Raw genomic sequence first — 72,089 nt, 5'->3', positions numbered from 1 at the left:
CCACTTCTGGTGCTGTGATCGTTGGGAGTTCGATCAAGCGTGACCGAATCTCTTGAAAGGCTGCTTCCACTTCTGGTGTCCAGCGAAAGTGCGTTTTCTTCAAACAATTTCTCAATGTTGACACGAATGAGAACGACCTATCCGCCTGGTTTGCCAAAAAGCGGTTAAGTGCGACTAGTCGTCCATTCAGTATCTGAGCCTGTTTGATGGTAGTAGGTGATTCCATTTTCATAATGGCTTCAACCTTTTCGGGGTTCGCTCTGAAGCCATCTTTGGTAACGATGACTCCTAAGAACTTTCCATCTTCCATCCCAAAGGAACACTTGCTCGGGTTGAGCTTCATGTTTATCTTTCTGAGCGTGTTGAAAGTTTCTTCGATGTCTTTCAACATCGCCTCTGGCTCGAGGCTTTTGATGACCAAGTCATCCATGTAAACTTCCAAGTTCCTCCCGATTTGGGCATGAAACTCTTTGTCCATCAGGCGTTGGTATGTGAATCCGGCATTCTTTAGTCCGAATGGCATCATTTGGTAACAAAATGTGCCATCGAGCGTCCGAAATGCGGTTTTATCCTGATCGTCAACAGCCTTGTGGATTTGATGGTACCCTTTATACGCATCAAGGAAGCATTTAAGGCGAAACGGTGCTAATGAATCTACCTTAAGGTCAATTTCGGGTAACGGGTAACAATCCTTGGGGCATGCTTTGTTTAAGTCTTTAAAATCTATGCACATGCGCCATTGTTTGTTGGATTTTGGTACCATGACGGGATTTGCAACCCATGTTTGATATTTACTAACGCGTACGATGCCTGCGTCAAGGAGTTCCTTGACTTGGGTTCTACACGCGTTAGCCTGCTCAGCACCCATTATGCGACGCTTTTGTATGACCGGCGCAAACGCCGGGTCACACTTGAGCTTATGCTCAGCCTTACTTCGAGGTACACCAGTCATGTCAGCTGGTGTCCACGCGAAGATGTCGGCATTTTTTTGCAATAAGCGTTTGAGTAAGGTGCGTGTGGGATTAGTGATCGTTGGGCCAATGGTAACGGCCTGGTCAGGGTATTTGCCATTGAAGGCCCATTCTTCTGGCTCAGAGGTGGTTGGTTTAGCCATTTTTGGTTTGGGTTTAGATGAGACAGATGCGATGCATACCTGGGTAATGCCCGTGATCATAGCGACGCCCTCAGCTGTTGGCCATCCCATCATACCAAGGACCGAAGACACCACGGCATTAAATCTTGCCATCCCATCTCTCCCGAAGAGAATGTCATATGTGTGGTGTGGCTTCCTCATTACAACGAAGTCCACGTCTTCTGTGCGGGAGTACTTCCCGTCCGTGAGAGTGACGGGGAAAGATAGGATTCCCAAGGGGGTGTTAGTGCTGCCGTCGAACCCTTCCATCGAGGCGTAAACTGTTTCTAGGCGTTCTGTGTCTTCGTCGTCTAGCTTGTCGAAGAACTGCCTATACATGACCGTTGATGAAGCGCCATTATCAGCAAGGGTGCGGGAGGTGATGTAGTGCCCCAGCTGGCTTTTGATGACTATGGGGCCTTCTTTGTTGGGCCCTCATGGCACACGCGGGAAGCGCACTTCTGCTTCCTTCCACGCACTTGGCTCTGTTGTTCGTCGTTTTCTTTCTCAGATGTTGCCGTGAACCATGTGAATGATGATGTCGACGGGCTTCCGTCCATTGCCCTTGTACCGATTGTCTTTCCTCCCTCCGTTCTTGATTGACGCCACGAGGTGTGTGAGTTTCCCATCTTTGACGAATGTTTCGACGACATCCTTCAAGGATGTGCATTCCTCCGTGGTGTGGCCTTTTGTCCCGTGGAAGTCACAGGATTTGCTCTGATCAGCGTTTTGACGACTGCATGTTGTCCCTTCCGCCTAAGAGAGGGCGAGAGCTGGATGAGGTGTCAAAGTTTACTCTTGACTGCCAAATACCAAGCTTCCTCTTTTTTTTTTGTCAGGCGGTACGGACGTTATTTTCTCTTGTTCTCTGGGTGTAGAGGTTTGTGCTCTGGGGAAGATTTCTACCCAGTTGCTTCTCCGTTTCGGCAAAGCGTTTAGCTGCCGTCATGATGGCATCCCACGTGGGTGGCATGCCATCTTTACCTGTCAACGTGCGGATGAGCTCTGGGTACTCAGCGCTCTGGATGAAAGCGGCGCGAACAAGATCTTCGCTAATAGTGCCCAGACTTAGCTTCTTTGAGTTGAAGCGAGTGATGAAGTCTGGCAAAGATTCGTCTTCTTCTCGGATGCAGTTGAGGATCGTCCATTGCTCTTCAGTATATTTTCTTTGTTGACTGAAGTGCTGGCTGAATTTGTGCTGGAAGTCTGCCCAATCGTAGATGTAGTGGATCGGTAGACGATCAAACCACGCTCTGGCTGCCCCGACGAGCGTCATTTGGAACATGTAACACCATGTGGGTTCCGTCCAATTACTGACGGTTGCCCCCGCTATAAATCTGTTCATGTGATCGTCCGGGTCAGATATGCCATCGTAAGTGCCTATGTTGGACATCTGTTTGGCACTCTTTGGAGCGATTGCTTCCGCAATGTCCCTTGCAAATTTGGACGTTCCCGCATTCGCAACAGTTGGTCTGAAAGTTTTGGAGAAGTCACGTGGGTTTCCCCCCGTGTTCTTTGGTTTGAAAGTTTCTTCGAAATTTCTTCTCGAGTGGAAGTCTGCTTCTTTACGCTTCCCTTTCGCCTTATGACGTGGGTTTGCGTCATTGTCAGATTCTTCCCAATCTTCATCATCCACATACTCGCAATCATTGCTCATGTTGAGCTGTTGTCGAGTGCTTCCGAATTTGTCATTGGCCTGTTGGAGTGAACGTAAACGTTCGTCCAACTCGGCTTGGAATTCTTTCTAACGTGCTTCCGCCCAAGCTTTAACTTGTTCTGGTGTTTGTCGGGGAAGTCTCGTCTGTTGTTCCCCAACTGGGTATCAATGAATCCCAGGAGAGGATTGTTTACTGCACTTGCCCCGGCTTGGGTAACCGGGGTAGTGTTCGTAACAATCGTGTATTCAACGGTGTTCCCCCCAGTAGCTGGGGTTGTGGTTACCGGAGTTTCTTGGTTACCCGGTGGCTTTGGCATCAGAGTAACCTTAACCATCTTTCCAAAAGTTTGAAAAAACTGAGAAAAAGAAGAGTAAGTTCTAGCTTAATGCACGGATGGCGCCAATGAAGAAACACTAAGTGACCCCGACAGATTAAGGATAATCTTAGGGTTAGGTAGATGTTTCCCACGAGGGTTAGGTCCGGCAAAGATGGCTATTCTTCTCAACCTGCAAAACAGACACCGTAAGCTCGTCACTGATAAGGGGGGGTTCCCTTAGTGATTGATTATTGAATTGATTGAATGATGGTTTAGTGTTGTAAGTTATATTCACAGTCATAATGTACACGGCCTTCTTTAGGTATATTCATGTACCGTATATTCGTAGACCGTTTAAACCAATAACCATCCAAACTGAATCAAGTTGGCCGATTTAAGAATCAAACGGTTTGTTTTCACAGTTTATGGTTCGATTTGATTTGAAACTTTGAACCGATCCTGTAAATTGAATTAATCATTTAGCCTTTATTATTTTATATATAGTTTTATTCATTTTATAAATATGTATCTACGTATATGTATTACAATCGTATTTTATCTTTATAATTTTATTTTTTTTTAATTTAAACAATTGTTTTAGAGTCGATTTGAACCGGTAAAATTAGTTGGTTTGTCTGACCAATTTAACCCAATTGTGTTGCTTAGCAATTTCAGTTGGAGTTTTTGTTGCAACCGGTTGAACCAAGCCATGAACGCTCTTAGTTCACATGCGAACTTACACTTTTAATTAATATTAGTTCACATATGGGCAAGTTTTAGTTTGCATGTGAACAAATGTTAATTTACACTTGAATACATTTTTTAAACTTAGCTGTAGGTTTTTATATCCACAATTCTAAACCTAAAACAGTCAAGTTTGTAAATGAAGAGTTAATTATCTGATATAATTGTAATATATACTATATATAAAATAGTGATTACATCGAAACACATTTTTACAGAGTCACACCATCCACTATTCATGAAATCTTCATCTTACAACCACACACTGGAATGTTTTCCAAACTAACAACCAACTTATTTCTTATTAATTTGTTGAAATGAATATGTAGATGAAGAAAAACACGATGGTCAATGCTTTAATATAAAAGCAATCATTTTCTATTTTGGTAAATGTAAGAGAGATCGGGTTCTTTGGCTGTTAAAATGCCTAATGAACTTTACTCAAGCTACAATAAAATATCGTCACGGGGTGTGCTTCAAACCTTCGTCCTCAGATCACCTTCTAACGGGTTGAGGATATGTTACAACCCAAATCTGGACTCATGAATGTCGGATATGGCCCAACCGGCCACCACAACAGCAAAACATTGCTCATTTACATTATGGCGAAAGATTTTTAACATCAACTCCAAATGGCAAATGCTTTTTTTATCCAAACTGACAAAATACCATGATAAAGAAATACAAATGCGCAACTAAAGTTTGAAAAAGTGAACTCAATTAGAAAACCAATTACAAAACCAAATCAATTCCAGTTTATTCGAATTCAATTGGTTCAATTTGGACGCAATACAACAAATAACAATTAGTATTATTACTTATGTATTATTTATACCCATTATATAGACAACATCTTACAGTAGAAACACAAAACAAGATGCACCATGACACCATCACACTCTAACTTTACAAAATGATACACAATTCTTTTTTTCTTCTTTTTTTTTTACTAAAAGAAAAAGACTTACGGTTCTTGTGGCCCATCATCATGATCATCATCATCACCATCGATATGTTCGGGGTCCTGAAGCATATTCATGAGCATATCAACTTGGTTTTTAAGTAAATTATTTTGTCGCTCAACTTCTGAACGTTTGCTTCGTTCATCAAGCAGCTGAAGTTGAAGGTGTTCAAGGACACGTGAATCTTCTTCCAACTGCTCGTTAAGCCCGTCAATTTCTCTGTCCTGTATTAAGAGCTAGATTCATAATCTATTTGTATCACAAATCCTCCCATAGGGTGTGAATGTGTGACACAAGACACGAACCGAACCTAATACGAAAATCGCATGTTTTGGTTTCGTCTAAATGTTTATCTATACTGGCCGCATTCACTTCAACCCAGCGTTATAAAATTGATATGTCTAACCCATTTTATTTTATAAATTTTATGAATATGTATTTTATGTAATAAACTAAACTATATAGGTACTTTTATGCCAACATTTAAAATTCCAAATGTAAATTGGCATATTTTAAACAAAATTGCAAGAATAAATAACAAAATATATGTAAATTTGTAACTTGACCTGTAAACCCGTGAACACGACCCAGTTAGCACCCCTAACTATAAATTTTTGTGTTCCTTCATTAAACATACTTTTATTTTTGTCACATTTTAACCATTGTACATTTTTTGTGCAGTTGGGCGATTAGAAGATTTCTTAGTCTTGATTGGGCTATTATAGCCTTATAGGGTGTTTTAGCGAGAACCAAACACAGACAAAAACTTATATAACAAGCTTACATTAGGATCCAAACTTTACAAAACTGTGCACGACCAAACGTGAAAAAAATTCTATCTTTTAATAACTTTAAGCACAAAAGAAGTACATTAGAGTGACTAAAACAAGATAAATATGAAAGTATGTTGGTGTGAGGCTGGTAAGATGGGCTAGATAACGGATCAGGTTTTTATTATGGACCAAATAAAGTTTGGTGACGAGTAACAACTTTTTTCTCCACCAAAATTTTTATAGATACTTATAATTAATATTTAATAATGTTAATCATGATAGGTTAGGCGATAGTGTGATGTACTGGTGTGTGAATGAGTTTCAACTCATTTGACATTTTTTGTCAAAATTTTATTGACCAATTAATATTATACATAACTAAGGTTATGTGACAAAATTGCCACCTCCAGTGAAACCAAACCATACATAAATTACTAGATATATTTATTTCATTATGGTGGCAGGTGAAACACTGTTCGACTCCTAATTCTGTCACGCACATGCCAATATAAGATAAAAATGGCAAGTTGCTATCTTGCTGATGCACAGTCCACATGTCGTATGGGTTAGCTGACATGCAAAGGCACAAACACATATTTGCCGATTTATCAAAAATAAGAAATAATAAAATACATTATTATATTTTCATCTTCATCAAGAAACTTGGCTTGGTATTTTGATAATATAGTTTTCTAAATCAACATGTAATACGCATGTAAACGAACCCAATGTTTGAACTGTTCATGAAGTGTTCGACGGGAAGTCTATTTATGTTAGTTTACCTCTAATAAACAGATGAACTTGAACAACTTTTTGTTCATTTAGTTAAGCGAACAAACATGAACACTTACGTTCATTAGTGTACGTTTGTGGGTTTGTTCATTCATTTGTGTTCGTGGGTTTGTTCATTTACGCTTGCTTATGTTCGTCACTTCGCGTTCACTAGTGTACGTCTTTCCAGTTTGTTTGCTTATGTATTCATTTAAACTTTTTTTGGGTCCATTGCAATATAGTCTAGCTTTATTATTTATTTAGGACCAACAAATTGACTTATGATTGGTGTTCCCTCGGTTTTGTTGTTCATCTATGTTTAGTTATGATCCTCCGTTTGTGTTCGTGAACCGTTCATCTATACTAATAACGGGCACAAACATGCTCATTTTCTTAACAAATAAACACGAACAAGAAAACCCATTCGTTTAATTGGTTGTGTTCGATCATTTGTTTGGTTAAAGTAAAACAAACAAACACGAGCATTCCCCATTCAGTTCCTTTACAAGCCTATTTGGATTCATGAGAAAAGGACACGAAAGGTTTACATCCAAACCCGACCCAACCCGTTTTGACTCATATTATAAATATATGTTCTTACCAATTGTTCAAAAAGCTTGCGGCTCATAGCTCGCTCGATAAAAGCTAGAATAAAACTAGCTAAAAAGAGTTGATTTGAAACGACCTGAGCCAAGCTGGTTCATTTTTGTAACTGAGCCGAGCTCGACCCAAGCTCAGCTCGGGTCTTGGCTCGATCTTAGGCTCATTTAACTTCAAGATCAAGCTCAAGCCTAGCCGAGCTTCCTCGTTTAACTTCATGCTTGGGCTCGAAACCACCCTGGCTCGACTCATAAACAGCAAAACCTCTTTTGACCTGCTACCCAACTTACTACACCCAACCCGTTCTGACTCATAATATAAATACACATTCTTACCTAAACCTGTTTTAACGCGTTAGCGAACAAACCAGACAAACCCCACCGGGCCCATTTTGACTCATATTTATATGTTTCCAAAACCTGTTCATTTCCTATCTCTAATTATATATTTGAACCCAAGTGCACAGAAACGATACCTTTCGGTTCATTTCTTGTACTGCAATCCTGCGCATGCTTTCAACGACATCAACATTTACAAGTTTCCTTTTCTTCCCAATAAGCCATCCACAAGGGTAACTAGCAGAGTCAAAGTCGGGTGGGGGGAGTAAAGATTCAGCTGTAGGCCTTCTACCATTCAAATCCACTATTGGTTCCAAAGGTTCAAAGAGAGCCTTACGTTTCTCAGATAAAATTGTTGCCGGTGTTGATTCCTCCATTTTTTCATCATTCACTTCATCTTCTTTGTTTTCAGGTGTCTTGTTAACATCATCCGTTATGTCCTTTTGCAGATTCTTTGCACTAGCTGCAAGTTCCATTAGTGTTTGACTTAGATCTCTTGAGTTTATATCAAATATTGTGAAATCCATGTAACAAATCACAAATTAAACAATTATGAAACTTCAATCCTGTTAGAGAGTTGACCAGTTGATTTACTCAATTGCTGTCAAATTATTCACGGTATTACTCAATTATCAACCATCATTAACAGAATTACTCAATTATCAACCATCATTCAGAAAACAGGTTAATCTACATGCTTAAATCAACAACTATTAACCAATCAATCACAAAACTACAGGATTACTGTCAAAATCATTTACAAAGCTACTCAATCATAATCAAAACATTCACGGATCGATTCTACTCAATTACGGTCAAATCATTCACGGAATAACTTAATTATCATCACAGACTAACTGAATTACTAACAAATTTTTCATAAAACAGGTCAATCTACGTGTTTAAATCAACAATGATTTAACATTTTTTTTCTCAAATTAACAATCTATTTAAAAAGTAATGATTACATCGAAACAGAAGGCAAGCGGGCAACAAGCTGCCGCTACCCCTTTTTGAATTGCAAAACCCAATCTTTTAACAATTAATCACAAAACTACTCAATTATGATCAAAATCACACCTGGAACTGAATTACTCAATTACAGTAAAACCAACCACAGAATCACTCAATTATCGTCGAATCATTCACAAAATTTCTCAATTATGTACAAAATCATTCAGAAAACAAGTTTATCTACGTCTACATGCTTAAATCAACAACGATTTAACAGTCAATCACAAAATTACACAATTACTGTCAAAATCATTCGCAGAACTACTCAATTATGATAAAATCATTCACGGAACAGAATTACTCAATTATGGTCAAATCATCCGCGGAATCAGTCAATTAACGTCCAATCATTCACAATAATTACTCAATAATGATCAAAACCATCTACGTGCTTAAATCAATAAGGATTTAACAAACAGACACAAAAACTACATGATTACCGTCAAAATCATTCGCAAAAATACTCAGTTATTATCAAAAACATTCTCGGAATTGAATTACTCGGTAACGGTCAAATTATTCACCAAATTACTCAATTATCGTGAAATTATTAACGGAATAACTCAATAATGAAGCAAATCATTCAGAAAGCAGGTTTATCCTCGTGCTTAAATCAACAACAATCAGTCAAAATCATTCACATAACAGAATTTGTCAATAAGGGTCAAATCATTGAGACTCGAATCACCTGATCTCTTACGAGACTTCCAAAACACAGGAGGAGCAGAAGACACCGGAGAGAAGCCGTTAACCGTACCGTCATCCATCCCTCGGTCAGAATCTGCACCTCACAGTCAACAAATCGATCACTGTTCAGCTAATTCCACACAAATTCTGAAGCACACGCAGTTAACGGTTGAAAACACACAACAACCAAAAGGATCAGAGAGAATTTTATTTTACTTTTCTTCTTGTGTGAGCTGAGTTGTTGGATCGTAAAACGTACACACCAGATGGATGACAATTATTTATTATTTTAACGGTAACATCGAGATATGATGGACGGACACGATTTGACGGCAAGTCCACGGCGGATTGTTTGTTGGCTCGCTCGCTCGCTATCATTTCTGTCCTGGACTATTGCCCTTGCGTTTGGCGAAATATTACGAGGGTGGTGGGAGATTCTATTCTGTGGCTGATTGGGGGTGCAAATGAGCCGCAGAGCGAGCTGCTCGCAAACTACTCGAGATCGGCTCGTTAAAAAGCTCGATTGAGTCGAGTTTTATCGAGCCCGAGCCGGCTCGCGAGCCTAAACAAGCCTGCCATTTATATAATTTTTTTAAAATATACATTTAATAATTATTAATTAATAAATATAACTTTATGAAAAAATAAAGAAAAATTACTAAATAATATATATTCTTTTATATATAAAATTATAATAGAAAAAAATATATAAATAATTATAATTATATAAAAAATAAATGATAACTAGTAAACGAGCCGAGCCCAAGCCGAGCTCGAGCTCGAGCTCTATGTAAGTTAAACGAGCCGAGCTCGAGCCTAGTCGAGCTCGGCTCGGCTCGTTTGCACCCCTAGTGGCCGAGCTGGACAAGATTGGGAAACAACTACAATTTGACAACTTAAGTTATGGTGTTATTGCTGAAAGACACTGGATAGTTTCGATTCACTTACAACAACAATAATCTTATCTCGTAAATACTGCAAATAGCAAAGGCTATTGATAGGATTATAAGCAGACATTACCTTTATTCATGAGGATAGTGATACTGTTTTCAAATAGACCTCCTGCTCCATGAATAGAGACATATATTATGAGTTTATGACAATTTGTTAGATAATGATATATCAATTAGGATGCAAAATAACATGCAATTGAATACGACAGGTTAACACGGAGTTAGAAACATTCAAACACTTGGATATGGGATTGGGCATGAGATTAATTTTAAAGATTTTAGTGGATATGTGAGTATTTATTAGGTGGCATCCGACCAAATTATACGAAACACATATAGGCGTTATCTGAATCATGCCCGCAAACATTTTCATTTTTATTTACCCTTGGCCAATGGAGAAGTATACAAAGGCACTAAGGCAGTGACTTTTAGTTTTATGTTTGCAATTTCCTTGGATAATAAAAATGTATCTAAAAAAATTACAGAATGAAAAAATATACCTAGAAATTTCAGTAACCGATTTTAACAAATTAACGGGTTTACTAGATATTCGTAGGTATATCTGATGCGAGACATGTAATACGTAATCAAATGCTCGATAGACATGAGAATGTAACTGAGACATAGTTTTGCAATCGGGTATAAGATTAAGATTATCAATGCTCATCACAAACTGTTTCATTTAATATGATTTGGGACATTTAGACATACTTATAAACTTGAAGAAACCATAATGAACTAGATTAAAAAGAGAAGGGGTTCATTGCAAATAAGACAAGAATACAAGGTAGCTTATTTGAAATTGTTCGAACAAAAGAATATACTCATAATGTTTTCGGCCGCATTACACCAAAATCCACACCCTTTTTCTCGTGTCCATGATTTCTTGAATCTTATATTTGCATTTCTCCAACGTGATATGATAATGATTAAAAAACAATAGGCATCCAATTTTATATTAAAAATTATATAAACACCTAACTAAGAAATGATTTCAATCAGACAACCATAATAAACGTTGTGATTATTAAATATAGAGAAAGATACATTGGCACATGGTTATACAGTTACATCACCGTTAATGTGTAGGAGAGTTTGAAATGGTTTTCTACTCTACTTTGTCCTAAGCAAGCTTGTAAACAAGTCAAGGCTGAACCTGAACTCAACTAAATTTGAGCTTGCCTGCTTTCAATTAAGAGAGCTTGGTTTGAGTTTGTGTGACTCGTGTTGAATTTTTATATCTAAAGTTTGGATTCAACTTACATAATTTTACTAGTTAAAAAGAAGAAGATAATTTACAAGTTAAATGAAAATCAATTCTTATTTAGTACTTTTTGTGCATTTATTGACTTATTATAAGTATATAAGTAACTATACTTATTGTGTATGAGTGTGTATTAAGTGATGTTATATATCTGGATGGATAATAATTCTATCTAAGCTTTGTGAGTAGTAGTAATCACATAATTATATTAGTTTGATTTGCCAAATATATTTGTAGAAACTGTGATTTGATAATAATTCCCCCCGCCTCTTCTCATTCATCATCATCATCATCATCATCGTACTCAGTATATCCCACCAATAGCAATGCTATGGTAGGGTCTGAGGAGGGTAAGATGTAGACAGCCTTACCTCTATCTCATAGGGATAGAGAGACTGCTTCCGGTGAGACCCCCGGCTCGATAGTAGTTTTGCATCAAGCCTTGGACATAAGGCACATAGCACTCAATCATCGGGACACCGGCTGATTGGTGCATGTGCCCTTATCTTTCGGCTATCAACGCCACCACATGATGCCTGATTAACCTTCCGCCACTTTTAACATTATTTTCATAAGATTAGTAAAATAATGTCAAAATTAGTGCAATTTTAGTTTTGTCCACCCGAGGGTTCTCATTGATCTCCATATTTTATAATTACAATGTGTGTGGAAAGAATACCACAACTATACAAAGATAGTTGGCAAGTCAACCTTGGTGTATAAAGCAATCTTAGGCTTGAGATTCTTTTTTTTTTTCATTAAACTTATCTTTGGCTCTAGTCCATCTAAGTTTGATTCAGTTCGATTTTGTCTAGTAAAATTTAAAAATGGACACTAGTAATAGTAAACTGATTCAATATAATGCAGCAAACACAAATCTTCGATTATAATACGACGCAGCGGAATAAAATATTACAACCAAGATCACAAACACAAAAAACTCAATAGTTCTATACAATCTAACAGATTATCGATTCATAAGAATAATGAATCTAACCCTAGATCGTATCCCAAAAAACTAGAGAGAAAACAAAACGTTAAAACTGAAAAGATGAATGTTTGTGTTAGGGTATTATGAACCCAACACTTTCATTTTAGGCTGAGGGGTGTGGGGGGCTCTAATGGGGGCTTTAGTGGGGGCTCCAGCCAATAATATTATGACGTGTGGCAGAGAGAGAAACTGGATAAGGGGGGTGTTGGAGCCTTCGTTGGAGCCCTTGGCCCTGGTGTGGAGGGGCTCCAGCAGGGGCTCCAGCGAATTTTTTTTTTATTTTTTTATAAATATATTCAAACAACGTATTATTAAAAAAACTCATAAATTATTAAAAAAAACACACATTAATAAAAAAACACATTAATATCTAAAAATAAAATAAAAATAAAAGTACTAAAAAAAACATTATTTTTATTCTTTGGCTTGGTCTTCTTCGATCAACCTCTTTCGGATACGTTCCTTTTGCTTTTCCATTAGCATTTGATCGACCGGATTTAGGTTACTGAAGTCTCTAGTAAGGAAGTCCAAATCTCTCATTCGACTTTTTTCCTTTTTGTCGTTAGAGACCACCTCCATGGTTTTGTTGAATTTATTGAGGGATTCAACAAGATTGGCGATGTTTACGGGTTCCCCCTCAGCCGGTTTTTTCCCCTTGGCGTCCCTTCCCAATGGCCGCCTCCTCGGCGGTGAAGACGTTTCCTCCTCCGCAATGTTTAGGTCGAATCCAACGCGGCAATCCGACCCGATTGAAGTGTTATATGCTCCTGACGAACTAGTTTTAGTCCGTTTCGGCCGTACTTCCGCATCAACGTCCGGCGCCACCAGCTCAACCCACTTGGAACACCTTTTCAACCTCTCCCACAACTTTAAATCGTCCCACGTCTTCACCGTCCCATACCTCCGCAAACACTCCTGCTTCCACTCTTCGACCGTGAAATTGTAAACCGCCAAATAATCACTGCCACTTGGTCTCATACGACCGCTGTTCCTGTTGAAAAGATTAGTAAACAAGCCGACAAATTTTCTGATTTCGGACCACCGACCCGAAATCATATCGGCGTTCCGCTCTGTACTCCCAACGAGCGTATAGAACGTCTCCCTAACCTTTGTCCAAAAAATCTTGCTCTTTTGATAGTCGGCTGCAAAATGAATAAATAAATTAGATTTCCATTTAACTTTTTTATTTAACTTTTTTATTAAAAATCATTTTTAAAAACGTTAAAACAATTACCGCAACGCCGATCCTCAGAAATGACTATCCAAGCCCGACACAAGGCTTCCTTCTCATCCGATGACCACGGAGTGGTTTTCCGTTTCGTCCTCGGAGTCGAAGCCGGTCCCAACCCGTCCGTTGCAACTTGTTTTTTCCGGTGGACGCGTCTTCTTGGTCCCGTAGCTTCACCGTGTGATTCTTGTGTCTCCGGAACAACAAAGTTAGGAGACGGTTGTGTGTTGGATGGGTGAAAGCCGGATGATTCTTGCGGCTCCGAATAAAACATCGGTTGGTGCGTGACGACCATAAATCATCGTCAATATAATCTGAATCTAGGTTTGGGTACCAATTTCCAGCCATTTTTTTAAAAAAAAGTTGGGAAGATGGGTTGATTTTGGGTTTTATTTTGAAGTTGTGGTGATTGATATGGGTGAAATGGGGTATTTTATAAATGAAAAAAGGTTTTTTTTTTTAATTAAATAAGAGCCCAACGGCTCTTTGTATATGTCCAACGGGTCTTTGCACACTCCCCTATGCCACTTTATGCCCTCTTCTGCCGCTAACCCCATCACGCCTGCTTGGATTTTCGTGCTAGCGCCCCGTTAGCGCCCTGGCTAGCGCCTGGTGGTGTGGTGGTCGCGCCTGGGGGCGCGAGCGGAGGGGCTCTAGCGCCCCCGTTGAAGCCCCACACCCCTCAGCCTTATATAGACTACAACAAGTTCCAGAGTCTAAAAAATGCGTGTTGGAAGTTGGAACGTTTGTTGAAAAGTCATGTCTTCTGGCCCATCTTCACTATCTTCAAGCCCATAAGCAATCCACAAGTCAACATGAATCCATACACTTTAGCAGCCCAAAAAGCATCCAGCCCAAGACTTATAACGCCGACCCTTATCTATAATCTATATAAACGAAGACATAAAAATCCTACGTATAGTGATGTAGTCGCTCCCCCTTTTTTTGGAGTCACCAGATTTGCTTGATTTTTAAATAGAGGCTTCTCATGCATTTAACCCGAATTTATGGGTATGGGTCTTACCAAACCCAAATATTCCTTAAACGGGTTGTAACATCTCATTAAATTAAAAATTATTCTCACCAAATTATTGATATAAAAATCCTATAAAATAGGATTAATTAAAATTATTATCTTATTTATTTTAGAAAAGATATATATATATATATATATATATATATATATATATATATATATATATATATATATTATTTAAATTAAAAAACCAATTTGATAGTAAACAAAATAAATGGGTCTTGGGTCTCATCAAACCATAAGTATATTATTAACTTTCATAAATATTATTTATAACTAAAAATCCAATTTTATAGTAAAAAAAATAAACGGGTCTTAGGTCTCATCAAAACCATGTATCTTTTAAACCAGATTATAACATCTCATTTATTTGTGAAACAATTTATCATCAAACTATAAGTATATTATTAACTTTCATATAATAAAAAAATATAAATTCAAAAAATAAATAAATATTAGAACAAACAATATAAAACAAACCCGTAATTTTAAATGGAGGCTTCTCATGCATTTGACCCGAATTCATGGATGTGAGTCTTATCAAACCCATATATTCCTTAAACGGGTTATAACATCTCATTAAATTAAAAATTATTCTCACCAAATTATTTATGTAAAAATCCTATAAAATAGGATATAATAAAAAATAATATCTTATTTATTTTAAAAAAGATATATATATTATTTAAATTAAAATACCAATTTGGTAGTAAAAAAAATAAACGGGTCTTGGGTCTCATCAAAACCATAAGTATATTATTAACTTTCATAAATATCATTTATAATTAAAAAAACCAATTTCATAGTAAAAAAAATAAACGGGTCTTGGGTCTCATCAAAACCATATATCTTTTAAACAGGGTTATAACATCTCATTTATTTGTGAAACAATATATCATCAAACCATAAGTATATTATTAACTTTCATACAATAAAAAAATATAAATTAAAAAAATAAATAAATATTAGAACAAATAATATAAAACAACCTCTGTAATACGAGGAATAAAAACTAGTGTAACATATAAAAAGAAAACTGATTAGTAAATATATTACATATTAAGTAAAGTATATTGAATTGAAACAAATAAAAAATTACCAGTTATGATATTTCAACATAAAACAATATCAAGTAATTTAGGAGCCACGTCTAGTAGTTAATTTTTATATGCAAAACAAAAATAAGGCCTTTTACATGAAGCTAGGTAATAAAAGGCGGATCGGTATCAATTACATGAAACTAGGTAACTAAAGGTTTAGAAAGCCCATGTCACTTAATAACAACTAATTTTTTTAAGGAAGTATTTTTAATAAAAGCCAACAAAATGCAAACCCATGTTGTCGGCGACATTGGCATCAGCGGCAACACAGGGGGTATCAGCAGCGAATAAATAGTGACGACATCTCGCCGCTAAAAGAAACGATGACGCCTTTTGGGTTCTTTAGCGGTGACATTTGTCACGCTGAAAGTCAAATTTCTTGTAGTGTGTGTAATGTACACTATATATTATCGTATTTGTAATTCCTCTGAGTATCCTAAACCATGACCTATAAGAATAACGGTGACGAATAAGGTAGTGAGAAGAACAACAATGACATGTAAGATTAACTTTCCCGTTCTTTAAGCCTCTCAAAACAAACAACTCGGTTAGATGACAGGTCAAAACAAGTTGATATGAAAAATATATGTTTTAAAGAATTATTAACAGTCTTCATGTCAAAACAACATCTGACGAAATGGGTTCAGGATAAAACAAACTGTTTCGGATAAAATAGTTTCTTACCAAAATCGGTTCGCCTTGTAACAAATTTGGATGTTAGTGGCTTTAATATGAACAAATGGAGTAAATTATATGTTAGTAGTAAAAGATGAAACTAGTAAAATCACCTAGATATTCTTTTCAATATTACTTTATAATCATATTTAACTCATAACGTATTGTCGTAATGAAAACTTTAAAAAGTTGAAAAAAAAAAGCTATCTAAGCCAATCCAACCCTTTCAAACACAACTTGACTAACAGTTTTGACCCCTTTCAACAACTGCTTGTTTAACCAACCTTTTAACCCCTTTCAAACACCACTTGCTTCACAATTTTGACCCACCCGCCAACCAACCTTTTGACCCTTTCAAATACCAGTTGTTTAACCATTTTGATCCGTTAACCAACATGATCGCCTCTGTCTATATTCTGATCAAATATGGGCGCTGCGTTTGCGTTAAAAATGTCGGTGTCCGACTTCATTAAACAGGTGTCAGTATACATTAAAGTGTCGTCTATATGTGCCCTTCAATTTGAAGTTTTAATTTAGTTATTACATTTATAACTAACTTTACTCACATTTTTTTTATTGTTACAATATATAGTTTTTAGACAGGATTACAGAAAATGTCATTTATGTTTACACCAAATTTCTGTTGTTGTCATTTATCTTCAAAAGTAACATACTTTGTACTTTACGTTTCAAAATGTTACACCATTTGTCCTTTGACTCTAACCCAGTTAGTTTTTATCGTTAAATCTGCTTATGTGCCTTGCACATGAGGGTAAATTGGTCATTTGACCCCCTTATTAAATAAACATTTAAAAAAATAAAAGAACATATATATATATATATATATATATATATATATATATATTCATCTCTCTTCCATTCATACACCACCACCGCGATCTCCGACGAGCCACCGAAACCCACCCACTGTTTTCTCTCCCTCTACAGGGTAGACCTTCACTACCCGCCACCACCACCATGCCAGAACCCACCCCACCCCATACAACCACCGGACCACCTTCTCACAACCGCAAAAGGCTCGTTGGTCTATGTATCCCTCATCAATCAAACCTCTGCAACACTTTAAATCCCTAAATTACTAGGGTTTCGACCCGATTTCGGATCTGTCAGTAATTTTAAACAATATACGAGTGATAGTGGGGGTAAACAGGCGGTGGTCTTCTTGCTGGCCACCGGATATGTGGTGGTGGGTTTTTATTGTTGCCGTCGGAGATCGGAGAGAGTAGATCTGAGAGAAAGAGAGAGTCAAACGATAGAGAGATAGACGGGGGGGAGATGGCGACGGGGGATGCATCGACGGCAGTTGGTGGGTGGTTTCAAGAGGTTGTTACGGTGGTTATAGGGTTTGGATTTGGAGGTGGGGAACGACGGTGAAGGTATGGCGGTTATCGATGGAACCTGGTGGTGGTAGCAAGTGGGGGCGCTGGTGATTTTTTTTTTTATATTTATAAAAAAAGGAAAATGGAGAAAGTAAAAAAAAAGGCAAATGGTGTATCCTCTACTGGCAGCAGAGGATTAGGAAGAACTAGTTTAAAAATGGAGTAGGATCCGTCATAAGCAGGAGAGGATCAATCATTGAGAGCTAATCCTTCGCTGCCAATGGTGGATTAAGAGGAACAAGTTTCAAACCCCGTTTTTGTTCCGTTTTCTTCCATTAACTTCAAACCCCACATAACTAAATTTTGTTGTTTTACCTGTTGTCTTCAAATTACGGGTGTCGGGTAAAACTTCTAGGCGAAGTTTTTACCGTCTGTAATTTCGGTTGTCGGGTCAAAGGTAACATGTTGACCCATCTTAGAATACTAATAAATGAGGTGATGTCCGGATTGGATTCAGATAAATTGCTTTTCGGGTTTTTTTGACCAAAAGGGAAAATATATCGAGGCGTTACTTTCGGCTAACAAAAGGGTAAATAAAGATGAAAAATTATCGGGGTTTTGTATTTTTACACGTGTCGAGTTCCGAGCTTCAACACGCGATGTTGGTCCTGTAGGTTCCCAGCCGGATCTACACAGAAATATCTCGTATTACGTAGGTGCGGAATCCCTACGTAAGACGATACGAGTGTTAGACGCGATATACGTTAAACCCAAGTACAAAGACACGTTACAATACTCAATAGACACGTTGTATTGCAACTCCTTTAACACGTGATAGCCAAATCACAATTACACGTACTGAACCACTGCTTACAAAACAAGCCGTAGCCAAACATATATACCTTTCGACAACTTCTCCTAACATGCTAGGCGAAGTTGTCAATAACTTCGCTTGTTCCACAAGTTCGCTTATAACAGGCGAACTTGTGAGACAACTTAACTAAAACAAAACAAAACCAACTAACACGATTACAGACACTCGTTACTGAACTACTGACATCATGTACCAACAGACTCCCCCTTGGCAGTAGCTTCACATCTCTAACTTCAATCACGTGTCTTGTAATCCCAAAACTCGAGTCACCCGTCTTCAAGCATGAACTCCTTCTCTGACACAAACGGAAACTACTCTCTGATATTTCTTGCCTTCTTCTTTCCATGCCGGAATATAGAATATTTTTTTCTCGTTTAGCACCTGCAAGTCAGCTTGAGACAAATTCACCAAGTGCATTGGATCATACATTCTCAGCAACTCTTGTTCATCTTCATCCTCCATCACCGCTTCAGCTGTTTCACTATCAACATACCACCATTTCAGATTCTTTAAGACATCCTTGGGCATTTGTTTCATCGGCACTTCTTTTAAACACCGGATCGGCTTATACTTCATTATCATCCAAGGTTTGCCATCAGCTCTCATACCTCTGTCTTTATCTTCAACGAGCTTTCCTTTCTGCGGCTTTAATAACTCGAACTTTTTATCTTTTATACTTTCTTTCCAAACGATCTTCCCAATAATCCTAGCCATATTATCATCACTCCTGTTTATCAACCCCAACTTGGCTAAGTCCTTCACCTCACACTCCGGCAAGGTATTCAACGATCTCAACAATCTCTTGAAATACTGAACTCCGTCAAAACGTTTAATCACAAACAGCCTCAACTGCTCATCGTATAACCAGCATATAATCCCCTTCTTCGATTCAGCATATCCTTTGATGTTGTAACTCTTCTTGAACATAGTAGGAACCGCCGGTTTCTTTGTCTTTACGAACCATTGAGCGTAGCCTTCTTTCCATCTTGGCTGCTCTTCCCATTCAGTCTCATCGCTTGCCATATCTTGGCCCATATCTGACTTATCAACTTCGGGAATTTCATGCTCAGCGTTTTCTTCCACAATCTCTCCCTCTTCAATCTCACTATCAATTACAATATCAGCCCCTATCTTTTCAATCTCTTCAATCGGTAACACATCGTCGTCACCTGCAATATCAACATCCAAACTTTCCACATCATCCACTACCACTACATCATCACCCCCCGATTCACCAATTGCACCAGTAGACTCCCCCTGAGATGTGGAAGTCCCAAGAGCTTGTTCAGTTCTTGGCAACTCACCACCTGCACCTTTCGATGCATTGGGATCATCGTCTCGATCATTCCTCTTCTTCGTCCTCAACTCATCCCCTTTGCAGCTCATCTCCCCCTGAGATGCCAAGAACTGTTTCAAGGCGTCAAAAAGTTTACCGTGCTCAATCAGAAGGGACGACTGAATCTGATTCTCTGCAACAAGGCGCTGAATAGCGTGAGTCTGGATCAGATTTATTCTCGACTGTTCTGCCACGACCCTTTCAAGAGCTGCTATTCTGTCCGAGTCAGATAAGGTTGCATCAAAATCAAAACTCATATGAGAGGTGTCTTGAGCATATGGTGAAGGGATTCCCAAAGTAGCCGGGACATCAGAAACAGGTTGAAAAGTAACCGCAGGTGGTATTGTAACAAATAATCCTGCAGTGGCAACCAGCGTCGACTCAACGAATCTAGCAACCACCTTCGATGGAGTAAGTGTAGGAGGTGGCAAGGAAACAATTTCTGGCGCCGAAAGCTGAAATGTGGTAGGTGGAATGCCAAAAGAAGATGATGTTGTCAACACGGGGGCACCTGAGGTGATCGGTCCTGTTACCGTCAGCGATGCAGGAACCATGGTCATACCAGATAAAGCGGGCGGAGAGAAGCGTACCACCCTTGAGCTTTCACCAGCTCCCGATCCTTCACCCGTTCTTACCCGTTTCGATCGACGAACCAACCGATCTAACTCCTCCTCAAAATCAGATTCACTGTCATCAGTATCTTTCTTTCTTTTACCGTGAATCCTCTCTTGAGTGACCAGTATCTGTCTTGCTTCAGCAACCTCATCAGCTGAGGAGTCAGAATCGGTTCTTTCAGAATCAGCTCCCGACGTAGCTACCAACTGCACATCCATACTAGAAACCTGTGCAACTGAAACCTGAACCTCTTCCTCAGGATCGACTCGTTTCATATCAAAAAATCCTTGGCGACCAAAAGCAGCTTCAAGGTCTACGTGTTCCTCCGGTGCCACAACAGGAGCAGCAGGTAGTGCCTGCTGTACCACAGGTGGTGGTTGAGAAACAGCAGCCTGTTGCGGTGCCGGATCACGAAACTCGTCAACATACGCTGGGTTTATCAAATACCCAAATAGCGGAGTATGTCGAGGACGAAGCTCTGGTTTACTTCTAGCACTCGACGCTCTGCACTGTGCAAAAATTCTCTTGCTGACACTCTCCACATAACGAATCGGACGGCGCTGAGGTAGCGTAGGAGCTACATGATTCAAGATCATTTGTAAAAACCAAGGATACATCAAGAATCTTTCACGAGCCACCGCTCGTCTCTGACGGTCTATTTCATAGAACACCATCTGACTGAAGCTGTAACGCTTGTTGTAAGTCAGTGCTGTCATTGCCAACTGCATCGTCGCACCCATCCCGTCCGTACCAGCCTTTCTACCCGACATGCACACGATCATCACGTGCATGAGAAAGCGCTATTGATCCAACAAAAAACCCTTGCGCCTCTGAGTGTCACCCAATGGACCAGAATAGCCCATTCTTAAAAATGCACCATCTCTGAATGGAGCAACAAAGTCCGTAGGGTCATCTCTCGTCTAGTTCCCAAACTGCAAAGCGACCCTTATCTGTTCCGATGAGAACTGCACCACCTGATTGTTAACGGTGGCGCGCATTACTGGGGGCTCGTCTCTACAATCGTATTCAACCATCTGCCAGAAGTCTTCTATGTTTGGCAGAGAAATGGGCAGAGTTGTAGTAATCGCATGGAAGATACGCGAGCGAATCAGAAAAGTGATGATCTCGCGATAATCATCAACACCGCTAGCATCCGGGTCCAGTGTTATGTACATATTGTGCCCCGGAAAGAATTGGCGGTTATTATCACCACCTTCGTCACCACCAGCACCACCGGCTCCTGCTACAGCTGCCATATCTGCACCACAAACGATCTAAGTTGGAGAATCGTCAAGGCAGATCGTAACTTCGCTTATTACCATGAGCGAAGTTAAGATAAACATTAGTGAGCAAGCGAAGTTAGACATAGGGCGAAGTTGAGCACAACTTCGCCTATACAATAACTTCGCCTGACAACAGATTAACTTTTAAATAATATTTAAAGCATCAGGCGAAGTTAAGCCGATAACTTCGCCTAATCATAACTTCGCCCCTTGAACAACTTCGCCCCTGTTTAATTAAAAATTAAAGGAGCAGGCGAAGTTAAGCCTAAGGCGAAGTTGTGAACAACTTCGCCTAAACTATAACTTCGCCTGAACTGAAACGGCAACAGTTCAGAAGGCCATACTGGTGTGAATTTTGTGAATTTGATGATTGTGGACTCAAAAAGACATGTTATTATAGAGTTCTAGACGATCAAGTTGGTTACGACCACGTAAAAACGAGTCGAAAAGCGGGTGTATAAGGGTTAGCATGAGCGAGGTCACGTTTCGGACCGAAACGACATCTGATAAACATCATGGACATGAATTATAAGACATACCGACCCTACACACCTTTAATGTGGATCGAAATTGAGATTAATAACAAGGTTTGATTCAAGGGACAACTTTGCCGAGGGTTTTATATGATAAGTTCGCTTGAAGTGTGAGAATATGAAAAGTTTGACTGTTTTGACCTTTATATATGCTTGAAGCAGCTCAGGCGAAGTTATGGTTAACTTCGCTTATCCATAACTTCGCTCTATAGCAACTTCGCCCTTCAACTTCGCTTAAAATTAAAATTTTCACTACAGACCCTTACGAATTTGAACATTATGCAATTGTCTTTTTAAAACTTCCTTTAAAGATTTAAATGTTAAAATCAAAGAACCAAGTAACCAAGCTTTGAATCGTAAAATGAGATACGTAGAGTAAGTTTAGAAATAAAGTATATGGGATCAAATTTCAGTCTTGACAGGGACCAGTATGTTTTAGAAAAGATCCGAACAGGAATCATACTAATTAAATGACTGTCACATAGATCCATGTTCAGCTGTATTATGACTTAAAGAAACAGGTTGTAAGCAGGTAAACAACTTAGTATGGTTTTCATCGCATCTGTGATACGGATTAGATTCAATTAAGCTCAAAATTTAGACGGACAACACATCAGAGAAGTGATGTCTCCTATCTATTCTCAAAGCGTATTTGGCTTTCCCCAAGTCACCCCGAGTTGACCTCGACCCGTAGTGTCTGATTAAACTGTAAATACATCATGATCTTTTAGAGTCTTCATCCCGTTCTCTTTCTTGCCTCTTGATTGATAAGTACAACATAATAGACTTCAGAAGGCTTAATTTTTTTTTAATAACGATTTACATAGCTTCAAACAGTAGACTACTGCAAGTCCCGAATCTGGATCACTGCAGTTTCTTGACACACTATCTTCTCGGGAATCAGAACACTCACGGGCTCGTGTATGACTGGGTAATCACTTTTCTGCCTATCATTCGGAAAGATATATATGGAGGCATACACAACTCTTAATGAGTTGTCCCTTTAAATCGAGAAGATTTAGTTAGTATCACTTCAACTTTTACGCACCATAAAAAGCTACCATAACATACAATGACTGTTCTAGAGTCTTTTAGGCCTAATAACTTCACTAGTTAAGCACACAGAATTAGCTTGTCTATCTCTTTCCAAGGTTGGATCAATTTTCTTAGAAACATTGTATAGGAACTTCTTACGAAGTAGTAGACTTGAAAAATTATATCATCTCCCTTAAAAAATTTAAATTCTATTGCCCCGATCAAGTCAAAGTCATCAGGTAAACGGCTATCCTGAAGATCCAATGGATCAGCTGGACCGACCACATACGAATATGCGTCCTTTTAACTAAGTATGAACGACTATTTTTCAGCGACAGAATAAAAACACATCATAAACCGCCCTAGTCGCTTTCAGTCATCTGGTTAATGGCTATCCTCATAATCTACTGGTTGAAGTGAGGACCAAACACATCCGAAGATATGTCCTTCAAACTGAAGCAACCGACATAATTCTAAGCGATAGTGACGTTTTTTTTTATTGTAAAAACGAAAAATACGGTTACTCGGGATTGATCATCCCATTAAGCTCAACAAGGTTTTGAAAACGAGTTCTGTCAAACGCTTTAGTAAAGAGATCAGCGAAATTATCTAACGAATCAACCTTTTCGAGCACTATTAATTTCTTCTCAGCACAATCCCGTATAAAATGATGACGAATGTCAATGTGTTTAGTTTTGCTATGTTTTACGGGATTGTTAGTTACTGAGATTGCAGCAGTGTTATCAATGCAAATAGGAGTTTGAGTGAAATTCAGACCGTAATCGCGCAATTGCTGTTGTATCCAAAGAACCTGGGAGCAGCAGTTTGATGCTGCCATGTACCCTGCTTCACAGGTAGAAATGGCTACAGAGGTCTGCTTCTTGCACTGCCATGACACCAATCTTCCTCCCAAAAACTGACATACACCGGTCGTCGACTTCCTGTTCTGATTGCAACCTCCATAGTCAGAATCTGTATAAGCGACCAAATCCAAGTCTCCTCCTTTCGTGTACCACAATCCCAGCTTAGGCTTGCCTTTGAGATACCGCAGTATTCTCTTCACTCCCTTCATGTGAGATTCCTTTGGGCTTGCCTGAAATCGAGCACAGAGACAAACTGCAAACATAATGTCAGGTCTAGATGCAGTTAAATACATTAAAGAACCTATGATTGCTCGATATTGAGTGGGGTCCACATCTGCGTCACTGTCTGAATCAGCGCCCATCTTGTGGTTGACGCAGACCGGAGTATCAAATGGAGTGCTGTCCTCCATCTTGAAGCGTTTGAGAACGTCTTGGACATATTTAGTTTGATGGATGAACAACCCCTCCTTCTTCTGATCAACCTGCAATCCTAAAAAGAAAGTTAATTCACCCATTGCACTCATTTCAAACCTCCTTTTCATGACTTCCTCAAATTCTTGACACATGGCGAATTTTGAAGCAGCAAACATGATGTCGTCCACGTAGACTTGAACTAGGAGAAAGTCTCCCCCCTTTTTCTTGACAAACAGCGTGCTGTCGATCTTTCCTCTTTCGAACCCATTCTCAAGTAAGTAATCAGACAAGGTTGCGTACCAGGCACGAGGGGCCTGATGTAGTCCATATAGCGCTTTACTTAACTTGTACACGTGATCAGGAAAGTCTGGGTCAGGAAAACCTGGAGGCTGCTCAACGTACACAACCTCATCGACTTTACCGTTAAGAAACGCACTTTTCACATCTAACTGGAACACCTTCAACTCATTGTGTGCAGCAAATGCAATCTTGCCACAGGAGCAAACACTTCATTGTAGTCGATCCCTTCTTGCTGATTAAACCCTTTTACGACCAGCCTCGCCTTGTTCCTGATGATTAATCCTTTCTCATCTCTCTTACATTTGAAAACCCATTTGGTGCCAATCGCATGCACATTCTTCGGTTTTGCAACCAATTTCCATACCTCCATCTTCTCGAACTGGGCTAACTCTTCTTGCATGGCTTCGACCCACGAGCTGTCTTTTAGAGCCATTTGATAGTTCTTTGGTTCAATATGGCTGATGAAGTAGGTGTACAAGCACTCGTTAATGATACCTGTTTCTTTAATGCTTGCGTAATCACAGGTGTGCTCATTCAAGCTTCGTCTTGTTTGTACACCGTCAGACAGATCACCTATCACGTTCTCTAAAGGGTGATTTTTGTGAACTCCAGTAGTCGGAACCGAACTGACTTGCAGATTGTCTTCCAGGTTCGAAGAGAGTTCATCAATGGGTGATTGTTGTTGAGAGTGAAAAGGGTTGTAAAATTCTTCTTCAGTAGACGCGGCATGTGCATTAACGGCACTTGACGTGGAAGGTTGACTTTCATCGTGTCGTGGACGTTGCACAATGTTTTCCTCCTCGTCATACATGATCTGTGAAGCAATTTTCTCATCAACTTCTGCAAAATCCAAGTAAGGCGTATTAAAGAATTTGAACAGTTTATCATAGTCAAAAACTTCAGCGGGTCATGTGCTGGGCATTGGTGGTTTGTAACTCGTGATGTCGGTGTTACATACCACTTCAACCTTGCTGTTCGATAAATTAAAGACTCTTTTGTTGGGTGTCCTAACAACATATCCGACTAAAATACCTTCGTCGGCTTTCTCACCAAATTTAGAGTCTGTCTTTAATATCGTACATGGGGACCCGAATGGTTCGAGACCATTCAAGTTTGGCTTTCGACCATGCATAAGTTCATAACAAGTTTTATTTAGCCTTTTAACAGTTAAAACACGATTAAGGATATAACAGGCTGTGGCAACTGTTTCAGCCCAGAACACCACAGGAAGTTTAGCATCAGCCAGCATGGTTCTGGCTTCTTCAATTAGTGTCCTGTTCTTCCTCTCAGCCACCCCATTTTGTTGCGGAGTATACGGGGCGCTGTATTGATTGTCTATCCCTTTCTGTAAACAGAACATCTCCATCTGGTAGTTCTTGAACTCCGTCCCATTATCACTTCTGATGTACTTGACCTTTCTCCCAACAATGTTTTCAACCTTGGTAATCAAGTTAATTACCAAATGAACCGTCTCATCCTTTGCCTTCAGAAAATACACCCAAGAGTATCGAGAGTAATCATCGGTTACTACCAAGCAGTATGTCGTTCCACCTAGACTCTTTACATTCACGGGACCGAAGAGATCCATGTGAAGTAGGTCTAGTATACTGACAATTGAGTTAACCTTCTTGGAGTGATGAGGTTTCTTGTGTTGTTTTCCCTTCTTGCACGATAAGCATTGATCTTCAAAGTTGAAATTCTTCAGGGGAACACCAAGCACTAGCCCATTCTTGACAATATAATTCATTTTTCGAAGATGTATATGTCCCATTCTCCGATGCCATAATTCGGACTCAGATTCAGTTGCCTTTGACAGAAGACATGACTCTTCTGTTGCCATCTCGGTTGACCTCATATCCATTACATATGTGTTCTTCTCTCTTGGAGCTTTCATCACCACCCATGCCTCTGGTATCTTGAAACCAGGATATAGAACAATTGCTTCATCTTTAGTAAAGTGCACTGTGTACTCTTTGTCACAAATCTGAGATACGCTCAACAAATTATGCTTCAACTCTTCTACAAAATTCACCTTCTCCAATTTCATTTTTCCATTTGTTAAGGTTCCAATACCGGTGATTCTACCTCCGCTCTCTCCAGCAAAACTTACCCTTCCTCCTTGAACAGGTTTCCATTCATGTAACAAATTCTTGTTACCAGTCATGTGCCGGGAACAGCCACTATCCACAACCCACCGATTGTTTACAGTCCTGTTCAACTGTTCCTGCACGATTAAAGCAAAGGATTAAAATCTGGGGACCCAAGACCTATTGGTCTTGGGTCGATTAAATCTGTTAAACCACATCCCGTACTTTGGCTGTTCAAAGTCAGTTTGAGAATAATTTCTGTAAGTTCTATAAGGATACCTTCTTGAGAATTGACTATGAGGCCATCCAAACCTTAGTGAATTAACTGAATTATAATTGTTGGTTCGGTTGTTTACTGGGAAAAACTGAGATCGATTTCTTTGAAATCTTGGATTAGTCCAATGTCTGAATTTTGGAGAGTTAGCATTCTTACCATTATAGTAATTACTATTAGTTTTATTCTCAGTTTTCGGAGGCCTCATACCTCTAAATCTCTGATTTAGAGGGCAATTAGCAATTAGGTGTCCGATTTGATTGCATCTGAAACAACTCCTGTGTTCAACTTTCGTCTCAACAATTGTTTCAGATGTTGAGGTTGTATTACTCCCCATTTGTCTGACATATGGTGGGACAAACGGGTTTAGGGGAGAGTTCTTTTCAGTTGGCTTATATTCCTCCCCACGTTTTAGTAACACTACCTCTTCTTTTATCTCACTAGATTCGGATGTCTTGTCCGAATTTGATGAGACAGAACTAGGAGCAGAGATCTTAACATTTGAAACAGGCTTACATGTTTCGCTTTTACTAACTTCAGGTTCTTTAATCGAAACTTTGACAGGAACTGTCTGACTAATTTCAACATCAACAGATTTCTGATTACTAGGATCATACGTATAGTTATGGTTATATGGTGGTGGAACTTCAGAATATCCAATTCCCCCGAGCGTTGAACACTTACGATGTGATCAAGCATTGCTGAGGAGTTTCTAAATTGTTCAATTTTTCTGTTTAATTCCACCACTTTTACCTGGTAATCAGCTATCTGTTTATCCCTGTCAGCAATTAGTTTGGTTTTTTCCTCTAACACTTCATAACTAAGATCAATTACTTGTATTTTTTCAGCTAGACTGGCTTTAAGACTTCTGATATCTTTTTCACTAGCTTTTATTTTTACCGAGTAACTGTTTTCTCTAGTTTTAGTGTAATGATGATCTTCTTTTAACGTTTTAAATTGAGCTTCCAAACTAACAAACTGATCAGTTATTTTTTTCAATTGTTCAGGCAGATTTTCACATTGCATACAAGGGAGTTCAGAACTTACCTCAGAAAACTGATCGTTCACTTCTGCCATGTAAGCTTGATTTTCCCCCGTCTCCCTCTTGCTTCCTCCAGTTTCGATGTTAACTAAGTTAGCCTGTTCAAATACTTCCTCAACTTGCATATTCCAGTCGTATCCCCCATTCTGTCTAGAAACCATAGCCCTATTCTCACTACCTCCCCCATTCTGTTGTGCAGGCCTGTTCTGGCTACGTTCGACTCTCTTATTTGTACATTCCTTGGCAAAGTGGACATTTTGTTGACAGTTGTAACATCTAACCTTTGATTTGTCAAAACCTGGTCTTTCGCCAACGAACTTTCTACCTGTTTTCTTCATGAATCTCTTAACCCTTCTCACTATCATAGCCATCTGCCATTGCAGGTCCATCTCTTCTAGATCATCAGCATCGATCTGATCATAGTCTTCATCTAAAGTTGCAGGGTCGACTATCTTATCTTTGATGTAGTTTTCGTAAGATGCAATGAAGGATGCATAGAGAGCAAACTGCTGTTCAGCTGATTTAACACTCATGGGCATCTGTGAGTAGTTGTTAGTCGGAACATTTGAGGAAAAACTACCTGTTGTGGCTTGAGGTTTTGAAGAATTATTTCCTGCAGCTACGAAACATACATCACCATCCATGTTGAGAGTCACATGACCATCATGAGTTGAGTTTGAGCTTGAGTCTCCCTTTGAGTAGTAAGCAGATGATTCTGACTTTGAACTTGAACTTGAAGTAACTTTTGCACCGTACATTTCCGGATCCTGAACCTGATCAGTTGGTGTCTCTTTCCGAACCATGTTTAGTTCAAAAGTTCGTAATTTATTGACTGCTGTTTCCAAATCAATATCGGCAAACTCTTTATCTTCTCTCATCAAAACCGTGTACATTTCCCATTTTGGTGGAAGAGCATCAAGAAGTTTCTCTACTATCTCCTCTTCTTTGTATACAATGGAGTAATTGCTGAGTTCGGTCATCAGGTGATAATATCTTGTGATGATATTATCAAGTGATTCATTTTTCAAATATTTGAACACCGAGAATTGGGTTTTTAGTAGCTTAATTTTGGATGCACGTATCCCCACATTACCTTCATATTGGTTTTCTAGCGCTTCCCATAGCTCTCTAGCGGTTTTGTATTTCCTGAAGGTGTGAAGAATCTCTTGTGGAAAAGCCATAGTGATCGCCGCATGAGCTTTACTCTCTGCCTCATACATTTTCCTTTCCTTCTCATCCATCTTACTGTACTTCTTTATTTGATCACGACCCTCAAACAAGGTTGTTGGTGGAATGTATCCATCTTGTATGCACACCCACATCTTAGCATCTTGATATTTAACGTACTGTTCAAACCGATCTTTCCAAGCAACGAAATCGGTACCCTTAAGCATTTTCGGAGCCTTAGTTGCTGAACCGGCTTCAACTTCCATTTTCACTAGTTCCGTGATGTTTATCGAAGTCATCGTTGAAAGAAACACAACTCAAAACACGAGAAAAGTATAAAATAATTTTTATTACTTAGAACAGTACTCAGTAGGCGAAGTTATAACTTCGCTTAAGCTTAACTTCGCTAAACCTCAACTTCGCTTGCTTCTTAACTTCGCCTGATGTTAACTTCGCTTAATGTCAACTTCGCTTAATTCAAGTGAACTTGTGAGACAGGCGAAGTTAATGATAACTTCGCTTAAACTTATATCTTCGCCTAAACCCTACAAACAGTGGCGGCAACTTCGCCAGATGAACAAACGGTTTTTGCAGGTTTTAATTTGACGTATTTCGAGGTATGCGAAGGTGTAATGGGTTATATTTGATATTGGGAGATGGGTAGGACACAAAAACTCGGTATTTCAACGTAAACTCGTCCCGCGAATAGTCGAACGGAACGATTTCTACACTCGTGTGATAATCCCGAACCACACAATCACGAGCAAATGCTCTGATACCAATTGTAGGTTCCCAGCCGGATCTACACAGAAATATCTCGTATTACGTAGGTGCGGAATCCCTACGTAAGACGATACGAGTGTTAGACGCGATATACGTTAAACCCAAGTACAAAGACACGTTACAATACTCAATAGACACGTTGTATTGCAACTCCTTTAACACGTGATAGCCAAATCACAATTACACGTACTGAACCACTGCTTACAAAACAAGCCGTAGCCAAACATATATACCTTTCGACAACTTCGCCTAACATGCTAGGCGAAGTTGTCAATAACTTCGCTTGTTCCACAAGTTCGCTTATAACAGGCGAACTTGTGAGACAACTTAACTAAAACAAAACAAAACCAACTAACACGATTACAGACACTCGTTACTGAACTACTGACATCATGTACCAACAGGTCCAATGTATGTCTGAGCAGGCAGCGTTAAATAGCCTTACAAAACTGTCGTATTTAAGGCATGAACTTAAAAATGGTTTTAATGGGATTAAGTTTATTGAGGATTTATTAGATTCAATCGAGTTGTGTGAAGAACAGAGGCGTAATTTGCGTAAAACGGAAGAAAACGGAACAAAAACGGGGTTTGAAACTTGTTCCTCTTAATCCGTCATTAGCAGCGAAGGATTATCTCTCACTGATTGATCATCTCCTGCCAATGGCGGATCCTACTCCATTTTCAAACTAGTTCTTCCTAATCCTCTGCTGCTAGCAGAGGATACACCATTTGCCTTTTTCTTTTTTTTTTACATTCCCCATTTTCTTTTTTTTTTAAAATAAACTCCATTTTGAAAAAAAATTCGGCGGCGGAGGCTGGTGGTAGAGAGAAAGACGGGGGAGATGATAGAGTGTAACATCCCGAATTTTGGTTATGATAAATAAAAGAGGTCTATGATTTAAAAACGAGTGTTAATATTTAATTAATATTAAATATAGAAAGAATTATGGACTTGGGTAATTAAATGGATTAAGATGGCGGGATGGGCCTTAGGTCCATGGGCTTTAAGGGATATAAATACCCCTTAAAGCATCCTAAAACCCTAACTTCTCATTCCATCTTTCCATAATCTCTACTGTGACATTTGTCAAATTTTATTCGTATTTGTATTTGTATTTTATTTGTTAAACCGACCCGTTGTGTCGTTTCAATAAATTCGTGTTTGTCGTTTATCATTTAATATTAATTACGATGATTTATAGTAATTATCCGTTCATTTTTCTATCTGTTTAGTTTAATCAACGAATCTCTGAGCTATAAAGGTCTATTAAATAATCGAAGTTTAAATCTATACGGGTATAAAATGTAAACAATTTAAGGATATTGAAAATATAACAAGTTTTAACTTAGTTAACTATGTTTATAAAGTTCAAGGTTCAAGTGAAAATAAAGTTAAAAACAGTTTATATATATTGTAGAAGTTCAGGGGTTAAATGTGTATATATGATTTAAATTATAATATAGTAAATAAATAAAAAAAACCCAACCCAGCCCTCCTTGTCCCCTACGTCTTTCCGACCAAAGTCCGGCCGCCGGAATCTCGGCGTCGGCAACCCTTATTACACCCATATTTACTCCGTTTTGATCCGTTAATTCCACAAAACGACTCCTCCACTAATTATTAACATTAATTCGCGAGTTATTTTGCCATTAAACACCTAATTAACTAATAATAATCGCTAAACCCGTCGGAATTATTATTAAAACATAATAACTCGAATTAAACACACCAACGGAACAATTGAGGCTATAAATAGCATCTCAATCATCTTCTAAACATGCTACAAACATAGTTTTACACAAACAAACTCGTTAGCATCCCTGATTCGTTCGTACAAGAAAAATTCCGGCCAACTCATCGTTCACACCACTTTACGGCATCAATAGAGGTAATTGATAGGCGGGTTTTCATTAGTTTGATCCATTTAACAAAACCCATAACCTAAATCTTTCAAACATGTAATGGATTGGAAGAATTGAAATCTATCTAGGGCTTATGTGAAGAAGATGAAGTTGGGTTGGTGTTTAAAATTAATTCCTTTCATCATTTAGACAAAAGGCTCAACTGTCCAGGGTGTTGTGTATGTGTTGTTTGGTTGTGAAGACCCGGGAACCTGTTTTATATTTTTGAAAACCATTTTTTATTAGCTTTAATAAATTATATATATATTTATAAATCATACAAAATAAATAAAATTAGTTTCATAGTTTAAAAAAGATGTTTTGATTACCGTTAACAATTTCCGTTCAAGAATCAACTATTACAAACCAAACCACTCGTTAAAACTCGAAGAATATTTATATAAATAATATATATAATAAATCCTAGACCGACAAAAATTTATTCTAAAATAAAGTATACCAACAACAATTATACTAAAATAAAATACACCGGTAACGCTAGAAACCCGTAACATTTTTATATACAAATTTAATATAAAACTCATAAGTTATATTATAATAATAAGTAATAAAAACTCGTTAACTTAAATATTAACATACTTAAAAGTGTGTAACAAAATACTTATAATTAATAATGCATGAACCTTAAAACCAACCCTTTATTTTTTCCATAAAATTAGTTAGTAATTCTTGTGTTTTTATTATTTTAGCTCGTGAGATTCGATCGTTCGGTTTCATATAACGCGCTTTCGTTTCATTGTCAAGTTTGTCATCCCAATTCAAAGGTGAGTTTCTCACACCCCATTTTTACCTTTTTTTACTATTTTGGGGGTAGCATATATATCTTATTAACAATTCAATTTCGTTCATTTATTATTACAAACTACAATTCGTTACATGGACTTGTGTGCTTATTTGCTTACTTGCTCAAAGACTACGTGCTCATGGTTTCCTCAATAAGTATGATCATACGCCCCCCTATGCACTCAGAACCTCGATGTTATGAGTGGAATAGGGACCCCCGATCTGAGTACATTTGGTTGTTACCAAATGGAAAAGACATTATTTGGCGCTATTACTACACCAAGTTTTCATGGAATTGTATGGTTTTATGTACTTGTATCAAACTTGTGTGAACTCACCAACTATTCAATTAGTTGACTTTATTTTATATATATGCTACAGGTACTTACATTAGAGGATGAAATGGCGAAAGACACTAGAAGTTAGGATTATTTAAAGAATAAACAAGAAGATGGGTTTTATTGTTTTTCCTTTATATTTGTCTTATTGAACAACTTGTGTACTTGGGATTTGAATGAATTAATGATATTATGGTCACTTAATAGTGTCACATGTGTTTTGGGCAATCTGTACGTCACACCCGGGCGTATTCCGCTAAAGCCGGGGTGTTACAGATTGGTATCAGAGCCGTGACTATAAGATAGGACATTAGACGTAGTGTTCTAGTTAGTTATAGTTTATTTGCTTATTGTTTAGGTTGCATGATTAGAAAATTATGTGGGCCTTATGTGATTGTTCAATGCACTTGCTTAATATTTTAATGTCAATTCATTTACGCCTCATGTACACAAAGCACACACAAGTCCAAGGTTTATGCCTAAAATCAAAGATTTTTCAAACATTTTCAATAATCGATTTTTATTGTGGTGTTTCGATATTTCTTCTTCTTAAAGATGGTTCGTTATGGCGGGTATGTAGTAACTAGAAGGGGGCGTGATTGTTTTCCGAAAATCTTGACACCAAGGTTATTGAAACCTAAGGATAAGCAATGCGTATAAATCCCAATCAGACGCGGGACCCGGTTGCTTACCTGGAGAGTTAGGAAAAGGCATGAATCCTATTAGGCCAAAGCATACCACTTTCAACACCATATGAATCACAACTTTAAGTTTTCACCGCGGTCGTGTTCTCTTTGTGAAAAGAATATGGTTGCACTCCTTTATGTTTTACAATGTGTTTTAACTGGAAGTCTGTATACGAATACTCAGCTTTCGGTTTGATTTCGAGTTTCTTAAGTTCCACACCATATTTATTACCATTGTTATGATTTTTATTTATTTAATTTTTTTTTATGTTTATTTTATTTATTTCTTTTAAAGCGAACTTTAACAAGGATTTTTTTTATACAATACCCTATTCCGAGTCTCACGAATTTCGTTACTATTGTTCGCAGAATGTCTATCCATTTCAACAAGCGCCGTTCTTCCAAAACCTGTAGCCGCAAGTTAACTGCTCAAATCACCAAACAACTAGCCGCGGTCATTCCCGATATGATGACCCAAATTCACCAGAACCTTTCTGCTAGTATTGCCTCTGCTTCAAGCGAGCCTAAACCATCTCACTGTTCGTATAAGACTTTCACCAGCACAAAACCCCCAGCGTTTGAGGGGACTGAAGGTGCCACTGCCCTACTTCAGTGGTACGGACAAATGGAGAGAAAATTCCTCCACATTGAGTGTCCCAATGATAAGCGAACCCGTTTTGCTACAAGTGTCTTTGAAAAAGGGGCATTTACCTGGTGGGTGATGGAAAAGACAACCCGTGGTGCCGAAGCTGCTATGGCTATGCCATGGGATGAACTGAAAGAACTGATGAACAAGCAGTTCTTGCCTCCAAGTGAGCTTATGAATTTGGAAGCTGAGTTTTGGAACCTCAAACAAGAGAGTGGTGAGCACGCAGCTTACACTTCTCGTTTCAATGAACTCATTGTGCTGGTACCTCACCTTGTTACCCCAACTTCGCGTGCCATCGATAAGTACATTCGGAGACTACCGAGATAAATCCAAGATAGTGTTTTGAGTAGTTCTCCCAAAGAACTTGGTGACGCAATCAACCTTGCTTCAACTTTAACTGATAATCATGTTAAAGCCGGGACTCTGACACTGAAGGGATCGAAGAAACCTGCTGATAAACCCACTACCGAGTCCAAAGAATCGAAACCCGAGTCGTCCAAGCCTGCTTTCTCCTCACACCACCATAGCAAGAAGCGCAAGAACTATGCGCTAACTCAATAAACCGCACCTCCACCTCAAACTAACCTTGCATCACCACCCACGAAGCTCTACAACGGACGCCACCCGTATTGCAACTTTTGTCGGCGTCATCACCCTGCCAATGCCGCTTGCCGCCAATGCACTCGTTGCAACTGTTTTGGGCATCTTAGCATTGCTTGTCGTGAGACTGCTATTGTACCTACTGCTCCTCAACGGTTTGCTCAACCCAACCCTCGCCCTGCACCGTGTGCTCAACCCATTAACCAATTGCGAGCTTGCTATAATTGTGGTGACCCTAAACACTTTCGCAAAGCGTGTCCACGACTCGCACATGTGAATGCACTTCAGCTTGCTCCAGCTCCGCTGTACCAGGTTCAGACGTATCAAACCCAGCAAGCTTATCAGCCACAGGTTCCACCATTGTTGGCTAACCAGGCTCAAGTTCAGCCGCATCCCGCAATTTTAGATCCTGCACCACAAGGTGGTCAAATCGTTCAAGCTGCTCAAGTTCCTCAAGAAAATCGTGGGCGTGCTTTTATGATTAACGCCAATCAAGCTCAGCAAAACGGCGATGTGGTGAACGGTACGTTTCTCGTGAATGACCACTTCTCAACCATTTTATTTGATACCGGTGCCGATATGAGTTTTGTGTCTGTTGAATTTGAGCCTTTACTTGCTAAACCCCGATCTAAGCTTAAGAACTCGTATTCTGTTGAAGTAGCTAATGGTAATTTGTATCAATTGATTCGGTTATTCGAGATTTCAAATTAAATCTAAATGGCCACAAGTTCTTAATCAATCTCATTAGTTATTCCTATGCAATTGGGAAGTTTTGACATCATAGTAGGCATGGACTGGTTATCCGTTCAGCGTGCTGAAATTGTTTGCTTCGAGAAGTTCATTCGTATCCCGCTTGCTGATGGTCAAATCTTTCGTGTCTCTGGTGAAAAGCCTTCTTCCTCGAGCCTAAATTTTATCACTTGTTTTCAAGCCCAAACGTACTTACGCAAGAAGTATATTGCATTCGTAGCCCATGTGGTGGAAAAGAAGGAATGAAAAATTGAGGACATTCCTGTTGTTCGCGAGTATCCTGAGGTATTTCCCGATGATGTTTCTGGCCTCCCTCCTATTCGTGATGTGGAATTTCGAATCGATCTCGTGCCTGGTGTAACCCCGATTGCTAGGGCTCCTTATCGTCTTGCACCCTCCGAGATGCAAGAATTGTCTAACCAACTCCAAGAACTTTTGGATAAAGGGTTCATTCACCCTAGTTCATCTCCTTGGGGCGCACCCGTGCTTTTCGTCAAGAAGAAAGATGGATCCTTCCTTATGTGCATTGATTACCGCGAGCTCAACAAACTCACAATCAAGAATCGTTATCCTTTGCCTCGTATTGACGATCTTTTTGATCAACTCCAATGGGCTTCATGTTTCTCAAAGATTGATCTTTGTTCGGGTTATCATCAACTATGCGTGCATGAAGATGACATACCCAAAACCGCTTTTCGTACTCGTTATGGACATTACAAATTTATGGTTATGCCTTTTGGGCTAACCAATTCACCCGCGGTGTTTATGGATCTCATGAACCGCGTATGCAAACTGTACTTAGATAAATTCGTAATTGTTTTTATTGACGACATTCTTATCTATTCTAAGTCCAAAGCCGAGCACGAGAAATATCTTCATTCTGTCCTTGATCTCTTAAGGAAGGAACAACTTTACGCTAAGTTTTCAAAGTGTGAATTCTGGTTAAAGGAAATTCCGTTCTTAGGGCATATAGTAAACGAAAAGGGTATCCACGTTGACCCAGCCAAAATCGAAGCCGTTAAGAATTGGAAAACTCCAACCACTCCTACCGAAGTTCGTTCGTTTCTTGTTCTTGCGGGTTATTATCGTCGCTTCATTCTTAAGTTTTCCAAGATCGCTTTGCCCCTAACCTCACTAACTTATATGGATAAACCTTACGTATGGGGGCCAAAGCAAGATGAAGCTTTTCAAACTCTTAAGCGCATGCTTTGCGATGCACCGATCCTTGCACTCCCCGAGGGCAATGAGGATTTTGTTGTCTATTGCGATGCTTCCAATCAAGGTCTCGGTTGTGTCCTTATGCAACGAGGTAAAGTTATCGCTTACGCTTCACGACAACTTAAAATGAAAAAAATTATACAACGCACGATCTCGAACTCGGTGCCGTTGTATTCACGTTGAAAATTTGAAGACATTATCTATATGGCACTAAGTGTGTATTATTCACCGACCACAAGAGTCTTCAACATATTTTCGACCAAAAAGATCTAAACATGCGGCAACGACGATGGGCTGAACTACTTAGCGACTACGACTGCGAAATTCGTTATCATCCTGGTAAAGTGAATGTTGTAGCCGACGCTCTTAGTCGAAAGACCCATGTGAAAAAAATTCTGCTTCATTGTGTGACCATTCAAACCGATCTCGAACTTCGTATCTTTGAAGCCCAACATGTCTCTGTCACCGAGGGTAATATGTACGAAGAAATGTCCTGTGGTGTCGAGAATCAACTTGAAACTAAGCACGATGGTTTGTTGTATTACCTCGATCGTTTGTGGATTCCTAATCGTGACGGTCTTCGCACATTCATCACGGACGAAGCTCATAAGTCTCGATATTCCATTCATCCCAGTGCGGATAAGATGTATTTTGATCTGCGGACCATATTTTGGTGGCCCGATATGAAGAAAGACATCGCATTATATGTGGGAAAATGCCTTACTTGCGCTAAGGTTAAGGCCGAACACCAACGACCATCTGGTCTGCTTGTTCAACCACACATCCCTGTTTGGAAATGGGAGGATATCTTTATGGATTTTGTGTTCAAACTCCCGACTACTCGAAACCGTCACGACGGTATTTGGGTTATAGTTGACCGTTTGACTAAATCTGCTCATTTCATCCCGATCAATGAAAAGTTTTCGGTTGATCAACTCGCTCATATCTATGTTCAGCGTATCGTTTGTCGTCATGGTATACCTTTGCGTATCATTTCCGATCGTGATAGTCGTTTTACTTATTACTTCTGGTCATCACTTCAAAAAGCGTTGGGAACTCGATTGGATCTTAGCACCGCCTATCATCCTCAGACTGATGGGCAATCCGAGCGCACGTATCAAACGCTCGAAGACCTGCTTAGGTCATGTGTCATGGATTTCGGTGGAAACTGGGATTCTCATCTTCACTTGATTGAGTTCTCGTACAATAATAGTTATCATTCGAGTATCAGTATGGCTCCGTTCCAAGCACTCTATGGTCGTAAATTTCGATCATCTATTTATTGGAGTGAAATTGGCGAAACCCAAATCACCTGTCCGGAACTTGTCCAAGAGACTACTGATCGAATCGCTCAAATTCGACAAAACCTCTTAACCGCTCGTAGCCGTCAAAAGAGTTACGCTGATAACCGATGACGACCTCTCGAGTTTAATGTTGGTGACCGTGTCCTTCTCAAGGTATCTCCTTGGAAAGGCGTTGTTCTTTGGCAAGAAAGGCAAGCTATCTCCTCGATTTGTTGGATCTTTAAAGATTCTTGCTCGTGTTGGTAGTGTTGCTTACACACTCGAACTTCCTCAAGAGCTTTCTAACGTTCATCCGACATTTCATGTCTCAAATTTGAAAAAGTGTCTTGCTGATGGAAATCTCCATGTACCACTCGACGAAGTGTGTATCAATGAAACAATGCACTTTGTCGAGAAACCGGTGGAAATCATGGATCGCAAAGACAAGGAAACTAAACGTAGCCGTATACCTTTGGTAAAGGTTCGTTGGGAATCCAAGCGTGGCGCTGAATTCACTTGGGAACGAGAAGATCAAATGCGAACAAAGTATCCTCATCTTTTTGCTACGGATTCTTCTACTTAATTTCGGGACGAAATTCTCAAAAGTAGGGAATGCAGTGACATTTGTCAAATTTTATTCGTATTTGTATTTGTTAAACCGACCCGTTGTGTCATTTCAATAAATTCGTGTTTGTCGTTTATCATTTAATATTAATTACGATGATTTATAGTAATTATCCGTTCATTTTTCTATCTGTTTAGTTTAATCAACGAATCTCTGAGCTATAAAGGTCTATTAAATAATCGAAGTTTAAATCTGTACGTGTATAAAATGTAAACAATTTAAGGATATTGAAAATATAACAAGTTTTAACTTAGTTAACTATGTTTATAAAGTTCAAGGTTCAAGTGAAAATAAAGTTAAAAACAGTTTATATATATTGTAGAAGTTCATGGGTTAAATGTGTAAATATGATTTAAATTATAATATAATAAATAAATAAAAAAGACCCAGCCCAGCCCTCCTTGTCCCCTACGTCTTTCCGACCAAAGTCCGGCCGCCGGAATCTCGGAGCCGGCAACCCTTATTACACCCATATTTACTCTGGTTTTGATCCGTTAATTCCACCAAACGACTCCTCCACTAATTATTAACATTAATTATTAACATTAATTCGCGAGTTAAGTTTGCTTACATTTATAACCGCTTACGAATACATGAGAGTTAAAATAATAATTTAAAATCCTAATGGAAAATACGTTAAGACAGTTAACCAAAATAAAATTTTTCCAAGCTGACCTGGCAGCTTAACCCCAGCCAGGGTCTCTGCCCCTTGGACCCCGCTAGGTGCTGCTGCCCCTAGAACCCCGTTGCCAGGGGCGCTGCCCCCGGACCCCCGTTCATTGTGGGTGATAATTGAACCAGGAAGATGATATGGGTAGTGATATTTAATTGATACGTGTAATTGTTATATAGTTAGTCGTGCACAGCTCAAGAAAGGGATCACCACAAACGGTGAACGTAACCGCATTCAGGTGAGTTTCTAGCCCCATTTCCTTGTTATGTTTTCGGGGCTGTGTGCATACTCGATGTGATAGTTAATACACTTACCTTAATTGGTAAGTGTATGCCATGTATGATTTATATGTTATCTATATATGTCTTGAATGAGAATGAAAGCTTGCCAGTACGTGAACGATCTTCGGATATTGCACGTACTGCCAGGTTAATAAAATAGATATGGATATTGTATGTAATGTAAAGATGAGGGCTTGTCGGTACGTGAAAGTTCTTCGGATATTGCACGTACTGTCAGGTTATAAATATAGATTCGAATATTGTATGTAATGTAAAGATGATTGCTTGTCGGTACGAGAACGATATTCGGATATTGCATGTATTGCCAATAATAGTGATTGTCTCCTTATATGGATATCAATTAATAAATTATGTACAGAGTTCCTTCTACGGATAATATATATAGAGTGTTCCTTTAATGGAAAGTACAGTGTTCCTTTTATGGAAAGCATATTGTTTCTTTAATGGAAAGTATAGTGTTCCTTTAATGGAAGTATAGTGTTCCTTTAATGGAAAGCATAGTGTTCCTTCTATGAAAATATATAGGAAGTTCCTTCTATGGAAGTATATAGAGTGTCCTTCTATGGAGAATTTATACAGAGTGTCATTCTATGGAAAATATATAGCATGGGCATTAGCCATGATTCTTTTAATAGATATTATGTGACGTTCCTCTTATGTATATTTATACAAGGTTAAGATATGTATGTATGATATGTGTATGTATTGGATGTCACCTGATTAACTAGAACTCACTCAGCATAGTTGACTTTTAGTATGCACGCATGTAAATAGGTTTAACAAGCTAGCATGAGGATGGCACATGGCATGGCTTGAACGGCTGGCGTCTGAAGATGGGAGAAATGATGTTTTAATATGACGATTTATGTTATGGTTTAAAAGAAAATATTATATGTTTTGTAACGAATGGTTGAAGTTAACGTTTCCACGAAAGTTTTATTTAACTCTGATTTGTAGAACTGTGTTTATGAGTAAATCCAACGTTCAAAGTAGGGCTACCGGGAACGGGGCCTTACATAGAGGAAAAGAGAGGGAGAGAGAGTATCATATATATATATATATTTACTAGGTTATAACCCGTGTACTACACGGGAATGTGTACCAAACATTTTGAGATTAAGAATCTATCTATCTATAATATATATAAACGAAAACATAAAAATCCTACGTGTCGCGATGTCGCTCCTATGGGTGAGCAAGATAAGGGTCGGACCCTTGAAACCCGATTACCCGACTCTTAAAACCCTTAATTAGACCCAAATAAATAATATGGGTCGGTAAAGGGTATTTAAATTTCACCTTAAAGGGTAAAAGGGTTTCAAGGGTCCGACCCTTTTTCAAACCCTTGACGCGTTTACTAGATAGATATACATCAGATTCACGATTAATATGAAATTTATGAGAGGTTTGTATTTCATATATGATTCATCAGAAATTTCCAACTACTAAGAAAATTAAAAATAAAGGGTCATACTACTGAATGGAAACATATATATGGAAATCACTGAATTGTTCTCTACAAGTAATTTGTGAATGTGGATATTGTTTGCATAAGTTCAAATGATTGATAAACTTTCGAAGTTAGACTTTACTATGTTATTAAATGAAAGTATAATTGTTCTAGGATTCATATGTTAAAGTCATTTATGAGATATGCAACTAGTAAATGCTGAAAAAGGAGATGTGATTACTGTCTTAAAGGGTAAAGGGTAGGACCCTTGAAACCCTTATTTATACTCGACCCTTTTATTGGTTAGAGGGTAGGGTCTCGGGTCCACGTTTCTTCCTAAAAGGGTAAAGGGTCCGGGTAGGGTATTAGGTAAAAGGGTAGGGTCTTACCCTTTGAACAGTCCTAGTCGCTCCCCCTTTTTTTGGAGTCATCAGATTTGCTTGATTTTTAAATGGAGGCTTCTCATGCATTTGACCCGAATTCACGGGTATGGGTTTTACCAAACCCAGATATTTCTTAAACGGGTTATAATATCTCATTAAATTAAAAATTATTCTCACCAAATTATTGATGTGAAAATCCTATAAAATAGGATATACTAAAAATTATTATATGATTTTTTTTTAAAAAAATATTATTTATAATTAATAAACAATTTTATAGTAAAAAAATAAACGGGTCTTGGGTCTTACCAAACCCAGATAACTTTTAAATCGGGCTATAACATCTTAGCTATTTGTGAAACCTTTTTATCATCAAACTCTAAGTATATTATAAATTTCATTAAAATAAATAAAATTAAACCCAAGAAATATATAAATATCATGATGGCAATTTTGGCATGCGGGCCTTTTTATCATAAGATGACACACAAGTCCTTAATTCGGCGCGTGGCCATATGGGTTTATAAAGATTCCCAATCTTTGAGTTCGGCGCGTGGCCGTATGGGTTTATAAGGATTCCCAACTTTTGATTTCGGCGCGTAGCCATATGGGTTTATAAGGATTCCCAACCTTTGATTTCGGCTCGTGGCCGTATGGGTGTATTATAAGGTTCCCATCCTCGAGCGGATTATGAGGTGTGCCCAACTTAATATTTGGACGTCTTCCATCCAAAGATGACACGTATGTTATAAATTTGGCGCGTGGCCATGTGGGTGTATTATAAGGTTCTCATCCTCAGACGGATTATGAGGTGTGCCCAACCTAATATTCAGATGTCTTCCATTGCGATAATGTAGTGGTGATATACCGTGGTAGTCCCCCAGTTTATTGTTGCAAAATTTATGTGCGCTTCAATTTGAAGTTTTAATTTATTTATTACATTATTATAACTAACTTTACTCACATTTTTGTTTTGTTTGTTAAAATCAGGGCCGGCCCTTGGGGGTGGCAGGGTGGTCGACGGCCACAGGCCCGACACCCCGGTCCCCCAGTCTAGACTTGGGGGCTAAGTTTAATTCATCTATAAATTGTCACCATCAATCGATATATTCACTAATGTCTACAGAATTTTAACAATGGGTGTGTTTCCTCTAGAAATTACGTTGGAAATACTGTCAAGATTGCCTGTCAAATCTTTGGCTCGTTTCCGGTGTGTATGCAAATTATGGCTTAAATGCATCAATGATCCTTACTTCCATACCATTCACATCAAACAAGAACCCACACCAATGATGTTGGAACAACTTCCATTAGTCAAAATTTTTAGCTTTGACATCACCAAACAATGCAAAATCAGTTTTTTGCAAGGTATGCACAAAGAGCCCGTTTTCGACTTCAATTATAGGCATCCCAGAGATTATCAACAGCTTGTTCTAGGTTCATGCAATGGGCTAATTCTAGTCTGTTATGAAAAATACCGCTATCATGGCCCCTTTCTGTTTGCAGTTATCAACCCTCTTACTAGAAAACGTCACGATTTGCCACCTCTAGATATCAACATTACACATGGTTTTCTGGACTGGTACTGCCCACACCAGGCTGTAGGGATCGGTTTTGATGAGTCCACCAACACTTTAAAGACGGTCTTGGTTTTATATAATGTGGTACGGGGACATCTATTCACCATGGTTCATTATCAGAGGATGAGCTCGTGGTGAGAGATAGACCAGATCCCTGCTTATCGGATAAGCGGTGAAGGTGTATATGGTCATGGACGTTTGCATTGGTTGATCAGTCCTTTTGATTGGCCTGTTCAAAGAAAACCAGTGTGGTTTGACATGAACACGGAGAAATTCGGTTAACAGATCACCCTCCCAGACCAAGAGGGTCTGGCTATGAGATTCAGCTGGTAGATTTAAATGATGAAGTTGGATTTGCATATGTCGGCAATGAGCGTATCGAGTTGTGGATATTGAAGCAGGAGGACTCTTCCTGGGTGTTGCACTGTTGGTTTGATCATCAAAATATAACGCCTCCTCTGACTATTCCTCCGCTGACTACTAAAGTGGCGTTTTCGGGCTATTGGAACAAAGCCAGGGACATAGCATTTACCACTGACCGAGGGAAAAGGCTGTTTGTTTACACCCTCAAAACTGGTGATTTGCGACAACTTGACCATCCGGGTGATCATATGTCCGAATTAACACACATTCGATTGTTCCAAAGCAAAGTCCATGATATCAACACAAGGTTTAAATTAAACTGATCATATCAAGGTGCTAAGAGGTAGTTAATTAGTTGATGGTGGAGAGTACATACTTTTTATTTCTTGTTTGTTTCAAGTCCAGATTGCATATTTAATATCTATATAACCGATTATTCATTCATTCCACAACTTTCAAATCAATAATTAATGTTGACAAAACAGTTAAAACAGACTCCAATTTAGGATTTATATCCATGATGACCTGCAACTAAGTAATATCAAAACCCACAAACATCCCAAAATAGCATAGTTATAGCATTACAACAATCAAAAGACTATGATCATGTTAAGCATTTACAGCCCATCTAGCTTAATAATAATCATCACTTCTCCTGTATGTATATACATACACATCTACCCAAAAAAAACCTCTCCCTTAAATAAATATATATGACCATAATAACCCATATAATAATTGGGTAAGAATATATAACTTAATTTTCACCAATCGCACAAGGAATACAAGGTGGATCTTTAGCTTGGTCATCAGGAGTAATGTTTTCTAAGCATTGATCATGAAATGTATGTCCGCATGGAAGAACTGCAACGGGTGGTGGAACCGCGGGTTGGAACACCGAGCCTTCTGATGTTAAAGCAAGGTCCCTCTTGCATAGAAAGCACTTGTGTCCACTCAGTTTAGAAGTTGCACCAGGATCTGCATGTAATTGAAGTCATTACATGTTGCATTAATCAAAAGGTCTAGCTATGAATAAAACAGGTCAAACGAGTCAACAGTCACCCGTACTGTATTTATGTTTATTTTTACTAACTAAAAGCTCCTATATATTTATAAGATCTAGTATGTTACTATTAAGTTTATAGCAATACTGTTATTTGTTATTATATTTGACGTGTTAATAATTATTAACTGTAAATATGTGCAACACAAAGGTTGTAAGAGAGTTATACAAGAGCTCTTAAGACTAGCATACTGTAACATGATCACAATGAGCCCCATGATTATGAGATTTAGATTATTATCATAACATCATTGGTTTTGTGATCATATTTAATTGCATTATACTACCCATATATTGAAGCTACTTTATTACCCATCTCATGTGTATTCAGTTTTGTTTATACCAAATCTCACAAAAATGCCTCATGATCAATAATACCATTGTATCAAGGGGTGTAAACAAGCCGAACCGAGCTGCATGTGAGCTACTTGAGATCTGCTCTCTAAAACTCATAGTGAGCCGAGCTTAAATGATCTTGAACCAGAGCTCAAGCTTTTATTGAGGCTCATTTAATAAACAAGCTCAAGCCCAAGCTTCACATATAGAGGCATAGAGCTCAATCTGGCTCGTGAACAAGCCTTTTATTTATATAATTGTTGTTAGTATACTAAATATATATTTATATAATAATATTATTATTATATATAAAATATGATAAAAAATAATTAAATAATATATATCATATTATATATAAACATAAAGATCTTAACTGAAAGTAAATATCAAAATAGTTATAAAATATGTAGAAAAAAATAATTAAATAAATAATAAATAATATATGACTCGAGCTCAAGCTTTAGAAATAAAGTTCTAAACGAAACGAGCTCCAAGCCAAGCTTTCTTAAGTTAAACAAACCAAACTCAAGCCTAAACATGCTCGGGTTCAGCTCGGCGACACCCCTAATTGTACCAACATATCAATAAGCAAAGATTCAATGCAAAAAAAGTGGGAAATGACAAAAGTACCCATGTATAGAAGGTGAGATGATATACCTTTCCATTTAATATGAGAAACAGCAGGAGCACTTGCAACAGGAACCCGAGGTTTAACATTTGATGCACATGGTACAACAGAAGGAACACAAGCAGCAACAGCACCCGCAGGTTGAGTCCGTGACCCGGGTGGTATAGAAGAATGAACACCGGCAGTAGTTACAGGTATATATGGTTTTGGCATAGAGTGATGGACGGTTGGATGATTTATCTTCTGGCGTTGAACCCAATGAGGAGCTAATTGGGGTGCAACTGCGGTTCTCTTATGATGTGGCCTTACATGGAAGTCAAACTTTTGGGGTTGACTATCACTACTTGAAGCTGCATTTTTAACAAAAGATATATTATTTTCAATAAGAATATTTACACGTGATTAGGGTGCCTAATTACAAAAGAGATCATTTTCAATGAAAACCTAACTACTTTACTAAAGTGATTTAGAAAAGGTTTATGTGATACAAATAAAGCTTTTTTAATATATGAGCCTGGGCCTGAGCTTCACTTATCAAGCTCGTCTAGGCTCGCAAGCCTAAACGGGATTATTATTTATATAAGTTTTTGTTTAATATATTAAACATAGATTTATATAATAACTATTGTTATAAAAATATGAGAGAATACATAAACAATATAATTACGTTATATGTAAACACTACAACTATAAATACATATAAATAGATTAAAAAAATACCTAAATGCATAATACACGAGACATGCCCGAGCCCGAAATCGAGCTTAAAAAACTATTCACGAGCCAGGCTCAAGTTTTAGAAATATAATTCTATAAAGTCGATCTTGAGCTCTTGTATGTTAAAAGGGACAAGCTTGAGCTTACACTACTACATAAGACGCTACAGGATCTTGTTGCATCTTTCAAGTTTTTGTTGTACAAATTGCAAATAGTGTGACATACCATTGGTGGAAGGTGCTTCTTGGTGACCTTTAGGAAGTTGAATCATTGCATTTTTAGATTGGCCTGAAAAACATATAAAACAAGCATCAAATATGCAACATTGCCAACACAGAATTGAATTGTATTAACCTCAAACACGTGTATTTTATTACCGTATGTAAAGTAGGGTTCTTGATAATTCACCGGGTAACTATCAGGAGCACCATCAATTCCACCTGATTTGCATGAAACATATCTCAAGTAAACAATAAAATAACCCCAATCTTATTGAGAAGAAAAAAAATGAAGCAAATTTAGGCCTGTAAACGAACCAAACGTGTAGCAAACCGTTAAGAGTGGAAGTTCATTTATGTTCGATAATTTACTAATTAAACAAACATGAACAAACTCTTTTTGTTCAATTAGTTAAATGAACAAACATGAACACATGCCCTGTCCGTTTATTTACGTTTGCGAACGTTCGTTATATATTCACTTATTTCTTTAGGCCCATTATAATTTTCTCTAGTTTATGAAATAAAGATATAACCTATAACAATTTAGTCAAGTTTTATAACTTTTATGCAGATGTTCAGTTTACTTTCAATTGGTTTTAGCTCTGTTATGTCCGTTTATGTTCGTTCATCTATGTTCAGCTATGTTCGTTCTTTTAGGTTCATAAACCATTCGTTTATACTGTTCATTACATAAACGAACACGAGCATATCCATCTTCCTAATGAACAAACACAAACAAGAAAACCTGTCCATGCTCAATCGTTTGTTCGCTTAAAGTTAATGAAGGAATACAAAAATGCTTCATTTGTGTTCGTTTTGTTCATTTGCAAGCCTAAAAGTAACCATACCAACAGGTCTATGATGTGGCATGCGGGTGTATCCTTTATCCGAAAATTGACGTATCTGACCTGGAAATACATAAGATATACAGCTAATTATTACAGAAGTCACCCTACAGTTGGAAGAAAACTTAAATCTATAACTAATAAATAACTATTCACTGCCACGTGTCATAATTCTGTGAGCCCAAACTACTTTTTCCTGCATATTTTATTTCACTTTCCACCTCCTGTAATATATAAATTTGCAACTTGCAAAATTAAAAAAGTTAATAACAATTTGAAACATATTGGGTTAAAAAAGAAATTTGATTTCCATCTCACCGACCCACTTTCTTCTCAACAGATTGGTATCTCTTTTCATTAAATGTTATTGCTTCATTACTTAAAAATATTTAGTTTATACGTAATTTCAATAACATCTTATCTCAAAGTATCATTTTACAATTCCTAAATCTTCATTACTAAGTATTTAATATTTCCTTTATTCTATCCGTGTAATACATGGGTTTCTAACCTAGTAGTAATTATATATCAACTACAATAAAATGAAAATGGCAGGTATCAAGATACCTGTATTAGTTGTCTGCAAGCTAGATAAATGTCCCTGAGAACTTTGAGGGCTATTTCTTGCACCGGATTCAACTCCAAACCTTTTGGGAAAGGGTGCATCGGTGCCAGCTAGACCACTGCCTACCCATGATACCCGAGGGGTTGTCCTCTGAGAAAACAGATTACCTCCAAGAACTTGAGAAGGTGAAGCATTTTGTGATATAACTTGTTCTGCAAGAAAATAATATAGTAAAAAAGCCTTATTGCTTCAATTATAAGAACACAGTTTATTTGTTGTAATATTGTATAGATATAGCACAAATAACAATTTGGTTTCTTTTATGCCTTTTCAGCAAAATGCTTGCCAGAAAACTGTAAATTGATGAAAAATAACTTTTAAGCTTTTGTCACATATACAGTCCAGACTTGTAAAATGACAAAAATGCTCTGAAATATACTAAAAGATCAATAAATGGATTGTCAAAACATAACTTTTGGTAGGTTCAAGGGCATTTTTGTCAATTCAACTATAAATGTGGCGAAGTCTTTGAAAAATTGACTATTTTGCTTTATAGTTTTTAAATATACCTTGCTTAATATCACACAAATATTCAAGATCAAACAATTACCTTGCTTACCTGCATAATTTGGGCTGTTGACAGTTTTAGAACGAAAATGTTGTAGATGTTCTGCCTGTTCATACGGTGTATAACAAGAGGTCATCCATGAAGGCTTAACAAACTCTCGTGGTTTCAAGTTTTGTTGTTGGGAATTAAAGAAGTGAGCAGAATTCCCACCAAAAGTTCCTGAATGCTCAAGCTGATCACGTTTATAACTATCCAAATCACCAAACCTTATATTCCCGCTATCACTTTGTTGCATTTGTGAAACATGATTCCGGCTCGAACCCAGCATGCTATTTGACATACTATGGTTACTGAAACCACTATTGTTTCTTTGAAAATCCATAAAGTCGGTGTTTAAAGTTTGACATGCAGCTTTTCGAACATGAACAGTCTTTAACTCAGTTGAAGCTGCTTCTGTTAGCTTGTCAACTCTTCCAATCTGCCTATCATTTTGCTGCATTGGTAAAAGATGATGAGGGCTAGAACCCATAAAACCATCATCATTGTTGGTTAAGTTCATGCGACTGACATGACTATAATGGTTAGAAAAGCCACTATTGTTACTCTGAGAACCCATAAATCCACCATCAAAAGTTTGACTGGTAGCTTTCCGAGCACGAGCTATCTTTAACTCATTTAAAGTTGCTTCTTTTCGCTTACAAGAAATCTCTCTGCTGTCTAGTTGAGAGCTAGGTACAGTTTGTGAAGTGTCTCCAAGTCCAAGACTCAAAAAACTACCCTCAAATTCCCCTTGAACCCCACTATGATTGGTATTAAAACCAACATTGTTTCTTGTATGAACTGGTGCAGTGTCTCTAGGGCTAAATAAAAAAGATGAACCAGCAATATCTATATTCACCTGTGGTCTGCTAAAACATTCAAAACTTGACTCATTACGCCCTTGATTCATATACTGTTGGCCTCGTCCCGTGTTACAGTCTGATAATAATGGAAATTCTTGGATATTTGTGTTAGCTGAATTAGAATTCCGATTAAATTGAGGATTTTGTAAGCTATTAGGATTCATCGAATAACCCCTAGGGTTTCCAATAGGTTCAGGGACCCCTTGTGCAACAGGCTGATGAATCTCTTCCCAACCAGCAATAGAAAGGGGCATATCTAAGAAGGAATCAAAATCATCTTCATCAACATTTATTCTGCTACTTCCCATCATCGAATGATTCTGTCAACAATAATCTATATAAGTTAGCACAACATAATCTCTACACATGAACAAAGCAATTAGCCAAATTATTGATCTCCAAAACCAATAAATCCCTAATTAGGTCAAATTAGCCCCAAAAGTCAACCAAATAACAAAACGCTTCACTAATCCATCATTCTAAACAAAATCCACGAGAACTAACCAGAATTGAAACCCTAGGATTATTTTATTTAAAAGCCTAAAATGCTTAAAGTATGCCCCTTTAACACCAACCAGGTCACATAACAGTCATTATTCATTAATGTGATCACACTACTGGCGCGGATAGCTTAAGCGCTACGAAAGCTAACAATTGACTGTTTATCAATATAAATATCTGCTACATCCCATCATCAAATGATTCAATTTGAGCACAAAATAATCTCTACACAAACGATTGGTCAAACTATTGACCTCCAAAAACAACTAAATCCCCAATAAGATCAAATTAGGCCCCAAAATCTCAACCAAATAACAAAATCTTCACTAATAGAGATCAATTACCAAGCAATAAACACATGCACAATCCATCATCTAAACAAAAACAAGTTACGAGAGCTAATCAATACCTAAATCCTAAAATGCTTCAAGTATGAGCCCTTAAAACACCAACCAAGTCACACGACAGTCATGAATGTGATCAAATTACTGGTGCTGATAGCTTAAGAGCTACAAAACCTAACAATTGACTGTTTATCAATATCATCTTCATCATCATTTGTTCTGCTACTTCCCATTATGGAACAATTCTGTCAATAATCTGAAAGTAAGCACAACATAATCTCTATACATCAACAAAACTACTGGCCAAATTATTAATCTCCAAAACCAATAAACCCCAAATTAGGTCTAATTAACCCCAAAACTCACCCAAATAACAAACCACTTCACTAACAAAGAGACACAATTCACAATTGTAAGCAAAATCACGGTACGAAAACTAATCAGAACAGAAAGCCTACGAGTATTGGAACTAAAAGCCCAGAATGCTTAAAGTGTGAGCCCTTAAAACACCAACCAAGTCACATAACAGTCATGAATATCATCAAATTACTGGCGCAGATAGGTTAAGAGCTACGAAACCTAACAATCAACCGTTTATCTATATCATCTTCATCAACATTTAATCTACTAATAATATCAACAGTCGATAATAATCTAAAAATGAGCACAACATAATCTCTACACATCAACAATACTATTTGGCCAAATTAGGTCAAATTAACCCTCAAAACTCAACCAAATAACAGAACACTTGACTAATAATATCAACAGTAACACAATCCACCATTCTAAGCCAAAATCACGTTACGAAAACTAATCAAAACCTAAATCCTACGATTACTGAAACTAAAAGTACGAATGTGATGAAATTAGTGGCGCAGGTAGCTTAAGAGCTACGAAACCTAATCATCGCACAATAATCGCAATCGGAATAATAATAATAATAATAATAATAATAATAATAATCAGATAACTTACAGCTATAGATATAGATGATGAGCGGTTACTAACCGAACAACTAATAATATAAATAATCAACGATCGGAACAGAATGAAGGTGAAATTTGAACAAATAATAATAATAATAATAATAATAATTAACATAAAATGAAGATACGATTAAAAGTGTTCATACTTACGAGTGCCCAGTGACGGTGAGAGAGAGAAAGAGAGAACGGAGAGTTTTAAAGGGTTCGGTGAGGGGGCCACAACGCAGGTGACGTCACCTGGCACGTGGAAACTATTCGGGGCCTCTGTTGACGTGTCACTGCTTCTCGTTCGTGACAGGCGGCAGGGTTTTAGCCTTTGAAATGAATAAAACACGATGATGGCAGGATGGTAATTTGCTACAATGAAAGAGGGTGTTATTGAGAAAGTATGAGTTTCCCCACGGGTGAAGGTAAGTTTGGAATGACCCAGATACTGTTAGGCATCAATATGTATGCGAGAAAAGTAATCAAAGAAGAAAGATGAGAGGTCAATATGGGGAACAATAGAGCGGTTTATGTAAACACAAAATTTTCGGTTTACAATTGTTTCGTACTTATTCGTAAGTACACAGCTAGATTAAGAAAAATAACTTTGTAATTATTACTACAATAATAATTATAACTACAAAAATGTTTTAAATATCTATACTCAGGTAGACGAGGAGAGCACTGGATGCATAGATGATATACTCGGTGTCAATCAAGCTCATTCCGCCTTTTCAATTAGTTAGGGATCCTATAGGTCTCCTATAATCAGTTCGATTCCCATTGTTCTTCGAATTAGAGATGTACAAATGGATGTTATGGAAAGTATATACGTGTGGGATAGGAATGAAATGAGATATGGAATTGGAGATATTCGTCTTCAACTACTAAGGAAGTCCTTGAGCTTAATCATTTGAAGCTCCCCTTGATCGTATTCAGTTCTCCTTTTGCTAGTGATTCTTGGGTCTAGATCTATGTTCAATTGGAATAACTTGATTCCTTAGTAGGTGAACATTTTCAGTTATAAAGAGAGACTGATAGAAAGATTACATGCTTGAGTGACTCTTTCAAAGAGGGGTATTTCTTTAACCTCAACCTTGTGTCCATTATGTGAAGACATTGCGGAGACAGTGGATCACTTACTAACATTGTGTAGGTCGGCACACGAAATTTGGTAGAAATTGGTGTATGATGCAAAATTCCTCCAATCTTTGATTTCTTGCGTCAAGACTTTTTGGAATTTTACAAACAAATTCTCTTTAGGTTAAGGGTAATGGGGCTTGGTTGAGCCCCAAGTGATCCAATCAAAACCCGACATGTAGGCGATGACATGGCCCAGGATCAAGCCCCATCGTCCGCGCCCCTGATCACATGAAGGGTGTAGTGGTGTTCGTGAGCCCCAAGTGATCCAACGACTATTTGTTTAAACTTTAACTAGCCAACGGCTAGTTGATCGTCCCACGGTCCCGGCCACCCCCCTCGTCCGCTCCCCTGATCACATGAAGGGTATAGTGGTGTTCGCGAGCCACCTAGGCAACCACCTAGATCACGCCCAGTCGTTCACCCCCACTACCCTTGGCCTTATAAAGAAAAGACTGCAAGCAATTTTAATTACAACATGGTGGTGTATTTGGCGCGCAGAACGAAAAAGTGTTCAACGACATAGGTGTCACATCTCACAAACTATTGGAAGATATCAAACCGATATTCTTCTATAGGTGAACAATAGGGACAAAGGTGTAACATATATTGGGTCGCTTGATGTTACTTTTGTTTTCGACGCTCATTCACCTTCTTTTGTATGCTGTGGGGTGTGCCTAGATCCTTGCTAGTGTCTTCCTTTGTTTTATTATAATGTCGTCATTAAAAAAGAAAAAGAAAATATAACATGTCTATCATATAGGTTAAAACGAATAAAGCTCGTTCAATAAATAGGTGAACATTAATTTATAGGTTTTGTTTTGGTATATACTAAAGTTATATATGCTAGTTGTTTGATATTTGTACCTCACAAATAATTAGTGTAGGTTCAAATCCTTGAAAGTGTAAGGTTAAATAGGATTTTAAGTGTAAAAAAAGAAATTTGTTGCTACAGAAACAATTTTCATAAATGAATCTGTTTTTCATCACATAACCTTTAACTTTTCAAAAACTATATCTAATGGTTCTAACCACCCATTCTTCGATCTATTTCATCCGTTTCTTCCAATCTCGAGCTAAATATGTAAACCATGTGTCGTTGAGTTGGATTAACTAAAACATTTCAAGCACATAATGACAAAAATGTTTTATTTGAGTTGAATTAATTAACTAATTAACGCTTTAAATTATTACTTAGTCGCTATATGTTACTCATTTCTTAAATTAGTTAGCTACCTAACCTAATTGTGTTATCATATTGATGTTTCTACACCTTAGAGGAGGGATTCTAGTACGTTTATAACCTAATGTAGTAATTTATACTGTTTTGAATTGTATTGCATAATTGTTACCGTGTTTATTGTTTTTCAAAGTGATTAGAGGGGGTTGAGTTTGGAATAACAGGGCCTACGATGCGCCTACAATTTCGTTAAGCACCTTCGTACAGTAAACCCTCATGTCATCGAATCCGCATAACCAAAGGGATCAAACTAAGGGGTCCGGTCCGCTCACCCTTCCACTAGAATTCGTTAGAATTGTTGGTCTAAAAATATTTTTTTATATAACATGTGTTGGACCATCTTATTAAATTTGATAAAGAAAACTCTAGGTGTATCCCTCATCTTGTGGGACTCTTATGTTGATGATCACTTTCCTAAAAGAAAAATTATCTCAACACGAGGGTTAGATAAACTTTTGTGCTAAGCCATATGTCAAATAAAAAAATAATAACTTTTATTATTGGAAGACAGTTTATTTCAATATTGACATGACTAACAATTGACAAGTGCTTTGTCAAATATCTTTCTACTAGGGTCATCTCGACCGCATTTGGTTTGTTCCACTAAACTACTTGATTTGAGCTCGGTTTAACTCCATCATAAAATGCTTCGCCATGTGATGGTCCTTGTTTTGGAGGTGGTGGTGACCTCTTAGTTCGGTCGTAAGTAATATGTGGATCATATGACGATGACAATGGAGGAGACTGTGATAACAAGAGTTCTTCTTGATCTCCTGTTATCATTTGAAATAAGCTTGGTTTAACTCCATCATAAAACGCTTCGCCGTGTGATGGTCCTTCTTTTGGAGGTGGAGGTGACCTCTTAGTTCGACCATAAGTAATCTGGAGATCATATGACGATGACAATGGAGGAGACTGTGGTAACAAGAGTTCTTCTTGATCTCTTGTTACCATTTGAATAAGTGTTGGCGCCACTTGAAACCGTGGTTGACCATCAAAGCTTCCTATTATAGACACGTTTGCAAACAAAGTCGTTAATCACAAAAGCTATAGCTAGAAACTAAAAAAGAAACAGAAAAATAGAAGCAAAAAATAGGTTTATTTAGTTATACCACGTAAATGTCTAGTGTTATAAGCTTCAAGAAGAAGAAAGAGAGTTAAGGAGAGTAAAGCAAACTTCATGGTCTTCATTGTTGAGAACTAGTAAGATTACGCCAAAAAGAAAATGTGAATAAATGAATGTCGAAGAGTGTATCTATGGCTAATATATATGCAGTCATCCAATAAGAATATAGTCAAGATATAGCAACTTATGTAATTATAATTATAATTATATTACTTTTTGGTTTCACAATTCAATTTAACTTTTTTTATATGTTTATATTTAACCTTTATACTTTATATAATACGTTAAAAAAATTTCAAATTTCATTCAACTTGATTTTCTTTTATAAGTTACGTTCGCCTACTTTTTTTTTTAAGTTGAATATGCACTTTCACTGTCGGGCACCGACATATTACTATGTAGTTTCTAATTAGTTTTCAATCATGTAACTAGAAATTCTCTACTATAAACGCCACTCGCTTACCCACCAAGGGCTCCTATCTCTTGGATCTTGTTCGGGCGAAGCTCACCGCCCCGTGGAATCCTTGTTGTGGGGGTGCTGACCTCTTGAACCACCTGGTTTGTTGGTTCCTAAGATTACAATAGTCTTGAACAAGCTAGTTGTATACGCCTTAGAGGCGGTTCAAATATTTTGGATGTCCAAATGCAAAGTGAAGTCAGAACCTTGCATATATTCCAGTTATGGCTTTAAGATCACAGTATATAATTAAGTTGGACATTGCACACTTAATTCCTTATCAGATTTAAAAACTATATTATAAACTTGTTATGAATTTTGACTTACGAAGTCTTTTAATAAATTGGAATTAAAACTTATTTCTATTTTCACATGACGAACACACGTAATTCTATATTATGATAAATATTAATGTTTAAACATACTTCCGTCAGACTCAATATTTAACTACTCACATGACCTATAACTGTTTGACCAACATTAATTAATAACACATTTTAAGCAGTAAGCAACTATATATATTCGACATCGTATTTAAATACCCTAGTGACGTAAGATAGCAGCCGGTCCCACCTATCTTCATTTGATGTACGTGAATAATCCGGTACATGCACTTAGCAATGGGTGTGTTGGATCAGCTGGTTTTGTAGGAGCCGCTGGTGGACTCCGGTTAACTCGACCATACATGCCATGTCCTTGTGAATCATTTGGGTCCGGACTTGTTGGCTTTGTTGGGTCATCTCGGCCGTATTTGGCTTGTTCCATTGAACCATCTTGTTTTGAGCTTGGTTTAGGTGGCGAGTTAACACGGCCCAAAGTTTCTTGGACTTTTGATGGTGCACCCTTGGGCGGTGGTGGTGGTGATGGGTTAACTTGGACATAAGTTGCTTGGCCCTTTGACGGTGCTACCTTTGGCGGCGGTGGTGGTGATGAGTTAACACTGCCAAAAGTTTCTTGGCCCTTTGACGGTGCTACTTTTGGCGGTGGTGGTGATGAGTTAACTCGGCCATAAGTAGTATGGTCATATGACGATGACAATAGAGAAGATTGTGGTAACCGGAGTTCTTGTTCTCTGGTTACCATTTGAATTACGGCCCCGTCAAACAGGGGCCGTCCTTCAAAGCTTCCTTTCATAGACAAGTCTACAAAACAAAACGAATTATTAATCACAAAGCTAGAAAGAAAATAATGAAACTAACAAAATTAAGTTATTTAATTATACCACGTAAATGTCTGGCATTATAAGCTTCAAGAAGAACAAAAAGAGTTAACGAGACCAAAGCAAACTTCATGGTCGCCATTGAGGTCAGCTTGTAAGCTTATGCAAAGAAGAAAGTGATAATGAATGAATATTCAAGAGTGCAACTATCTATGGGTATTTATATGTACAATCTTCCAATAAGAATATAGTCATTATTTTTTAATTTATGTAGTTGACTAAATCAATAACGACCTTCTACCACGCGTTTGACCAAATGCAACCAGTGATTCTTCTATGGTTTAGTATAAACGAACTAAAAATTTTCAACTTGATGTATTAAATCTGAAAACTTTATTATATCATATAATAGGTAACGTACAAAACAGATAGTTGGATATATTTGTAAATCCTTTTACCACGTAAATTGTCATTTACCGTCTCGTCCATCAAAACTAAACCATCTGAATCTCATTAAACAAAGAAAACATTACATGGACGTTAATTTTTGGTATACTGGTATGAAAAGAGTCAAAGACTTAAGATAACTTATGTCTTCTCCTTTGGAAACTACGTATTTAGTTTTTATTTTTCAATATTCAATTAAATATAACACATATATATAGTTTTTGAAAGTAAACAGTGTTAATTTTCTGTTAATTCTTTTATTAAAATGGTGGTTGTTATAAATAAATAACGAAATACGCACACCCTAAGAACCTCCATCTTTATGTGCCGCGTTCACTCTCCGCCTTTATGAGCCAACGGCAGTTCTTGTGTCGGGCATTGGCCATAATTCCGATCGAAATCTTCACAACATCGATTGAAAGTGGCTTAAATGACAAATAGGGGTGCAAACGAGCCGAGCCCGAGCTCGGTTCGTTTCGAGCTCTATTTCAAAGCTCGAGCTCGGCTCGTGAATAGATTTTCAAGCTCGGGCTCGGCTCATTTACTATATTTATCAATTAATTTTTATTTAATTATAATAATTTTATATATTTTTTCAATTATAATTTTACGTATAAAATAGTATACATTATTTAGTTATTTTTATTTATATCTTCATCACATTATATATAACAATTAATAATTATTAAATATATATTTTAAAAATTATATGAATGACATACTCGTTTAGGCTCGCGAGTCGGCTCGAGCTCGATAAGTGAATCCCGGGCTCGATTCAGGTCGGCTCAATCAAGCTTTTTACGAGTCGATCTTGAGTAGTTCACATGCAGCTTGGCTCGTCGGCACCCTAATAACAAATGATTCATAACAGTTGCCATCCGTTGACTGTGTATGTGTGTGTTTATTTTTATTATAAGACGTATATGTATTTTGTTTTACATAAAAAATCAATGTTTTAATTAGTTTTTAAACAATATTCTAAAGTCTAAAACGACAAAACAATTCATACTACTACCATCCGTTGACTAGCTATGTTCTTGAGTCCAGCATGGCAAGTTTTATTCCTAGTAGTCTACTTGATATTTGATAACTATTTAAAGACTGAATAATTAATAAAAATATTGCCTTTTTGAATTTTAAGTGTGAACCGAACGAATGAATTCTTTGAAATTACTATCGATATAAAATTTGCCGTGTCTGACCTTTGAACGCAAAAAGGTTACGTATAATACAAAACTTATTGACATATTCAACACAAATTAATGAAACGAACCCGGATACGAAGAAAAATAATTCAGTACGAGTAACAAGACATCTTTTTGGATACGAAATCGAGTAGGTATTATTTTTTCATATTTTCAGGAAGGTTTCATTTGTTCTAGTTACCCCTATTTCATCACATATATTGTGTAATTGATGCTTCGGCCGGTTCACATGGATGCATAATTTATTTCAACGATTTCAATGAGCCGATTCGATAATTTTGTTATTTCAAATCTTTTGTTGAAAATCTATTTAATTTCTTGCACCAACAATCACTTATAGGAGGATGAGTTCACACAAGTCTTGATAGGCCTGTTTCAATTTAACTCATGCAAAACTTATTGTATACCATGCCGATACACACTCCAACAAATGGGATGACTGAGCGGATAATTAACCGCCATAGGTCCGAGGTTGATTGAGCCTTACTTTCGATGTGCATCTACCTCAAAAGTGTTGGTATGATGCTTATCCCAACACTATTTTTCCTATAAAATGTGTAGTGTTTAGTGTTTTACCTTTTACTAGTCCACCGGCATTGGTGATATAACAATATTAGTTCCTTAACATTCAATAGTTATAATTAATCCAGTGTTTTATTAGCGTGTGAAAACCTTAATGTGCTTTGCACGTTGTTTAGATTGTTGACATCGTGACCTAATTATGGCTATCTTCAATATATTTTGATACTCTTCGATTCAAGTTACATTTTGTTGCGACCATCGAACTTGAGAGTACATATAGATCACCTATTTTTTTAGTTGTATGGTGTTCATGTTTTTTTGGTAAGCATTAGGTTCATTTATACCCCGTTATTGCACCTCTATTTTCATCGTTAAGTTTGTTAAATTAATACAAAATACAACATAAAGTTTATTCTACGTTGTAATCTCTTTAATACGTAACTACTTTCATTATAAAGAAAACAAATATATACTCCATCAACTAAACGAGTAAGACCTCATGCATGGCATGCGGTTCTTGAAGTCAAAGGCTTGGTAGTAGAACATATCAGTATAATAAAATATTATCTCATAGGTGTGAAATTAACTATAATATCTTGCTAATAATGCCAAAACAACCCCCCCCCCCCCACCCCACCCCCAATATTATTTTCTTTTACTCTCCTCTATTTTTTAATTAACGACTCTCACTTCATTTATGTATGATCTCTTTTGCATCAAAGAACACGAAAAAGACTATTGTCACACTAAACACAAAGAACACGCCTATTTATATATGCGCGCTTACATATATGTAACTATGTTATTGTACGAATAATACGAAGCGCACCCTAGGTTACGTATATGTAAGTTAGTAATTTAATATAATTCAATATTATTATCAGATTTATATGCAAAATTAACATATACTAGAGGCTAAAGCTACAAATATGTAGACAACAACACACTTTTAAGTAATTTAGTATGATGGCCGGATCTTTCATTTTGTTACCTCCCTTGTTGGTTTTTATTCGGTTGCTTCAAGAAATCCATGGATTGTGTAATTTGGTTCCGAATTTTGTTACAGTGTGAAGTATATATGTGAGATAGGAGCAGTGTTTTGAAACCCGGACCGGACCGGCCGGTCGGACCGGTCTGACCGGGACCCGCTGCAAACACCGGTCCAGTTCAAGGTATTTAGCCCGTTTTCTAACAAAACGGCCGGTTCTTACGGTTTGCGGTCGGCCCGGACCCGGTGAACCGTCGTGTGAACCGGTAGAAAGTAAAAAAGTAATAAAATCTAACATTCTAAAGTCTTCCGGCCGTTGTATATCCGGCGTTTCTGAAGAAAAGTGCGTTGTGAATGAGAAAACGGCATAGGGGTGCGAAGAAGATGGAGATGAATACAATGACACGATTCAGTCATTAAACTTACCTAATATCATATGAGATCAGATGAAATTAGGGTGGAGTCTTAGGCTATATGTAGTGGGCGCCGGTTAGTGGTGATTTTGGGCTACTGAGGGCGCAAACACTGCCCCCCTGGGCGATATTTGGGCGATTTGGGGTGAGGGCGGGATTAGTTTATCGCCGGCGAGATTGATTAATAATAATATAATAATAATAATGTTACCGTTGAACTTGATAACGGCTATATATTATATAATAATAATTTAAAAACTTAATATATATATCAAACCAATTAAACCATTTTCACCCTATCATACACAAACCCAAACATAAAAATACCAATCATTTTTATTATTTTCATACTTCTTCAAACTCAATGAGTTCCTCGGATTCCATGAACTCTGCCGAGAGTTGGGATCAATTAATCAGCGAAAGTCGAAGAATTCATCAGATTCATCAACAAGTGGCAGAAGAGCATTTAGAGGTCACGAACGCGGCTCGGGCCGTCGCCAATAACATGGTGTCCAGCTCTGCTTCATCTACGGCACCACGTAGACGGTCATATATCCTTCGGGATCGTACGCAAGCGAACGCTCGTTTAATGAAGGACTACTTCGACGACACACCTACATTTAACGACGCTATGTTTCGACGTCGTTTTCGGATGTCCAAGCGTTTATTTTTGCGCATCGTTGGAAAAATGGAGCGAGAGTATGAGTATTTTCAACAGAAACCCGACGCAAGAGGATATTTAGGATTCTCCGCCATCCAAAAGTGTACTTCGGCTCTACGCATCCTCGCATACGGCAACACGACCGATATCAATGACGAGTATTTAAAGATGGCTGAGAAAACAACGAGAGATGCGTTGGAGAATTTTTGCATCGGTAATATTTAAATTGTTTGTATTAACTATTGTTTTTAATATAAATATTGTTTAATAATTTATTTGTATAGGGATAATACAGTTATACTCTCGCTGTTATCTGAGGATTCTTACTTCAAACGACCTGACTCGCATATATGATGTACACGAAAGCAAACATTATTTTCCAGGCATGATCAGGAGTGTAGATTGCATGCATTGGGAGTTGGCCAACTGTCCAGCCGCATGGCGAGGTCAATACACTCGTGGTGACCATGGAGTGCCAACGGTTAGTCTTCAAGCCATTTGTTCACACGATCTCTGGATTTGGTCAGCCTACTTCGGCTCAGTTGGGTCCAACAATGACATAAACGTTCTCAACGCGTCACCCGTGTTAGAGTATTACATCAGCCGTAGCATACCATTCTTACCGTTTTATGCCAACGATACCTTATATCGTCACAGATACTAAGTGGGAGATGAGATATATCCAGAGTACTCGATCATCGTCAAGACGTTTCAAGACTCTATCGAAGAAAAAAGAGATTATTTTAAGAAGAAGCAAGAGTCCGCGAGAAAGGATATCGAGAGGTGTTTCGAGGTTCTAAAAAAACGTTGGCATTATGTGGAAAAACCTTGTCGTGTATGGACGTTAGCAAAAATGAGCGATGCCATGTATATGTGTATCATATTGCATAATATGATTTTAGAAGACGAGGGAAAAATAATATGTCAACACTATATACCCGGAAGCGTTCCAGAACAGTTCCCTGAACCAACCCAAGACCAGCGAACGTATAACATTCACCAGCTCACATCAAGTGATATACATAACCAACTGAAGGCGGATTTGGTTCAACACGTGTGGGATAATCGTCCCGTTGAGGACGGAGATGAGGACGGAGAGGAGGACGAAGGCGAGGAGGAGGACGAAGACGAGGACGGGGACGAAGACGAAGACGAATAGATTAGTTTTTTATTTGTATTTTATGTGTATTTTGTTGTGGTGTGTTTTTTTATTATAATTTATTTTTATTATTTGTGTGTTTTTTTTAGTTTTATGTATTTTTTTGTATTTATTTTTTAATTTTAATACATTTTTATTTAATTATTTAAATAAATTGGTTTTTATTTAATTAGTTTAATTATAAAAAAAATAATAAAAAAAAGACACTGTGGGCCCAACTTGTAGCCCTACACCATTACACCTTAAAAACAAATTTCCACTCCATGCTGACTGGGCGCCACGTGTCATAATTAGCCCCCAGTTGTAGCCCCTCCACTACACATGACGTTAGAGAGGAAGAAGACATGACGACGCTGCTTATAGTTAGGTTAAAACTTGAAACCAAGCTGCATTTTAGTTTTAGCCTTTAGATATAAACCTTTTATTATTTATTTATAAATTAAATAAGTTTCAGTTTCAAATATGACGGTCCACATTTCTATCATCTTTAATGTATTACGTATTATTAATTAAATTATTTATACTAGTTTTGTAATCCTTTAATGGTATTCATTTTGTTTATATATAATTTTAATTTATTAGTGTTTATTTATTATTAATAATATATTATATAAATATATATATATTATTTATGGTGTCATCCGGGTCAAACACCGGTTCGTCCTCCCGGGTCGGTCCGACCTTTGACCCGGTAAGGCGTCCGGGTCAACGTCCGGACCGGGTTTGAAAACATTGGATAGGAGAGAAAAAGAGAGACTTTAATTAGTAGATTTGTTAAACCATTTTATGAGCCTAAACATTTTACCCAAAGCCATCGTAAATAAAAAAAATATTCAAATCAATTTATGAAAAACACCATTAATTGTTCTCAGCCACAAATCTTAAAAAGATCAAGGTAGGTAGGTTGTAAATGGTGTTCTTGGTTTAAAACGAATCGAGGTTTTCTAAATAGTTGCTTAAACGTGGTCTCTCGAACTTATTTGCTTCATATTTCAAGTTTCTCAAATGCATGTAAACACTTTTAAATTGTTGATACAATACGTGGTTTTAATTAATTTTAATTTTTCTTTATATTAAGGGCTTACGATTATACGATTATATGAGTATATGACCTTAATTAATACCTTAGGATTATACGATTTCAAACGCAGTAATATGATTTCGGTTTTGGCTTCAAGGTCTTAACATCTCTACAGGATAAGGTTTCACATTAAATGCTTTAATTAGTTCATATATAAGACAACTAAAAAATTGGTTAACTTTGTTAAGATAATACTCCGTATCAAATAAAGAAAAAGGCTTAACGATAAATGGCCCATTAGAGAAATTTGATGTTTTTGATTTTTGGTTTCAACATTAAGTTGCATGGCACACTTGTTATCCTGTTTAAACATTAAACTTTTTATGAATTAATTTTGACATATAATTAGTCATTGATAAGTGATGAAGCAGCTCTCTATGAAGTCTTTTAATATTGGAACTAAAATTAATATCTATTTTCACATGACGATCGAACACACGTTATTCTGTTATATGACTAAACCATTTGACCAACAATATAAACATATAGTAAGCAGTTAAATTCCACGTCAGCCCCAGTATTTAAATACTCTGGTGACGTAAGATGGCAGCATGTGCCATTGATCTTCATTTGATATGGATAATATAGTTATATAGCACCATCACTTAGCAACGGGTGTGTTTGATCAGCTAGTTTAGTATCGGATGGTGCACTCGGGTTAACTCGGTCATACATGCCTTGTCGTTGTGAATCATTTGGGTCCAGACTCGGTGGGCTTCTTGGGTCATCTCGGCCGTAAAACGGTTGGATCTTTGGAGGTGCTTTTATTGGTGGCGGTGGTGGTGAGCTAACTGGCCGTAAGTTTCCTGGCCTTCTGATGGTGCTACATATGGCAACAGGTTAACTCGGGTGTAAGTTTCTTGGCCCTTTGACGGTGCTACAATTGGTGGGGGAGGTGATGAGTTGACTCGGGTGTAAGTTGATTGGCCCTTTGACGGTGCTACATTTGGTGGAGGTGGTGATGAGTTAACTCGGGTGTAAGTTGATTGGCCCTTCGAAGGTGCTACATTTGGAGGAGGTGGTGATGAGTTAACTCGGGTGTAAGTTGCTTGGCCCTTTGAAGGTGCTACAATTGGCGGTGGCGGTGGCTTGTTAACACGACCATAAGCAGTCTGGTGATCATGTACTAATGACGAAAGACGAGAAGACTGTGGCAACCGGAGTTTTTCTCCCGTTACCATTTGAATCACAACCCCATAAAACAGAGAACGCCCATCAAAGCTTCTTTTTATAGACGCGTCTGCAAACAAAACCAGATATTAGTTACAAAATATCTAGAAAAAAGTAACGAAAATATGAAATTATGAAAAAGAACATATAAAAAGTTGGTTATTTATTCATACCATGTAAATGTCTAGCATTATAAGCATCAAGAAGAACAATTAGTGTTAAAGAAACCAAAGCAAACTTCATGGTCACCATTGTTATAAGCTGGTTAGCTAATGAAAACTAGAAAGTGGGAAGAATGAATATTGAAGAGTGTATCTATTGGTATTTAACTATTTATATATAAAGTCATCCATAAGAAGACAGTCAAGATTTTGCAGTTTATGTAATTGACAAAATCAATAACTACTTTCTATCACCGCGGTGTTTGACTAAAATCATTCAACTTAAATGTATTGAAATTTTGATATTTTCATATGATGGAAAACGTACAAAATAGTTAGTTGGTCAATTTTTTTAAAAAGCTTTTTAGTACGTAAATTGTCTTTTTTATTGTCAAGTCCATCAAAACTATACCCTATTATTTAAAAAAAAAAGTTTTAACCTATTATTTTTTTTAAAAAAATACTATACCTTATTTTAAGGATTCTCGAATACGGCCCTAACACCTGTTAGATTATTAAATACTACCCGTTACTCCGTTAGAATTATGAAATACATTAATATACAATGTAACGTGATTCATATATACACAAATATTAATATGATTAATACGTGGCTGTTTTGGGCGTGCTCGTGGGGCAAAAACAAGTATAGGGGCGGAGAAGGTTGATATCTTTTTAATTTAATATCAGCCTATCAAACCCTTACACACCATACTTTTCTATTTAATTTTTTTCTTTATTTATTTTTATTGTAAAATGACTACGCACTTTCGTGGTTAATTCGGACATGTTTTCCAAGTAAAGCACCCTACTGTATATGGCAGTGAAATAACACAACGTTTTTCACTTTTTAATAAAACCATTACGAATGCCCTAATAATCTAATATAAACCATGAATTATAACCATTCCAACAAACATGTCAAGTTGAATAATTGTTTTTCCTTGCTAAATAAGTACTTTAAAATAAAGAAATAACTACATATGGAAAGGAGAATATGGATATAGATATATCGGGTCTCTCTAATAGATTGGTAAATAATTAAATATGCATGCAACTCGTAATTCATTTTGTATTTAAGTCGTGGAGTTTTTGTAAGCAATACAGCATTTTTAACAATAATAACAAATAAGTAAATGATACAGTTTTTAGTAAGCAAAATGAGTCAACCAACAACCGACCGCGTTTCACCTAGTACAAAGGTTTTTATGAAGTATTTAGTTTTATTTAAAGACATATATGTACTTTATTTTATATAAAGTTTAATGTTTACATTTATTTAAACGTACAGTCAATTAAAGTCTAAAAGGACAAATGCTTACCATCCGTTGACTGGTTCTGTTCTTGAGTCAAGCATCTCTAATTTCATACCTAGCTGTCAACTTGACCACTTTTTAAAGATTAAATTAAAAAAGAAAATATTAGTTTTCAAGTGTGAACCGGACGAAAAAAATTTATTTGTAAGTTAGCTTCAGTACAAAATTTTTGGTATTTGAGTTTGAACGCAAAAATATTACCAAAAATATTAACATTAATTATTATTAGCTATAAACTTAATTGTACAAATCACAAATGGTTCATCGACCTGACTTATTAAAAAGAATTTATGTGAACTCATTAAAGGTGGACAAAAGAACCGGTTAATCGAATGGATTAGAAATCAAACTGAAATCAAATCGGCTTAAAACCGATCATATAGAAACTAGTTTGAAATCATAGATTCGGAACGTCCGGTTTGTAATTTCTCCATCAAAAGGGGTTCCAAACCAGTTAACCGAACTAAAACTGGTCAAAACTCGAACCGAAAACGATCAAAACCCGAACCAAACCGATCAAATCCCGAACCCAAACCATCATAACCTGTCAAGAAACTGGTTTTAACCCGAATTGAAACCGATCACATATAAACCAGTTTTGACTTTTAATGACCAACCGAACAGGTTTCAACCCAAAGTGGTTTTGGGTTTTAAACCGGTTTGTGCGCCTCTAGAACACATGACATCATACTAACTTATCCATGTAAAAATTCACCTATACAATTGGCACAATTATTTAATCCACTGATATTTAGAACATCAAGTAACATATACATACCATTCAAATTTCATCCACAAAGAGTTGGTGATATTCAGAACATCAAAGAGTTATAGTGATCGAATATAACAATGGATTATCAAGAGAATATAACAAATATGCCGTTTTAGAGCAAAGACAAGATTGCATGAAATTGCTCCGGGTAAAGTGCCGTAATGTCGCATTGCTTCTAATGAATCTTTTGAAGATTTGTAGTAGCATTTCATTAATGTCGTGTCATCTAGTTGCACCTAAAACCGGGTCAGGTATTATTGTAGTCATTTAGAGCATTCTCATCCAATCCTCCATGTTATGTGAGGGGGCGTTTTTATAATTTAGAGTCACTTAGGGTGTTGTGAGTGAAGAATTTTTATATTTTATTAAATGTAATGATTTTTCTGTATATTTGAAAAGTTATTGTTCATCCCATATAATTTTTTAATATATTTTGAAAGTGGTTGTGAGTGAATGAAAATTTGAAAAGTTACTGTTCATCCCATATAATTTTTTAATATATTTTGAAAGTGATTGTGAGTGAATGAAAGAGAAATAGTAATGATAACAGTATAAAAAGTATTATTATTTAATTGAAAAAAATAGAGAAAATGTAATGTGTTTTAATGTAATATTGGATTTACGGATAGAGAGTTGGATGGGAATGATCTTAGGTTGTTCTCTATGGAGGGCGCTTTAAAGCCCCTTCACAATGCCACATCACCTCCAGGTAAGTTTGTTGCTACTTTTCATAACGCCCCACTAGTGGTTTGTTGCCCAATTATATATATACATATATAGGTATATGTGTGAATGAGAGAGAGAGAGAGAGAGAGAGAGAGAAACGTTGGATGTCCCCACACCCCATTAAAGCCCGGTGTTCACAACCCCCCCCTCCCCCACCACCCACCCAATTGTCGCCCGCCCTTTACCGCCCCTTGACGGTGTTCCCCTACACCGCCCCTTAGCGAACAGTCTTCATGGGTCTCAAAAGTCAAAACACTTATTTACATCAGATTTGATATATTTGTTGTATAAGCATGGAAGATTTGTTAATATGATATCAAAAACAAAATAAAACAAGACATAATACAAACTTACAAAGGATATAGCGATTTTAATCAGATTTGAATATATTTGTTGTACTAAGCATGAAAAATATGTTGATATGATATCAAAACAAAATAAAACAATACATAATACAAACTTACAAAGGATATGACAATTTAAACGATCGAGTAGACCCAAAATACGTACTTAGATGTGATTTAAACAAGTTCATTCCAATAACGTTACTGGCCGGTATTAGCGTATTACCAATGTGAAATTACATGCTTCTCATATAGAGAGAATCAAAAGTTGATCTAGTCTTAAGATTATGTCATCCCAAAAGAGGTGAAGATAAAATATATGGAGTTAAATCTTCCTCACGTTACTTTAGCTAACTACATCACAAAAATATTATATGCATGCTTGATAACTTATATATATATGTATTGTGAGTGCATAACTATTTTGGAACACATAAAATAAACTATCAAAATGTTCTAGTTTTATTGTTACGTTCGTTTACTTGACTTGATATTTATATTTACATTCTATTTATTGAAGAAGACAACCTGTGCTCTTTAGATAGATAAACCTGCACAGAAACAAACTGAAGAAAACTAAAAACTTGCATAAGAAGAGTTCAAGCTGACCTATTGAAAATGAAAATAACAAATGCTTGATTTGAATCCGTCAAAGATGACCTATTTGTATCATAATTAAATCCATTTGTTGAGGAAATATTAAGTTACTGCAAGAACATAATTTTTGTAGTTTAAATAGAACTCCATCCCAATTTCTAAACTTAACTTGATAGACTGTTGTTACTCTGTTGATAATCAATCAATATGAGTTCCTGTTTTTCCCTTTCTTATTTTTCCTCTTGTCCATTATGGTTACTTGTTGTTTTGGCGTTGTTTCATCCGTGCTTGTCTGATCAAAACTCTCTTGATGTATTATGCATGGACGTTGAGAGACAAGCACTTCTCCGCTTCAAGCATGGCCTCATTGATTCGTCAAATCGACTCTCATCATGGGTTGCAGAGGACAGGGAGTGTTGCACTTGGGTCGGGGTTGAGTGTGATAATTCTACCGGTCATGTTCATCAGATTCATCTTCGTGGACCTGATGGTCTGTGTGCTGGTGATTTCAACACTTTTGAAGAATACGAAAAAGACTCAGAGCAAACGTTGAAAGGGGATATAAGTCCATCTTTGATGGACCTTAAGCAACTCAGGCATCTGGACTTGAGCTGCAATGATTTTGGAGGGATCCAAGTTCCTAATTTCATTGGTTCTCTGGAAAACATGAGGTATCTTAACCTTTCGGATTCCAAATTTAGTGGAATTATCCCTTCACAAATGGGGAATCTTTCTAAGTTGCACGTCCTCTGTCTTGGAAATTTTCGATATGCCTCCGAATCAACAAGCATGATAAATATGCAATGGTTATCAAATCTCCGCGTGTTGCATCACCTAGATATGAGTGGCATGGACCTTAGCAAAGCAACTGATTGACATCACGTAATGAACACCCTTCCTTCTTTGGTCGAGCTATATTTGTCTGCTTGTGAACTTTCAAATATATCCCGTGTTCCTAGTGTTAATCTCACATCCCTTTCCTTGCTTGATCTTTCTTTTAATAATTTCAATAGTTCGGTGCCAGGGTGGATATTCAGCATAATTGGTCTAGTTTCGTTGGATTTAGGTGGGTGTCATTTTCATGGCATTATCCCTAGCAGTATTTATAGCTTTCGTAATTTGACGTCTCTCGAGTTGCTTCGTGTTAGTGGGAATGAGTTCATGAACTCTTCATCAATATTAAAAGATTTGTCTAGTAGTAATCTTGCCTTGTTAGATATTAGTCATTGTGGTGTGTCAAGTTCAGTTCTTGATTCTCTTCACAACTTAACATCTCTTCTTAGCCTTGATCTGTATCAAAATCAACTCACGAGGGGAATACCCAAATCATTGTGTAACCTTTGTAATGTGAGAGAGATTGAATTTTCACTTAATAATTTTCATAATATTAGTTTAGCATACCTTCTTGAAAGCTTTTTCGAGTGTGAATCACCTGCCTTGGAGTCATTATCTTTGTCTGAGAACTATATTGTTGGTATAATTCCTCATTCCATAAGAAAGTTATCTAGTCTAAGGTCATTGGATCTTAGTCTAAATCAAATTTCCGGTCCAATAACAAACTCGATTGGACAACTATCATTGTTGGAAGGGTTGGGTCTTTCAAATAACCAATTAAATGGCAGCTTTCCTTACTGGATTGGACGGCTATCATTGTTGAAGACACTAGATCTTTCACATAACCGGTTGGAGGGAAGTCTTCCTCATAGCATCGGTCAACTTTCAAAGTTGATTTATCTAGATTTTTCTTACAATTTCCTCATGGGTGTTGTGACGGAATCTCACTTTGCCAAACTAGTGAGCTTGAATTATCTAGATGGAACACGCAACAACTTAACCTTGAAACTGCAAGATGCAAATTGGATACCAGCTTTCAAACTGCAAAGATTGTATATAAGCTCTTGGGTTTTAGGGCCTCAATTTCCATTGTGGTTGCAGTCACAGAAGGATTTAATGTTTTTGGACATAAGCAACACAAGCATTTCGTCACCCATGCCCGAGTCATTTGTGAGATCGTTTCCCGGTCTTTATTATTTAGACATGTCATTAAATCAAATCCAAGGATCATTAACGTTGTTGGATATCCCAACAACACTTGAGGTAATCAACTTAAGCTCTAATGAATTTTGGGGATTACTTCATCATTTGTTGTGTTCCAATGGTGTGACGGGCGTGGTGGTTCTTAATTTGGGAAATAATCATTTGTCGGGTGCCATTCAAGAGTGTTGGGAGAAGTGGCTGAGTTTGGTAGTCTTAAACTTGGAGAACAATGATTTGTCCGGTGAGATTCCAAGAACATTGGGATCTGTACCTTCTTCCTTACATGTACTCAACATGCACGGGAACAAGATCTCAGGAATATTACCTCCCTCCTTAATGAACTTAACATACTTAGAGATCCTTCAACTTGGTGGAAACGAACTTCGTGGAATCATTCCGACATGGATTGGAACAAAACTCACTTTTTTGAGAATTCTTAACCTTAGATCCAACAATTTTGATGGAAATGTTCCACACGAGCTTTGTTACCTTTCACATGTTCAAATATTGGATCTTGCTCATAATAACCTATCGGGAAACATTCCAAGATGCTTCAATAACTTTAATGTCCTCTCTGGCATAGAAACTAACTCAATGCTTCAATTTTCTTTCTTTTTTGGCTATGGATCAATTATTGTTGATGATTCATTGGTGACGAAGGGACGAGAGGACACATATAGCACCATTCTTGGACTGGTAAGATTGTTGGACCTATCGAGCAACAAATTATATGGGGACATCCCCAGTGAGCTTACGGCCCTGAAAAAGTTACAATTTTTGAATCTATCAAGAAATCAATTGACTGGAAATATCCCACAAAATATTGGAGACATGAAAGCACTTGAATCTCTTGATTTATCACTAAACAAACTTTCCAGTGAACTACCCATGAGCTTGGCAAGGCTGATTTCCTTGAGTAGCTTCAATGTGTCATACAACAACTTGATAGGAAGAATTCCAACAAGTACTCAGATTCAGAGCTTTAACGAGTCCAGCTTTTTTGGCAACAAACTTTGCGGAGCTCCACTAGTTAACGGGTGTGTATCAGTTGATGGACTAACTAATACAACACAAGAACATAAAGAAGACAACGAAAAAGATTGGGTGTTGATTATTAGCATAGTAGTTGGATTCGTTGCGGGATTTTGGATTATTGTGGGTCCACTGATTGCCATCAGATCTTGGAGGATTGCATACTTTCGTCTCTGGGATAAACTGAGGTATATGGTTTATGATGTTACACACAAGTATTTGTCACTTGTTTTCTAATTAAGTAATAACAAATTAAAGTTGTGATCATGTTTTATTGTTTTAATAATAGCCCTAATGTTTTACTTTGGAACTGAATCATGTATTCAATATATATTGTTATCTTTCTTGAGCTATTAGATTCTTAAATATAACGACTATAGAGTATATTTTGGTTTTATCTTGGTTGTGAATCATATAAATTTTTACAACACGTACCTTGTTTCACCATTTTCTAAAGCAACTTAAACTACTAGCTTCACTTTTAGAAAAATTGTATTTAAGTAATTCAACTATGGATAATTGACAAATTAACAAGCCGTTTCAACTAACAACTTGGCTTATGACAATCCTATCTTTTAACATATCAGGTCCAGTGGCGAAGCTTGGACTCGAGCGTCAGGGTGGGGGGGGGGGGCGAACTCAAAATGTATTTAAAAAAAATCATAAACGAGGGGGACGGCTCAATTTTTGGCCGAAAACGGGTAAATTTAAACTACGTATAAAACTTTTGGACGAAAAAACGGATACATTTACACTACTGCAAAAAAAAAATAGGGAGTTTTCGGGCGAAAACGAGTAAGTTTACACTACGTACTAAATTTTCGGGCGAAAAACGGATACATTTACACTACCGCGAAAAAAAATACGGAGGTCGGCCT

At 37.4% G+C, this 72,089-nt stretch overlaps 5 protein-coding genes across 5 annotated transcripts; 1 reads left to right on the top strand and 4 right to left on the bottom strand.

The window, feature by feature from the left end:
* Positions 1-4,308: 4,308 nt before the first annotated feature.
* Positions 4,309-9,294, bottom strand: LOC143581281 (protein HEADING DATE REPRESSOR 1-like). Its single transcript, XM_077064112.1, has 3 exons — positions 8,997-9,294; positions 7,432-7,757; positions 4,309-5,036 (listed from the first exon to the last, which is right to left on the bottom strand). The coding sequence occupies exons 1-3, from the start codon at positions 9,073-9,075 to the stop codon at positions 4,815-4,817; spliced, it is 627 nt and encodes a 208-aa protein (XP_076920227.1). The 5' UTR covers positions 9,076-9,294; the 3' UTR covers positions 4,309-4,814.
* A 34,743-nt stretch (positions 9,295-44,037) lies between these two features.
* LOC143581273 (uncharacterized) lies at positions 44,038-46,821 on the bottom strand. The gene is made up of 3 exons (XM_077064103.1): positions 46,764-46,821; positions 45,851-46,171; positions 44,038-44,772 (listed from the first exon to the last, which is right to left on the bottom strand). Exons 1-3 carry the CDS (start codon positions 46,807-46,809, stop codon positions 44,552-44,554), a joined length of 588 nt encoding a protein of 195 aa, XP_076920218.1. The 5' UTR covers positions 46,810-46,821; the 3' UTR covers positions 44,038-44,551.
* On the bottom strand, positions 46,817-50,104 carry LOC143582139 (uncharacterized). Its single transcript, XM_077064774.1, has 5 exons — positions 48,789-50,104; positions 48,172-48,381; positions 47,608-47,667; positions 46,900-46,978; positions 46,817-46,826 (listed from the first exon to the last, which is right to left on the bottom strand). The coding sequence occupies exons 1-5, from the start codon at positions 49,948-49,950 to the stop codon at positions 46,817-46,819; spliced, it is 1,521 nt and encodes a 506-aa protein (XP_076920889.1). The 5' UTR covers positions 49,951-50,104.
* A 13,716-nt stretch (positions 50,105-63,820) lies between these two features.
* LOC143582132 (uncharacterized) lies at positions 63,821-64,491 on the bottom strand. Its single transcript, XM_077064766.1, has 2 exons — positions 64,400-64,491; positions 63,821-64,296 (listed from the first exon to the last, which is right to left on the bottom strand). The coding sequence occupies exons 1-2, from the start codon at positions 64,476-64,478 to the stop codon at positions 63,821-63,823; spliced, it is 555 nt and encodes a 184-aa protein (XP_076920881.1). The 5' UTR covers positions 64,479-64,491.
* Positions 64,492-69,027: 4,536 nt separating this feature from the next.
* LOC143582123 (receptor-like protein EIX2) lies at positions 69,028-71,448 on the top strand. The gene has a single exon (XM_077064757.1). The coding sequence runs from the start codon at positions 69,028-69,030 to the stop codon at positions 71,446-71,448; it is 2,421 nt and encodes an 806-aa protein (XP_076920872.1).
* The last annotated feature ends 641 nt before the right edge of the window (positions 71,449-72,089 follow it).

Source organism: Bidens hawaiensis, unplaced genomic scaffold, assembly GCF_021521415.1.
Source record: "Bidens hawaiensis isolate Kalapana, Puna unplaced genomic scaffold, B.hawaiensis_p1.1 tig00001511_1, whole genome shotgun sequence".
In the NCBI taxonomy this organism is placed as follows: domain Eukaryota; kingdom Viridiplantae; phylum Streptophyta; class Magnoliopsida; order Asterales; family Asteraceae; genus Bidens; species Bidens hawaiensis.
Note: the sequence above shows the minus strand (reverse complement) of the source record. Positions and strands in the feature narration are given on the sequence as shown.

What these genes read in the sequence shown, in the direction of transcription:
- LOC143581281 (XM_077064112.1), bottom strand. Translation starts at nt 9,075, where the DNA reads ATGGATGACGGTACGGTTAACGGCTTCTCTCCGGTGTCTTCTGCTCCT. An exon ending in GAAGTCTCGTAAGAGATCAG is followed by an intron (nt 7,758 to 8,996) that starts GTGATTCGAGTC and finishes TGGAACTTGCAG; the next exon opens with CTAGTGCAAAGAATCTGCAA. An exon ending in TACAAGAAATGAACCGAAAG is followed by an intron (nt 5,037 to 7,431) that starts GTATCGTTTCTG and finishes CTCTTAATACAG; the next exon opens with GACAGAGAAATTGACGGGCT.
- LOC143581273 (XM_077064103.1), bottom strand. Translation starts at nt 46,809, where the DNA reads ATGATTCAACTTCCTAAAGGTCACCAAGAAGCACCTTCCACCAATG. An exon ending in AGAAGCACCTTCCACCAATG is followed by an intron (nt 46,172 to 46,763) that starts GTATGTCACACT and finishes TTAAAAATGCAG; the next exon opens with CTTCAAGTAGTGATAGTCAA. An exon ending in TTCTCATATTAAATGGAAAG is followed by an intron (nt 44,773 to 45,850) that starts GTATATCATCTC and finishes AATTACATGCAG; the next exon opens with ATCCTGGTGCAACTTCTAAA.
- LOC143582139 (XM_077064774.1), bottom strand. Translation starts at nt 49,950, where the DNA reads ATGATGGGAAGTAGCAGAATAAATGTTGATGAAGATGATTTTGATTCC. An exon ending in CAACAGCCCAAATTATGCAG is followed by an intron (nt 48,382 to 48,788) that starts GTAAGCAAGGTA and finishes ATTTTCTTGCAG; the next exon opens with AACAAGTTATATCACAAAAT. An exon ending in GCCACATCATAGACCTGTTG is followed by an intron (nt 46,979 to 47,607) that starts GTATGGTTACTT and finishes CATGCAAATCAG; the next exon opens with GTGGAATTGATGGTGCTCCT.
- LOC143582132 (XM_077064766.1), bottom strand. Translation starts at nt 64,478, where the DNA reads ATGGTGACCATGAAGTTTGCTTTGGTTTCTTTAACACTAATTGTTCTT. An exon ending in TAATGCTAGACATTTACATG is followed by an intron (nt 64,297 to 64,399) that starts GTATGAATAAAT and finishes TTTTGTTTGCAG; the next exon opens with ACGCGTCTATAAAAAGAAGC.
- LOC143582123 (XM_077064757.1), top strand. Translation starts at nt 69,028, where the DNA reads ATGAACACCCTTCCTTCTTTGGTCGAGCTATATTTGTCTGCTTGTGAA.